Source organism: Ambystoma mexicanum, chromosome 2p, assembly GCF_040938575.1.
Source record: "Ambystoma mexicanum isolate Mex_15411 chromosome 2p, UKY_AmexF1_1, whole genome shotgun sequence".
Classification (NCBI taxonomy): Eukaryota; Metazoa; Chordata; class Amphibia; order Caudata; family Ambystomatidae; genus Ambystoma; species Ambystoma mexicanum.
In genome coordinates this window covers 812,352,760-812,424,848 of record NC_090923.1, presented here as the reverse complement: position 1 = coordinate 812,424,848, position 72,089 = coordinate 812,352,760, and the positions used below count along the sequence as shown (strand labels likewise).

The 72,089-nt window shown below is 47.0% G+C and overlaps 2 long non-coding RNA genes across 3 annotated transcripts; both read right to left on the bottom strand.

Annotated features, from left to right (window-relative positions):
- Nucleotides 1–21,145: 21,145 nt before the first annotated feature.
- Nucleotides 21,146–60,020, bottom strand: LOC138565936 (uncharacterized). Of its 2 annotated transcripts, XR_011301719.1 has the most exons (4): nucleotides 59,777–60,020; nucleotides 23,340–23,460; nucleotides 23,126–23,237; nucleotides 21,146–23,012 (listed from the first exon to the last, which is right to left on the bottom strand). It is a non-coding gene; the product is annotated as an uncharacterized lncRNA (long non-coding RNA). The 2 variants fall into 2 exon arrangements; XR_011301718.1 differs by lacking the exon at nucleotides 23,126–23,237 and having other exon boundaries at nucleotides 59,777–60,017.
- A 1,802-nt stretch (nucleotides 60,021–61,822) lies between these two features.
- On the bottom strand, nucleotides 61,823–62,406 carry LOC138565935 (uncharacterized). The gene is made up of 3 exons (XR_011301717.1): nucleotides 62,295–62,406; nucleotides 62,049–62,178; nucleotides 61,823–61,866 (listed from the first exon to the last, which is right to left on the bottom strand). It is a non-coding gene; the product is annotated as an uncharacterized lncRNA (long non-coding RNA).
- Between the last annotated feature and the right edge of the window lie 9,683 nt (nucleotides 62,407–72,089).

Here is a 72,089-nt window from a genome sequence, read left to right as displayed (position 1 = left end):
TCGAATTCCCCATTCAGTCTATGCCTTATTACAGCTGCGCCAGAATGCTTTTCTCCACTAGTTTCATCAATTTTCAAAGAACCATCAATAACGAGAATTTACCCTCCTGGTAAAGCATTTTGTTTTATGCAAGGTATATCATCATAAAGTTCAACATAATTTGCACAATCATGCACATGGTCATCCTTTGTCACTGGCTCTGCTATAAACGTGGCAGGATTCACTATTTTACACCTGACAATTTTGATTGTTGGGTTCAAAATCATTACTTCATAGGCAGAAGCTCTCTGGGATGTCAATGTGCCCTTAGGTTTCTCTAAGATGGTGAACAGAGCATGCTCCACAAAGAGAGTCATAGAGCAGCCTATCACAATGCTTGTAGACTTCTCAATTGTGAACGCGGCAGCTGCCAACGACTGTTCGCAAGGAAAGTGTCCTTTCATTACTGGGTCTAAAATCCCACTGTAGCATGCTAAAGGTTTATACCCCAATGTGGTACTCTGTGTAAGCACTGCAGTCATGACTCTCCCATTTGTATTCGAAAATAAATAGAATTCCTCAGCATAATTGAGAATCCCCAAAACAGGAGCTGTACAAATAGCTTTTTTCAACTCTTCAAATCCTTCCTCCATTTCCTCAGTCCACTCTCTTGTAACTTTGTCCACTTGTGCCTCTTTTTAAAGCCCGCAAAAGGGGTCTTGTGTATGAACTATAATCAAACACCCTGGCTTAAACATAATTACATAGTCCCAAAAACTGTTGCATCTGGTTTACCATGTGCAGTTTTCATAATTGCTTCAGCCCCTTCAGGTGTCACCTTCTTTCCTTCATGTGAGATCAACTGTCCTATGTATAACACCTCTTCTTGGCAATACTGCAATTTTTCCATGTCCACCTTGTATCCCTTGTCCGCTAGGATAGTCATCAGCTGAATCGAGTCTTGTCTGCACTCATCTTCTGTAGTGCTACAAATTAAAATGTCATCTATATATTGTATCACTGAAATTTTCAAATCAACATTGCCTAGGTCCATCTGGAGGACTCTGTTAAAGATAGATGCAGACTCGCAGTACCTTTGAGGAAGCCTAGTATGTTTCAGACGAATCTGGCGTCCTTGTGCAACGGAATTGAGAAAAATGCATTTTCAAATCTATTAACATGAAATATTGTGCTTCTACTGGGATACTGCATAATATCGTCACCGTGTTAGGATCTAAAGGAAACTCTGCCTCTACAATCTGGTTAATTGGTCTCATGTCCTGTATGAATCTCCACGACCCTTCTTTTGATTTTTTTCACAGGATACACCGCAGTGTTGCACAATGATTCTGATAGTACCAGAATACCTTTTTCCATCAGTGCTGAAATGGTCTTCAATATACCCTATCAGCTTCTCGAGACATGGGGTACTGTTTTGCTCGAGGTAAAATCGCCCCCGGCTTCAACTTTATTTTGACTTCCCCTATCCCTTTTATAAACCTACGTCATAGGGGGCCTATGGTCCAAAGGATGCTTGGCACCTTGTCCAAGTCTCCTTCAAGAAATCCTGGACGCCACTGCATTATTGCCATTTGCTGTCGGACTTCCCTTTTCTCTATTCTTATCCAGTATGTGATGTTCATAAAGAACACCACTTCATCGTCTGTTGGGTCATCTCTAAACATGTTATTGTCAGTAATGCAGTCAGCCTGTACCCTTCTTCGATAGCTATCAGTGTCCTCCATGGTCTACCCTTGTCATCCGTTCCGTTGAGCATTGCCATTTCCCTTCGTACTATGGCTGCTTCTAACTCTATAGGGATAGTCTGTCCCCCCTCTTCATCGATAGGTATCTATGGTGGAACAGGAATTTGTCAGGTATTCTCACAGTCTTCCCCACTAAGCCAGGTAACCATGTTAATAGAATCCTCACCCCATAAAGAAAAACTTCTGGCTCAACTGGAATGCCTCGCAGAGCCACTTGCCCTGTGAATGCCAGTATAAATTTACCCACGTTTAAATAGTGTATTCCAGGAGTGGAACACACTATCCCTTCGTCAGTAAATGAAATCGGCATGGCAAGTTTTGTCATCAAATCTCTTCTCAAAATGTTAACTGGTGTCTGTCGTTAATATGACAGTGGAACAGACATATCACACTCACCTATAAAGACTGGTAATTCATCAGTTAAAGGAACTCGACTTGTAGCTCCAGAGAACCATTGAACATTCATGGCAATTCCAGACATTGGATATTTTCCCTCTTGTATACATGAACGAGTAGCCCCAGTGTGTCCTAAAAAAGAGAAAGATGTGCTTCCTATTGGCACATTGAGGCTTGGTTCCTCCTGGGGGTCTGGTGTCATGGATAGACTGAACACATCAAGTCTCCTTGTGAGCTGTGCTATTGTGGGTATATGCATAACCCTGTACCTGTGAAAAGATTCCCTCCCACTACAGTGGCACCTCCTATTCTAGGTGTCAATAGTTGTCCTGTGTTTGCATACTGCTGTGTCTGCATGGGGGCATGTTGTGACTGCCCTTGTGGTTGATTCATTTGTACTTGCTCTGGTTGTGGTGTCTGTTGCATTCGCAACGCTTGCGTCTGATGCACTGTCTGATCTTGGGCAAACCCTTCCCTAGTTTGTGTTCAAGTCCAACATACGAGGGGAGATCGCCTGACTAGTACCCCTTGGTTAAATCCTCCTGGCACATTCTGATTCTCATTTTGCGCATTTTGAAATCCACCTTGATTATTTTGGAAACCACGCCTTCGTCTATATCCCATACCTCTGCCTTGTGGCATGAACCCATTCCCTCCTTGGTCCATCAGACACTGATTATTTGCCTGCGATGCACCCACTGTTTGCTGTATCCCCAATCCTTCTCTGCTTGTCAATACCGGCCCTTCTATGGCATATTTTGGCAATTTCCTCTGAACTAATTTGGCTTCCTCAGTTTTCCTAGCCTCATCTTTCTTCTTATTATTTTCCTGCAATAGCCGACAGTGATGCACTATTGTCAACTGTATCCCAGCATATGGTTTGGCTTCCATTCCCACCTGTTTCTTCATTTGTCTCTGTACTGGCTCGGGCAACCCTTGACATAAAATGTGGTAAAATAATGCCAGTTTTTTTCCCACGGCTCTTTCATTTCAAGTTGCCACCGCTATTGACTGTCCTGAATGTAAGTAATAGGGTCTTCATCTTCCTTCATTTTGCAGGTCATGATTGCATCCATACGTGATGTGTCAGGATACTGCACCCTGAGAGCCCTCCCCACGTCTGCTCTGCAATTATTAAACAGCGCTCCATCATGCGCTGTGTTTTGTGCTGTTACACTTGCATATTCTGCTCTCCTCCATATGTCATCAGCTTTCTCTCCAATAATGGCTGCCAGGAGACCCTTAATGTGCCCTATAGCCAATGTGTTTCCCCCTGTCATCTTTTCTAACTCATATATCCATTTCCCAGTACCCGATGTCATACTCGGGAGTTTGCACTTTACATTATCCTTGTCCATCTGCAGCCATGGAATATACTGTGGTCTTGCTCCACCTTTTTCCAGTAAGGCAAACTGTGTAAACCCTAACTTGCAGTCGGCTCCCATCATCTGTCTATCCATGCTGGGGACGATCACTCCTGACCATCTCCTCGATATTAATGATCTTAACCTGCTCACATATGGCAGTGATTCTCCCTTCTCACTGTACGATCGTCCTCGGGGACGTTCTGGATATGGTATAGGATCTGGCATCCTGTCCTTAGGTTGTTCCAGATACAACCTTCTTACTTCCTTGTCTGTCTACAGACTGCCTTCGGGGGCGCATGCGCTTCCTTCCTCTCCCCAATGGAAAGATTCTCTTTCTTCGTCTGACATGTCTTGTCCCCAACAAGTAGGACTACTATCCGCTTCACCCTGGTCTAGGTTGAGTCTACTTAAGGACAAGGCTCTATGCTCAAGATGAAACAGATTTCCTTCTTCTTTTTGTGGTTTAGATACTGGTGAGGCATCCCCTTTCCCTCGACTTTCATAGCTGCGACTTCCCTTAAATTCCTGATAAGCCTTATCAATCCTATCTCCAATGCTTCCTATATCAACATTTTCTTCTTCTAATTCTACTCTAGATGCCCCTGGCATTGCCTCCTTGATCGAAAGAAACTCTTCTCTTGTGTCCCATTGTATTGCTGGACTCGGCCCTACTGGCCCCCTTTGAGCAATGCTAAATTCAGAATCCCGCTGTCTCCTTTTTTGTTCTAATTCTTCATCTAATTCCCTTTGTTTTCTCGCCTCCCTCCTAATTCTTTCCTCCTCTTGTCTTATCTCTTCTCTTCTCACTCTGCTCTCATTTCTTCTTCTTCTCTTCATCTCTGTATCCTTTTGTCCCTTAATGTCTGCACTTTCTTCTTCATCTCTCTTCCTTTATCTTCTGTCCTTATCTTCCATCTCTGTCTATATATTTTGTTTGCTCTTCTGCCCTTTCTTCTTTCTTTTGTTGTGCCTCCTGATACATCTGTTCTCGCCACTCTCTGCTCTTTCTTTTGTGTTCGTCTTCCTTCAATCTTTCTTCACGTTGCCTGTCTTTTCCATCCTGTTCATCTTTATCCTCTCTTTGCCTTACGCCCTTAATGCTTTTCCCATCTAGCTTGAGTAATATCTGTCCTCCCATTCATTCTTCTGCATGAGCGTTATCTCATCAGCTTTATCTTTCTCTCCTTTCCATCTCTTGATCTCTCGTTCTATTTCTGTTGATACATTTTATCACTCACTTTTCTCATCTTTATCTTGTATGATCCTAAAGATCTCCTCTTTTCTCTTACTCTCTTCTGGACTATAGTCACTGCTATACGTGGGCAGTTCGTATATCGGATTACTATACCCTGCCGCCGCCTTCAGTTCCTTTAACGGATACAACCCTACATCTTCCATATCAACGTCTTTCACTTCAGGCGAGGCAAGGGGAGCCGAAGGCTCGACACCTTCCTCCTTACCTTGACGAAGCATCCACTCCTCAGGTGGCAGATCTTCCCTCTCTTCCTGGTACATCTTCCAGAGCTCTAAAATAGCTAAACTTTCTCTAATTTCTTCCCCTTGTACGCAGCGTGCAAGTATGATGTCATGTGTTGCAATACCGCTTTTGACAGTGATCCCCCTTGACGCCATGGCATGAACATCCTATCTGCGTGCCTTTCACCTATTCTGCATTATACCGTTTGAGCTTTGGGCATGTGCTTTGGCAATGGTTTACATAAATGCATCAGAGGAGTGATATCTCCTATTGTGACTAGTCTCAATTGACTGTCAATACTTACCAGATTTTATAAAACGGCTTTCACCGCTTTTCAAAACGTTTAAAACAACAAATATGAGCGTGCTCCAATAATCGCTGCTCAAACCTCTACCCTTTTTAATTATCTCTGTCTCTGTGGATTGGTACCAATCTCTCCACTAAGTTATCTAATTATAGCTTCTCAATTCTTCTAAACAATATTTTCACAGCTTCTACTGTCTCCTCAATATTTAGACCTCAATAAACAAACAAGACAAACTAGTCGACTTGCACACATATACTGTTTGGCGATTTGGCGCTGGTGCGGTCATTCGCTCCTCCTTTTGTCTATGTAATATACTTGCTCAACTCGGAGGGCACGAGCGATGCCTGGGGTATTACGCGAGTGGGAGCTCGTGACCACCACCTTCCTAAAAACACGAGCACAGAGAAAGCGAGATGTGCTGAATGAAGACACAGAGGCGGGCCAGCGGTCTCGACAGACACAAGTAAATTGCTATTTTTCTTGCACTTCAGCGTCTGAGGACCCGACTCTGATCGGGTCATCCGGGATGTCTACCTTAACTGAGGCAAATGTCTGTTCATCAGTAAACGATGTCACGTTGTCTATGTCCTCAAAGCTATCTAAGGCTTCACTCGCTTTGTGTAATAACGACGTGGCTACCGGCTGTTTGAGCTCTGAGGTCAAACAGCGTTGTCAAGACCCAATGAGAAGCTCAGAAACTGTGATGAAAGACAGATCATTAGAAACTTCTAGTGCATGGACGCTAGCAGAGAGTCGGCGGAGGCCGTCAAGTATCACAATCTGTGCTCCTTGTGCCCCTGGTGTGTCTTCTCTGACCCAGCCTCCTTCCCTGTGCGTTCTTACGTGGCGTGCCTATAACGCGACTAATATAGTTAACGTTTTCATCAATGAGGATTTGAATATCGCTATGTGAGGGTTGATAACTGTCTCGGCGCAGATCTCAGAAGCATCACAAATTAACCAAGATCGAGCAGAGTGGATAGGTGTCTCAGACAATCACTCTACCCATTCAAATCTCCAGAATGATCCAATTGATTACAACTTGCTAGGAAGCAATTTGGAGCCCACCATGCAGGCAGCTGGCGCCAGTCGAACTACAATGGTTACAATAGCCAGTCCCCCGGGAAATGTGGTAAACACCCCTACTGATGTAGATGTAAACAATGTATTCTGTGTACTGACACCTGAGGTTGAGGCCTCAGTTGCCACTTCATGTATCAACAGGCAGACTGTTGCTGCGCATGGCGGCAGTAGTTTACTTGAGCACACAACACTAGACCTCTCGAGAACTGACAGGTGCAGTTAATTGGAAGTGGTGAATAAAGTATTGCAAAATTTGGTCTAGATCAATAAAGCACGTACTACAAACCATCAGTTAGGGACCCCTCCAGAAGAAGAAGCTCAAGAAAAAGGGAATCTAAAGTGAAACAACCAACAACTATTGGACACCAACGAGGATATTTGGGCGAGTGTGAAATATAAAGGACTGAAGATGGCAGAAGGAAACTTGAAAGGCGACTCAGTGCAAGACATTACCTGCTCCCAGCCTAACTATCGAAAAATCTTAAGTGGCAAAATGAGAGTGCAGAAGGAGGCATGTCAGCCGATAAAGAAAAGGCAATTGCCTTCTAGTGATGACCTAGAGTCGTCGGACAGTTCAACTTCTGACTCATCATTTATGGAACGCCCTTTTCCCAAGATCAGGAGGGTTAAGGCTGACACCTTAAGGAGCGCTCGTATAAGTACGGAGGAAACTACTGGCACAGACCCATGTCCGGTTGCTCACGACCAAGTACCTATAAACGAGCTGCAATCTGTCTTGATTTACTCAATGGCAATTTCACTTATATTCACTTATATGAAAACATTAACGAAAACACAAAGGATTTGACGACCTTCGTGGCATTAATGAACTCTAAACTTTTACAGCTAGATGAGTTATTTGGCCGGTCTAACAATGAACAAAATGAAGGTATCGAAAGGCTAGATGCATCTTTTAAATCCTTAAGCGAACACAGGCGAAACAACAGCACAGATAAAAAACTGTTTGCGGAAGTAGCCAAAGAGGCCGTATCCTTATTTAAACATGAAACTACAGACCCAAGAAAGAGTGCAAATAGCGAGCAACCAAATTAATGACTCAATCGCTATTCACAAGGCACGGGGCAATAATCTAGTTAATAACGCCTGTTCTGAGGAGGCTGAAAAAAAGGCCAATGTATAAACACGGATGCAAAAGTGTCGATTTGGGCATGAATTTGCAGGAAACTTGCACTGTGACCTTGGAATCTAGCCCAGACACTAATTTAGAAATGGGTAAGAGAGCTAAAGAAGACCTCTCAATCACCAGAAATGACGCAACTGTAGTTTGTAACTCACCAGCCTTTAACATCGCTGAGATTTTCATTCAACACAGCTTTTGAACAAGCCAGAAAGTCAAGGCAACTTGGCACATTCAAACATGCAAGCAGCCAGGTCCTCAAGGGATCAAAATCCAGGCCCTGATAAAAACAGTGATGCTAAAGCTGTTGATGACCCGACATCCAACACAGCCGGGGTTTTTGCAATCTTTAACGGCGGCAATCAGATTCCCAGGAAAATCTCGAAAGTAAAACAAACAGTTCAGCCCTTACTTAAGAAATCTAAAAACTTGCCAGGGAGACAAAACACCCAAGTAACTGGCACAGGAACATTTCTGCGTAATATAAAAGTTGTACATGTAATGGCAAAGGATGATAACTAGAACATTCGCCCAAACCAGAGGAACGCTATGGATAAGAAAAGCACTGAAGAACTGTCAAAATGAACCAAGAGAGCGAGGTGATGTGCATTGACGATCTCTCAGACGATATTTCCGTCGATCTACTAAACATGTCAACTTACGATGATAGGAAAATCGATGAGCCTGAAGGGTCTGTAACACTAACTGGGGCAAATGAGGGAAATGATGATCACGACACTCCAGAGGTACAACAGGATGTCAAAACAACTGACACACACAAGGGTAAAGTTGGTCAGACTCCTTCAGAGGCACAACAGAGTATGAGCAAGAACGCTGCCGCCTCACCGTGTATTGCAGTTCAACCCAATGTTGGAAGAATGTGTACTATCATTCCGGATACAGATGACCTGTCACTAAAGAATTTGGCCCCCTCGAGTCCAGCGTTTCTCATGCTATATGAGAAAAGAGAGATGCTAAGTTCCAAAATGCAATTTCAAACTGATAAAATTTCGAGAGTAAATCATAAATTAGCGGACATTGCACTCCCCGTCGAAGACGGTAGTCACAAAATCCAACAGGACCCGACAAGAGAAAGTCTGGTTCAAACACAAAAAGAAAGAACATCAAGGAACCAAACAAAAACAGTTCCTCCATGATCAAAGAGAAAGAGTTGAAAAGGAGTGATGAGAGATATCCAGTGTACAAGATCATGATAGAACGAGTGGATTCTAGAGAGAAGTTGATTCTAAACCGATGTAACGTGATAAAATTACTGCATCATGTTCCAGGTTTGCGAGCAATTGATTCTAATGATGTAAAAATAGTAGAGTTTCCAGATGAAGGGCGGGATGACAAAGTGGTGTTGCACTTAGTGTCTAACATAATTGCAGCAACCATACTAGAAGCAAATGCAGGCCTGTTTTCCTTGGGTTTTGATGTATACAAACTAGAGGATGTAGCTTTTATAGTGCAATCTGACGAGAATGTTAAAATTGCCACTTTGATGACAACAAATAAGGACCCACAGACTCTAACAGATGATAAAAACTGTTCTCCCCAGTCTGTGAATCTATTGCGAGATACAAAAAGTCTGGGAAGAAATGATCAGAAGACGAATAAAAGGATTGTTCCTGGGATCCACAAAGTCACGTTTGTCAGTGACCAATCGGAGCAAAAAGAGGGTCTAAAAGACAAAATTAGAATAACCATAAAAGGGCCGAATGGTCTTGACGAAGCTAAAGAAAGGGATGACTGCAGCCTTAACAAAATGGAACATAACTCAGATTGGCAATGGCTGGCAAATCTCTGAATACTAAAATCCAAAAGTAATGCCAGAAGGAGAGAACTGCACATGTGAGTCTGGTTGCTTCCTGGAACACAATGGGTTTTATGCATTTGTTCAACCTAAATTGGCTTGAAGGACTACAGATTGTATGTTTACAAGAAACTTGGATTTGTCAAGTCCCGGCTGTGGAAGGGTTTGAGCTTGCATTTAACCCAGCCATAAAGATAGACAAGGGGTGTCCTATGGCTGGTTTAATAACTGTAGTCAAGAGAAACTCTGGTTACCGGATTATAAAAACTACAAATCATTTGCCTTTTATCCAAGTGACTGTTATTGGAAAGCCAGACCTACTGAACAGCTTTACTGAGCAAGTAACGTTAGTAAATTTGTATTGGAATTATAGTAGAGCAGGCAAGTACCCGTATGAGGATCAAGTATTGACAATTCTGGATGCCTTGGTTAAAGCCGCAAATCTTGCAAGTATAATCATCTGTGGAGACCTAAATACTGATTATTTTAAGAACTTGCAACCCGAGAAGATGAAACTGCCAAAAGAATGGCTTGCGGAAATGGATGCAAGAAAAATGCAGATGTTAAATGGATGCACTCTCGGTGATATACCACCGGCACCAACATGGCGTCGAGCCAACCTTAATTCAACTATTGATTATATGTTCGTATTGGACGCTCTTCATCCGAGAGTGAAAACCATGAAGGTTGTACAAATGAGTAACACCGATCATGACATGTTACGAATGGAACTATTAACCTCTGAGAACCAACTAAGTTCTGACTGAATACTGTCATCTGTTAATGCAGTTTAAACCAAAACATGCAGGTTTAAGACATCCAAATTTTGTGCGCATACATTGTTTGGACCTTGAAATATTGAAAAGAAAGCGCCAGATGCGCTGCGAGATGAATAAGAACCAAGGATCGGACATGCAAGCACGAAAAAAGCCAAAAACCATGCTGTGAAACAAAAATACAAAAATTGGTTAAAAGCGCACAAACATCTAATGCTGCAAAACGATGCCGAAATGATGTTGCAGAGCTTAAGAAATAAAAATACTGGAGACTTCTGGCGATTAATTAACAACACACAGGTGCCACAAAGGGCATTGCAAACCAGCTTGGTGACCGAGGCTGAGTGGATCTCACATTTTGGTGAGTTATACAAGAAAAATGGAAGTCACGGAAAAAACATCTGAAGTCAACTATATGGATTGGGCGTTAAACTTCTCAAAAGAAGACATTGTGAGTGTAATTATAAAGGCAAAAGGTTCTAGAGCCCCGGGCCTGAATGGGTTAACAAATTTCACTATAAAACAACATCCATAAATTTGGGCAGAAGTATGTTTAGCATTATTTGAAAGGATAAACTTGCAATGCCAGACGCCGAAGTCCTGGAAATCTACGGTAAGGTACAAGTTACTTACCTGTAACTGTTGTTCTCCAGCATGGGTCTGGCATGGATTCACATGCTCATGAATATTCCCCGTCGTCAGGCTGGGAATCCTCGGTAAAGAAAAAATCAGTTTCAGTTTCGTTTCTGAACTGTCTTTCTTATAGTAACCAATCACTGGTCTCTGGGTCATACTGCCCCCAGCCAATGACTGCCCTCTACCTAAGCCCCTCCTCTGGCAGCCATCTTCAGATTTGTTAGCACGGAAAGTGGCAGTAGGACCAAGTGAAGAGGCTCAGAGGGGTAGGAGGGAGGGTTCGCATGTTAATCCATGCCAGACCCATGCTGGAGAACAACAGTTAAAGGTAAGTAACTTGTTCCTTCTCCAGCATGGGGTCTGGCATGGATTCACATGCTCATGAATACAAGAATACATAGCAGTACACACATGCACAACCACGGGAGGTGGCAAGGCTCTACATTAAGCATTTCATCACTCAACATTAAGCATCTCTTACCTCCTCACCAGGCCCACCTTCAGGCGAACAGGTTGCGCAGCACTGCCTGGCCGACTCTGGACTCCTCCCTAGAATCCCGTCGACGCAGTAGAATCTCGTGAAGGTGTGCATCGACCTCCACGTAGCAGCCTTGCAGATGTCCAGCAGGGGCACACCAGATAGGAACGCCGTGGTAGCAGCTATCGCTCTGGTCGAATGGGCTCTAGGATGGCCGGGCAACGGTCGGTTTGCCAACCTATGACAGTGCATGATTCAGCCACAGTGCCATCTGGAAATGGAAGCCTTCGAGAGGGCCTTCCCTTGGTTCACAGGTCCAAAGTTCACAATGTTCTGCGTGCGGTCAATGTAGAACTTCAATGTTCTTGCTACATCCACGAGTGCAAAGTCCTCTCAGGTGGCGACGAAGGCGACAGGAAGAAAACAGGTAATACCAAGGGCTTGTTGAGATGGAAGTCCGAAGGCACCTTGGGCATGAAGGAGGGGTGCGTCCTCAGCACCACCCTCGTCTCGTGGAAAGTCAGGTATGGAGGTTTACAGGAGAGGGCCTAGAAAGACAGTTCAGAAACGAAACTGAAATTGATTTTTTCTTTACCGAGGATTCCCAGCCTGACGACGGGGAATATTCATGAGCATGTGAATCCATGCCAGAACCCATGCTGGAGAATTGTTCCTATTTTTAAAAAAGGGAATAGAGCATGCCCAAAAAATTACCATCCAGTAGCTTTACTGGATGTGTTGGGAAAAATATACGCAACCTTGTTGCGACGAAAATTGGTTGAGTGGGCTTCAAAATCTAACCGCGTGGATGTGAGACAAGCAGGCTTTGTGAAGAATGTAGGATGCGCGCTAAACCTCTTGCTGCTGAATTTGATCAAAATGGAGGCTCTCAGAACAAATACGAAAGTCTATCTCGCATTCATTGCCTTCTCTTATGCCTTTGACAGCATTGACCGCAAACTACTCTGGAGAAAATTGCGAGCTTGGGGTTGCCCAGATGGATTGATGGCAGTGATTAGAGAGTTACACACGGAGACCTCTATTAGAATCCGTCGGGACCAGACTGGTATCCTGTCTGCAGAGATCAAAACCTTTAAGGGAGTGGAACAGGCTGCCCCTTGGCTGCGGCCATATTCAGCCTATGTATATCGGACATTAGAGCTGCTATAGACGCTGTGAAATCTTTTCCTCCTAAGATACACAAATCACATCTCAGTTGGCTCTTGTATGCAGACGATTTAATCCTGATGGATGTAACTCCTATAGGTCTGCAGAGAAAAATAGGCGCAGTGGAAGAATATGTGAATCTGAACCATTTAAAGATCAACACAAAAAAATGCGAGATCTTACTACTCCAAAATCTTAAAATGGCAAGGAATACTACCTGTATAAAAGCATCCTGGAAATTGGGGCAGGAACCATTGCGTATATCAAGTAGCTTAAAATACTTGGGTATGCCAATAAGCGCACCATCTATGACGGACCATGGATCCCAGAGACCAAGAGAAAGTGCAGACAACTTGCCAGCCATGCGCTTGTCTTGCACAAAAAATTTGGAAAGTTCCTTCTAAAACTGGTGATGAATTTCTATCAACAGAAAGTAGTCCCAGTACTAACGTATGGAGCTGAGAACGCATTGGGCTGTCGACACGAACTATGGTCTACCCTTGAAAACATCTATTGGTCCAAAGTATTGGGACTACCTAAAGGCATGTTGACAACTTGCATACGATATGAGTTATCGTTGATATCAATACATGCTAGAACCTGCTGGAATTTGCTGTCTTTATTTCGAACAACAAGATCTATAGAGATAATTCCTCAATTCGAAATTCTGCACAGTGCAACCTCGAACAGGAATGACATTATGTCCATGTGGATCAGTTGGTGTGAAAGCCTGCTGGTAGAGTTTGATATTGAGCTAGCAATAATACACGGAAACTCAAATGCAGCAAAGACAAAAATCTGGCGGGCTGACTGGGAATTGACTAGCTCACAGAGAGTTGCAAACAAGTTGATGGTGGATTCACCAGTCGAGGCCAGGGGCTTTAATAGTCTCCAACGATACGTTGAACTGTTTCTGGACTCGAACGCAAGGAGACTATTCATGCTATTTCGCTTGAACGCCTTCAAGACTCTGCGTATGGTCGAGTAACGTAAACCTAAATGCAACTTGCAGGTTTTGTGCAAAAGAAAAGGAGACCCTTAAACATCTGGTGTTGTTCTGCTGTGAGCTTCGGTCAGTGAGGACGACTCATTTGGGACCTTGGATCATAAAACATCCTTCTCTAAGTGCAGATGAATGGTGGCAGAAAATGTTTAATGGCACGGACATGAAATTGCTAATTTCTTTTAACGTTTCTGCTAGCTGAGATTGAAAAACTGTTGAGATTGGACTCATTATAGGGTAAAGGGACTTTAATCATAAAGCCTGGTGAGAGGCAGAGCGTGGGAGAAGGGTGGGGATGGATTTGCTCAAGTTTTGTGCTGTGCGAAATTTTAAAGGCTTGTTTGTAAACCAATAAAAATGAAGCAAAAATAAAAAAATATCCTGTGATCACCATTTTTTCTCTTTGCCTCAATTCTCTTTAACAGAGTTTAAATTGTCTCCTTATATGAACCTGTTCATATGTAACCTAGTGACTCTGACTGGAGTGTGTTTCAACTTCTTCTGGAACTCCCTTGAGTCAGGAATCATTATGCGCCATCTCTATCGCTTCACACAATATTTCCCGTTACTTTAAAATTACCACAATCCCATCCCCTTAATTTGCCATTTCCCTCAATCTACTCGCCATTCGGCCATTTGACTCATCCAAAGCTCTGGAGCTTAACAGGGCGATGGGTCTTTAACCATACAACACTGCTACCGCGTGAACTTAAGGTCCTTAATCAGTAACTTTTTTTTTTTTAAAAAACCTTTATTTTTGGGATTTTACAACTGGAACATACACAACGCACCGAACTGTGTGCGTTCGAAAGTAAAAACCAACACAATAACCAACCCCAAACAAACCATCCCCACCCCTGACGCTCAAATTAGTCTGATAACCGAATGAAGCACAGCACTAACGTTGATAAATGATCTAGAGTGGCGATGCCACGGTCTGATTTCCCCACCTCTGTATTTAGGAATCGGGAGTGTCCGAGTCTGGGGATTCAGTGCTATTAAGCAGATATTGTACGTATGGCCCCCATATATCGGGTGGACGGGCATGGAGAGGCAGTGTTTTTATGAATTTGCTGTCCACGTCTTGACAGTATAGGACGTCTTTTTTCCAAGCTTCTAAGGTTGGTGGAGGGCCGCGACCCTAAGACATGGCGACTCTCCTGCGAGCCAGAAGTATAAGGGGAGAAGCCAGCCTACGATTAGCAGGTTGTAAGTATCTAGTCAGCCCAATTAGGGCTGCTAATGGGAGTGGTGTCACTGTGTAATAGACTTGGTGCACAAAATTGAAGTGGATTAGTTTATAACGGGAGCTCAGTGCGACTTTTTGAGTCTGCCGAAGCACGTAGGACCAGTCTTCATCCGGGATAGATTCTTGAATGTCGATTTCCCATTTTTGCTTCACCCGAGGGTGGAGCTTCACTGTGTCGGAAAGGAGGGTTTTATACAGATTCGACACTAGCCTACCCTCACCTTGGGCCTGGATCATCCCGTGTAATGGGTCCCATGTTGGGGGCGGATTGGGAAAGGAGGGGAAAAGCTTGCGCAAAGTGTGTCATAACCTAAAATATAGGAAAATGTCTAAGGCGGAGTTCCCACCTCAGTCTTTGGCCATCTGTAGGGTCAAAAAGGTGCCTTCCGGGAACAGGTCCCAAAAGGACAAAACTTTAATTTTGTCAACCCAGGTAAGGAACACTCTTTCATTTGTGCGGGATATACCCAGAATACATTTGATCGGCAACAATGGGGAATATCTTGTATCTATTGTGTATTTGCAGGCTATCTTTCTCCAGATCGCGTATGTGGTCAAGACCGTGTTAAGTGTGTTGTAAGGTACTGGTGTATGACTGATTATGAAGGCTCTTAACAGATTAGGGGATGCAAGGGCCCATTCCACCTGAACATGTGGTCGGACAAATTGGGTTGTGTACCAATGGCTTAAGAATTGCGCTTGGGCAGCCCAATAATATTTCTCAACGTCTGGGATTGCTAGGCCTCCGCCAGAAGTCGGTAGTGTCAGTGTAGTGTAAGCCACTCGCGCGGGTTTCCCTGCCCACAGCAGGTCCAACATGAGGCCCTTAACCCTCTGAAAGAAGGATTTAGGAAGGATTAGTGGCACATTTGTGAATAAATAAAGGAGTTTGGGGAGGATGACCATTTTAATCAGTGATGCTCTGCCCCATAGCGTTAGTGGGAGCGATTTCCATCTGTGAACCCGTTCCTGTAGGGCGTTCAGCGTTGTTACAAAGTTATCCCTATATATGTCATTATGACTGAGGGACATGTAGATGCCTAATTATCGGACCCCCGAGTTCTCCCACTTAAACCCATGGTCGTCTGGGAACACTGTGGTGCCTGGTGTCAACGGGAATATCACTGATTTCGTATGATTCGTCTTAAGGCCAGACACTCGGCCAAATTTAATCACTTCCCTAATTATTGGATTGAGATTGGTATGCGGGTTAATCACAAATAACATCAGGTCATCGGCATAAACGGAGACTATTAATTTGTGGGGGCCTAGTTGGAGGCCTCTATGTATATGATTGACTCTCAGCCGGGAAGCAAGAGGTTCCATAATCAGGGTAAAGATGAGGGCCGAGAGTGGGCACTCTTGCCTGGTACCTCTTTCCAGCTTGATACAGGTAGATTTAGTGTTCCCAATGGTGATATATGACCTCAGATCATTATATAACAGCGACACTAGCCTTATAAAGAATTTACCCAGGCCTATGTGTGTGAGTGTTGCAAAAATGAAGGGCCATTCCACAGAATCAAATGCCTTTTCTGCATCTAGAAGTTCCGCTATTGCCTGTTTGGTTTGGTCCAGAGCAGCTATGACCACGAAAATCCTTTTAATCCCGTATGTTATGCTGCGCCCTGGAATGAACCCGGCCTGGTCACCGAGTACCAGGGCTGGCATTAAGGGGAGTAGACGTGATGCAAGAATCTTCGCTAAAATCTTGTTATCTAAATTAATCAAGGAGTTCGGTCTATATGACGCACAATCTTCAGGTGGTTTACCAGCTTTGTGGAGGACTATAACATTGGCCTCACGCATCGTGGGGGGGAGGCACCCTCACTCTATTGCCTCTTCGTAGACTCGGAGGAGGACCACCATATCCGCGTGGGCTTTATAGAATTCTCCCGTAAGCCTATCAGGGCCAGGTGCTTTCGTGTTCGGGAGGGACTAGATAGCTTCAAGAATTTCTTCCTGTGTTATTGATGCATTCAAGGGTTCTCTCAGCTGGTCTTCTACCCAATAGAGTTCGGTATCGTTTAGGAAGTCCTGTATTCCTTCTTGGCTCATGCTGCCCTTGGTATTGTATAGATCCTGATAAAAATCACAAAATGCGTTGGCAATGCCTTCCTCCGTATAATGTGCTGATCCATGTGAGCCTCTGATCCACTCCACTCTGGGAGGACACTTGTCGATTCCTAATTGACGAGCGAGAAGTGCACCCGGTTTCTGCCCTTCACCATGTTGACGAATCTGGCTTCTATGCCCCAGGAATTTCAGCTCACGTTCTGCCGTATCTTTAAACACTGTTAGTTCTTTTTTCAGAGCTCCCAGGACGTGAGGCTCATGGGTGGTAGCGTGCTCGCCTTCTAAATCCTTTAATCGATATTCGCAGGTGGCCAGCTCTCTGCGTATTAGTTTTAGCATGCTGCATTCTTTTGCCATACATACTCCCCGAATGTAGCTTTTCAGCGTCTCCCAAACTATTCCGGCGGAGTTTACAGAATCATGGTTGATATCTAGAAACACTGTTAGCTCTTGGCGTAGTTCTTCAGCGAACACTGCGTCTGTCAGTGAACCCGCTTTGAACCTCCAGCTGAGGCCAGAAGATTTGGTGCTTGAGAGCGAGACTTCCAGTGTCACCATTGAATGGTCTGAGAATGTTTGTGGCAGTGTATAGCTTGCGCCCCACCTGAATGGGCCATGCGCGGAGGCCAGGATGTAGTCAATTCACGAGCTGGTGTTATGAACCACCGAGTGGAAGGTGTGTTCCCTTGCATCCTGGTTATATTGCCTCCACATGTCGGCCAGTGCAAATGTTTGGCAGATTTCTTTTACTTGGAGGCATGCCTTGGAGAGGTTTGTTCCAGTGCTCTGAGATTTATCGAGCCTGGGATCAAGAGTTGTGTTGAGATCAGCACCCCAGATGATGGTTGCAGCGTTGACTTTCCCGAGTTGGGACATCACCCAGTTAAAATGACTTGGTCTGTCGGTATTTGGCGCATATGAGTTTACCAGCACCACCTCCTTCCCGGCCAGTAGTCCTCTCACTAGTAATGCCCTTCTCTCGGAGTCTCCTTTTGATTCGAGCAGGCTGAATTGTGCTTTTCTATCAATTAGGATTGCTACTCCTCTTGCGTAGGATGAATATGATGAGAAATATCTGTGACATCCCCAGGTTTTGGCCCAGTGTTGTTCTGAGGTTGGGAGGAGGTGGGTCTCTTGTAGTATTGCAATGTTGATTTTGTGCCTGCATAGATATTGCAGTAGTCTTCTGGTTTTTGCCGGGTGGTTGCCATCGCGGATGTTCCAGGTGGCAATTTTAAGCTGGGCCATTGGCGTTTGGGTGAAGGGCTGGGCGCGGATATGCTCATGGAGTGCGATTGTAGTTGGCGGTTAGAAGCTTGAGGACAGTAGTGCAGGTGTGGGGGTAACCTCAAAGATTTCCTCTGCGGACTTGTGATACTGTGTAGCTGTGCAGGTGACGGAGGCTTCACGGGTGTCGTTGAAGCGCTAAATTCCCTCCCTCGTATGGGCAACTCCCAACTGCCCATAATGTAACCACCCCGATGAACTGAACTGTAAACATTGCAGTGCTTGGGGCGCTAGTGGCCCTCCAAATGGGGGAAGAGCTCCCAATCAGACAGGATATTGTTTCTGTGGTGCGTGTCGGCCGGGAGTCCGCCGGTGGGCTGAACCCTCCTCGATGTTTAATGGCTCACGATGGTTACGGCGGGTCTTGTCTCAGATGGTTTTGGCGTCGCGGTCTCGGGGAGTTGGGTGTGGGTCTGCAACCAGCGCTGTCCATGTATTCATGAGCTTCTTCTGGTGAAGTGAAGAACTGGATCTTCCCTCTGTGCTGAATGTGAAGTTTTGCCGGGAAAAGCATTGAATAAGGAATCTGGTTTTCCTGGAGCCTCCTTTTGACAGCCATAAATGTGCGACGTTGCGACTGAACTGCTGGGGAGGAGTCGGGAAAAATTTGAATTGGGTCACCATTGTAGTGTAATTTCCCTTTCTCTCTGGCGGCTTTAAGTATGGCGTCCCGGTTCTTGTAATTTAATAACTTTGCGATGATTGGCCGCGGGGCGCACCTGGGATTGATCTTGTGTTCATGATTCTGTGCGCTCTTTCCACAATAAACAGCTGCAAGAACGTTTCTTTCCCAAACAGCTCAGTGCACATACGCTCAATGTGATCTTCCATATTGGACTGGAGTTGTTGCTCTCTTACCCCGAGGATTCTGATATTATTTCGTCTAGAGCGTCCTTCCAAGTCCTCATTTTTGGCACAGACTGCTTTCACTTGGGTTTCGAGGGTAGAGACTCTGGCGTTTAGGGCCACCGCGCCATCATCAAGGTCGGAAGCTCGTTGCTCGACTTCATCCAGCCTGTCAGCATGCTTGTCCATGCAGTGTTGGATTTGGTCTACTTTGGATGCCAAATTGTCGAGTTTGCTTCCTAGTCCCCCAATACCAGTTTTCAGATCCATCAGGATTTCTCGTATGTCTATATTCGGGGCATCTGACCCCGTTGGGGCCTCATTGGGTGTTGGTGAGGGGGCTCCGCTGCGTGGTAGGGATTTATTAAGGGCGCAGGTTTCAAAGTTAAGTTTCTTCTGAGGCTTATCTACTTTCCCCATTATTGCTGTCGGATTGGGCACACAGTGGGGAACGGTACTGATGACTGCTGTTATTGTTTGTCCGCTGTGGCACACTATGTGGGTGCCGGTGTGGGCAGTACACAGGACCCACAGAGTCACACCGCTGGGTTGTATGTGGAGCCTCTCCTGGTGCTGTGTTGCCGCCCCAGCGGTTAGTTCCTGGGGGGGGGGAAATCGTCTGGAATCGGGTGCCCAGGCCAGTCCAAATCCGACCAAGGTTCTGGCGCCTCTGCCGCGGACACCAAACGTATCCCTAACGACCCCGCTGGGGGCCACGGCAGTGCGGAAGGGGTTAGGAAGATTGTTGCTGCAGGAGACTGTGGCTTGCTGGCTTCTGCCGAAACGCCACCCTTGGATGGTGGCTAATGGGACAAGGATACTCAGAGTGTGTTGACAGGTGGGAACCGGGCACTTGCTTCAGGTCTCCCCCTCAGTCCAGGTGTTGGTCTGCTTGTAAAGTACTGGGATGACAGGGAAGGGCGGATCCTGGTGGTTGTTTAGGCAACAGCTTGGGTGAGGATAGTCTTTAGGCGGTGTCTTCTGCCATGCACCACTGAGTCGGGGTTGTGCAGGGGTCCCGTACCAGTAGATAGGAGGACGCGACCGTAATCAGGTCAATGCTTATGTAACTAGTAAAGTCTGTGCATTGGCACTGAGAGTTGCTGGACCGCCACGTTGCTGTTCTGGGAGCGAGGGGATCGTTGGAGACACACGCGGTCGTGGGTTCTCACCTTCAGCAGCGGGTCAGTGGGCTGCGCAATCAGGACTCCGCAAGACACTCGGGCCGTCGCATGTGAGTGCCAGCTGGAGGAGTTCGCTGCTAATACTGTTTCGGCTTACTAGTGGTGCCGGCCTGAGAGGAGCTTAGGCTTCTTGCATTCACGAATAATGAAATGCGGGTGGTGGCACCCAGCACCGGTGTCTTCCGTTCGAGTGAGTCCTTCCTGGTTGGGTTCCTGGTAGGTCAGTACCGGTAGCGTGATTGTGGGGAGACCTCAGTGGGTGTTAGGAGTTGTCTGCGCCTGCCTTCGTGCTGCGTTGTAGCTCGAGGTGAGGTCCGTGCTACAAACGCCTCTGGGGCTTCCCCATGCCCAAGCGCCGCACGTTCCCGATCGGGTGCGACGGCGGGCCGCTGCAGCTCCAATGGAAAGTCAGGGGGGTTGGCGGACGAGGTGCGTTCCGAAGCTCAGATGCTTGGTGAGTTCTTACTGCGGCGTGTGCGAGGGAGCCCCCTTCCCGCGGGACCCACTCTCACAGGATGCCCAGTACCGGCCGCAAACGCCTCCGCCCTCCTACCTTGCTGTCACTCTGGAAGGTCGCGCAAGGCCCGATTGGCCACACCACCTAGCTCCGGGCCGCTGCGGGGACGGAGACGGTCCTGTCTCTGCCAGCACCCCTCGGCGCACGTCAACCCGCGTCTTGTGGCGGCCCAGTGCTATCAGCCTGGCCGTCCGCAGTTGCCGGTCTCACGCCATCCTGGTGCTGCCCTTCCCCCGCCGGCCAGCCGCAGGCCATGCAGAGGAGACCAGAGCCGTAACTCGGCAGACCCGCGGCTGAGCGAGACGAGAGTAGGTTCAAAGTGTTCTGGGGACCAGCAGGCTCCAGCCCATCAAAAGTCCGAGGCAACTTGACACCACAGAAGGAGCGATGTGCGAAGATTAATTAAGGAGCTGCAGGGAGCTCTTTAGGGAGCCGCCATCTTGGGTGGCACTCTAGCGCCCTCTCCTTAATCAGTAACTTGTCATGCAAGGATGGGATGCAGAGAAACTCTTACACCAAATAATCAGACCGTCTCTGGAAGTTGACAAAGTTTAATTCGACTGTTTTAATAGCAATTGTCTAAAACAGGGAGTTACAACGGACATCGACGGACGTTCAATCGTGCTCTCAAAGCAAATCACATAAAAATACATTTATGTAGCAAAAACTCATCATACATAATGTCATACTACGTGGCGAATAAGATAAACCTATGAGGGATTGTGGTTGGTTCAAGGGGAACATCTAAGTATACTTTCTATACGGTTTCGGGTTGTGGTTACGTTTCTACGGTCAGGTGGACAACTTAAGCCTGCCTTTAGTGCAAGTTATCCTCAACATTTATTAAGTACACAGAATACTATTGGCCCTTAAACTATAAGGCCCTTAGTTATGTGTCCCTCTACAATTGGTTGGCACACTCGTGCCATGTCTGGAACATTCGGTTCCTTAGCAGCACCTAAGTTCAGACCCAGGTGCCAGGAAGCGAACATGACTTTGCTTCCCATGCCCCTTGCCTTGAAGACTGTCTTTGAACTTAGCCTTGCAGTAGATTATCTTCTCTTGGTAATAAAGGGTAGTACAGGCACACGCTTATCACAGTTCTGGTCTGTATGCCCAACTCTTATTTCCATCCTTGGCTCACGTGACAGGTGACCGCAATTCAGTCCATTTTGCAGTAATTAATTGTCTTGAATTAATAAACTTGCCACACCTGGCGTTCTTTCTTTGCACCTTAACACGGGCTGATTCAGCGCCTCACGGTTTCTGTTCTTCAATGATAGATAACCAGCCTTGGCTAGCTCCAGCTTTGATACCAAGCCAAACAGCTTCACCCTTCAAGTCTGCGATCTCCCACTAATTCTTTGCTGCGACACACACAGCTCTCAATCCTTCTTTCTCTGTGGGTTTGAACTTACGAAAATTTGTGACACTGATGTCTCACTATACAATGGCGGCTTCATCTCCAGTCTATTCACTACATATAGCTAGCTTCTATGATACTTAGTCTGCTTGCGTTGCTGCATCTGTACATTCATTGAACGGTTTGCATTATCTGCAGTGTGTCGCACACACATGCAATCTTTTCTTCATAAGGATGTTCACGCGATTCCTTATTTCATCATCAGTTTCTATAAGGTCCATACATCTTCTTTTTCTTATCTTCTTAGTGCGTCACTCTCACTTCTTGTGATGTCACCAGCTTCTCTTTCTCTCGTTTTTATATTCCTTCAGGGACCTCTTCCATGAGATTATCATCTCTTCGGGGACAAAACACAAAATGATGGGTTGACTACCCCTACCTTTAGTCCCTGTGAGAGACCAGGTTAGAACCAGGCTAATCTAATGTGATTAAAGATTAGCCATACCACAGCTATTATTTATTAAAGTAAAAAGTTCATTTATTTAGTGCATTTAATGCAAAATATAAAAAAGGGCTCAGAAAAAAAGTCCTATATACATAAAAACAAAGACTGTGCTATCCACTTACAATCTAGCTGGTGTCTAGACACCATACCTTTCATGGTGAATAGAAACAAATATAGACAGTTCCAAAACGGGAAAAACAGTGTACAATACTGTGAACACAAGAACATATTTTTGTAACCAATTTAAGGATCAATGACCTTGATCCCAGTAGTATCAGGGTTATGAGAGCAAGTGTAGGTTTGTTCTTTTCGTATACCTCTTTCGCCACCAGTCTATTTTATTCCAACATTGTCATATAGAATATAGGATTATACATTAAACCCGAAATACCCTGTATTGTATTCTTGAATTGAGAGATAGGAAACAGATGGTACAAAATTCATATTAACAAGTCGACATATGTTTCGGCCCTTTAAACTAATCTGGAACACTCTCTCAGTGCCGTTGGTTTTAGTGATGATGGCCGTCTTCAGGACAAAATATCAAGTATTTTCAAACAGGTAATTCATACTTTCCCATTGGCTTGTGTTATGATCTATAGGTGGAAAAATATAAAATTTGTTTTACAACAAAACACTTAAACGGAGCTTCACTTTAAAAAAAACTGTGGTAATGGACAGTGTTTTCATTGTCTTTTCATCTGCTAACCTGTGTGTGACACAGATTTGTTCGGGACGTGTTAGGCAGATTATTTAATAAGATGACATCATCTAGCTCCTTAACGGATGCGTGACATACAGCGTGAGTTTCTTCACCATATCTGTAAGTAGATATATCTATGTCAATGGGATGCTCATTTAAAGTGCACACAATACTCTATCAAGGGTGCACGGCAAAAAATCTTATTTTATAGAAAAGGTACCTTTTCTATTGGCTTTTTGGCAGACAAAGTGGTGCTACTTCCGCAGTTTAGCGCTGCTAACAGGACTCTGTAGATTCAGTGTGATGATGGTTCCATATTTTAGTAGGACAACAAACAACAGCTGGAAAAGAAAATAAGCCAGCAAAGATGTCATTTCTGTTTTTATCTATAGCACGTTTCTATATTTATAACGGGCCATATATATTTTACATAAGGAGTACCATTCGAGTTGTACTTATGATATTACAGAATGTGTGTATCGCCTCTCGAGTGATGTTAAGGGCACAAAATTGTATATATATATAACCAGCGGTTTTTCTAAATTGAGGAACATGTCTTTTACTAAAGATCTACAATATCTCCTGCATGCAAGTCAAAGCACTTACATCTGTAGCAATGTTTAGTGCCAAAGGGAAATACGTTTCTCGTAGCCGGTGTTGTATGCTATCCTGCCTCCCATGGTAGATTGTGGGAGGCAGTGTTCGGCAATCTTCGGAGTCACGCCCACTTGATGGCTACAGCCATACATGCAGCCCGAAATGAAAAGCTAATGTTATAGCCCGCCTACAGCCCGCCCTCCAACATCTCTGTTCAGGGATTGGCCAGAGCTACCAGGTGGGCGTTGTTACAGGGCCTTCACTCTGTCATGGGAAGCCGAATATCATACAGTATGGTATAATATACGGCTTCCCATGTTGTTTTTTTTTTTTAATACTGTGCAAAGTCTGGGAGCCTAGCATTCGCTCAGTTGTACATTTGCGCACATGTTATTATTTTAAATGGTATAATAATAAGAAAGGTTGTACTGTTACAGTAGATGGGGCACTTAAACATGTTTTATGGCATAATTAACCTTTCTATATTTTATTCCAACATCACACTACAGCCAAAATAAGAAAGGTTGTACTGTGACAGCAGATAGGGCGCACATGTTATTATTTTAAATGGTATAATAATAAGAAAGTTTGTACTGTTACAGTAGATGGGGCACTTAAACATTTTTTATGGCATAATTAACCTTTCTATATTTGATTCCAACATCAAAGCACGAGGAATCACTGCAGGAGTCTCTCTTAAGGATAAAGGGGGAGGTTGGGCTCAGTCACACAACTCTGTCATAATGCAGGGGGGTGCATGGTAGGGTCTCCCTTCAGCATGTGTTATTGGGAAGGGAAGTCAACAGTATTTTACGTAATTGGTGTTAAGCTTGGTAAACTGTGCACATTATCACACACTGCTGCAAGTGACTGGTATGGGCTGCGCTATGTCATGGCTACAACACCACTGGGTTAATGAGGCTCAAGCCCCCTACCTAAAGTTTGGGCTGTTTGTATGGGGATGAAATGCAGACTGGTGAGAGTCTGTGTAATTCCTTTCCTTTTGTCCTCAGCAGCGCTGTTCTTCGGCGTGCATTCAGCCATCACACACTACAATGGGGCATTTCCAACCGAAAGATCCCCTTCCCCTTACAGCTACAACTATCAATTCTGTGTCTGCTTCCAAGACGGATCTATCTGATTACTGTGCCCCAATTACTATGACCCCCAAAATGTTGACTTTTTTATTTCAACCCCATTTTCACCTCATATATATGCTGGGAGAGACACGATCAGCCCCCCTACATGTATTATGGTAATTTGCATCCCCTGTCTCCCTGGGGTTAACTCACAATGACACAAGTCGTCATCCTGTTTAACGTTTAATCTGGTCCCTACCAATGTATCGGCACCACCTACCTCCTCCCTTGACACCCCCATACCTTTTCATTGTTGGGGTGCATGATATCATGGCCTGAATGCAACTATGGTAATTCACAAAACCTGTAACACACATCCTGTTTTATGTTTACTCTGGTCCCAAATGATGTAGAGGCACCACCTAGCCCTTCCCTGGATGCCTCCATACCCTTTGATTGTGGGGGTGCAAGATATCATGGCCTGAATGCACTTATGGTCCCCTGCCTCCCTGGGGTTAGCTCACACTAACAAAAGTGGTCATCCTGTTTTATGTTTAATCTGATCCCAAACGAAGTAGAGGCACCATCTAACATCGCCCTGGACACCCCCATACCTTTTGATTGTGGGGGTGCAAGATATCATGGCCTGAATACACCTATGGTAGTTCGCATCCCCTACCTCCCTGGGGTTAACTCACACTGACGCAAGTGGTCATCCTGTTTTATGTTTAATCTGGTCCCAACCAATGTAGAGGTGTCCCCTAACCCCTCCCGGAACACCCCCATACCTTTCGATTGTGGGGGGTGCAAGATATCATGGCCTGAATGCACCTACGGTAGGTTGCATCCCCTACCTCCCTGGGGTTAACTCACACTGACGCAAGTGGTCATCCTGTTTTATGTTTAATCTGGTCCCAACCAATGTAGATGCACCATCTAACCCCTCCCTGGAGACCACCATGCCTTTTGATTGTGGGGGGTGCGAGATATCATGGCGTGAATGCACCTATGGTAATTTGCATCCCCTATTTCTCTTGGGGTAATTCACACTAGCGCAAGTGGTCATCCTGTTTTATGTTTACTCTGGTCCTAACCAATATAGAGGCATTCCCCTAGCCCCTCCCGGAACACCCCCATACCTTTTGATTGTGGGGGGTGCAAGATATCATGGCCTGAATGCACCTATGGTAATTTGCATCCCCTATTTCTCTTGGGGCTATTGACAGTAGCGCAAGTGGTCATCCTGGTTTATGTTTACTCTGGTCCTAACCAATGTAAAGGCATCCTCTAACCCCTCCCGGAACACCCCCATACCTTTCGATTGTGGGGGGTGCAAGATATCATGGCCTGAATACACCTATGGTAGTTCGCATCCCCTACCTCCCTGGGGTTAACTCACACTAGTGCACGTGGTCATCCTGCTGTATGTTTAATCTGGTCCTAGCCAATATAGAGGCGTCCCCTAGCCCCTCCCTGGAGCCCCTATGCCTTTTGATTGTGGGGGGTGCAAGATATCATGGCCTGAATGCACCTATGGTAATTTACATCCCCTATTTCTCTTGGGGCTATTGACACTAGCGCAAGTGGTCATCCTGGTTTATGTTTACTCTGGTCCTAACCAATGTAGAGGTGTCCCCTAACCCCTCCCAGAACACCCCCATACCTTTCGATTGTGGGGGGTGCAAGATATCATGGCCTGAATACACCTATGGTAGTTTGCATCCCCTACCTCCCTGGGGTTAACTCACACTAGTGCACGTGGTCATCCTGCTGTATGTTTAATCTGGTCCTAACCAATATAGAGGCGTCCCCTAGCCCCTCCCTGGAGCCCCTATGCCTTTTGATTGTGGGGGGTGCAAGATATCATGGCCTGAATGCACCTATGGTAATTTGCATCCCCTATTTCTCTTGGGGCTATTGACACTAGCGCAAGTGGTCATCCTGGTTTATGTTTACTCTGGTCCTAACCAATGTAGAGGTGTCCCCTAACCCCTCCCAGAACACCCCCATACCTTTCGATTGTGGGGGGTGCAAGATATCATGGCCTGAATGCACCTATGGTAGGTTGCATCCCCTACCTCCCTGGGGTTAACTCACACTGACGCAAGTGGTCATCCTGTTTTATGTTTAATCTGGTCCCAACCAATGTAGATGCACCATCTAACCCCTCCCTGGAGACCACCATGCCTTTTGATTGTGGGGGGTGCAAGATATCATGGCCTGAATGCACCTATGGTAATTTGCATCCCCTATTTCTCTTGGGGCTATTCACACTAGCGCACGTGGTCATCCTGTTTTATGTTTAATCTGGTTCCAATCAATGTAGATGCACAGTCTAACCCCTCCCTGGAGTCCCCATACCTTTTGATTGTGGGGGGTGCAAGATGTCATGGCCTGAATGCACCTATGGTAGTTTGCTTCCCCTACCTCCCTGGGGTTAACTCACACTAGCGCACGGGGTCATCCGGCTGTATGTTTAATCTGGTCCCAATCAATGTAGAGGCATCACCTAGCCCCTCCCTGGACACCCCCATACCTTTTGATTGTGGGGGGTGCAAGATATCATGGCCTGAATGCACCTATGGTAATTTGCATCCCCTATTTCTCTTGGGGCTATTCACACTAGCGCAAGTGGTCATCCTGTTTTATGTTTAATCTGGTCCCAACAAATGTAGAGGCACCATCTACCCCCTCCCGGAACACCCCCATACCTTTTGTTTGTGGGGGGTGCAAGATATCATGGCCTGAATGCACCTATGGTAATTTGCAACCCCTATTTCTCTTGGGGCTATTCACACTAGTGCAAGTGGTCATCCTGTTTTATGTTTAATCTGGTCCCAATCAATGTAGATGCACCATCTAACCCCTCCCTGGACACCCCCATACCTTTTGATTGTGGGGGGTGCAAGATATCATGGCCTGAATGCACCTATGGTAGTTTGCATCCCCTACCTCACTGGGGTTAACTCACACTGACGCAAGTGGTCATCCTGTTTTATGTTTAATCTGGTCCCAACCAATGTAGAGGCACCATCTACCGCCTCCCGGAACACCCCCATACCTTTTGATTGTGGGGGGTGCAAGATATCATGGCCTGAATGCACCTATGGTAATTTGCATCCCCTATTTCTCTTGGGGCTATTCACACTAGTGCAAGTGGTCATCCTGTTTTATGTTTAATCTGGTCCCAATCAATGTAGATGCACCATCCAACCCCTCCCTGGAGACCCCCATGCCTTTTGATTGTGGGGGGTGCAAGATATCATGGCCTGAACACACCTATGGTAATTCGCATTCCCTACCTCCCTGGGGTTAACTCACAGTAGCGCACGTGGTCATCCTGCTGTATGTTTAATCTGGTCCCAATCAATGTAGAGGCATCACCTAGCCCCTCCCTGGACACCCCCATACCTTTTGATTGTGGGGGTGCAAGATGTCATGGCCTGAACACACCTATGGTAGTTTGCATCCCCTACCTCCCTGGGGTAAACTCACACTAGCGCATTTGGTCATCCTGTTTTATGTTTAATCTGGTCCCAACCAATGTAGGTGCACCATCTAACCCTTCCCTGGAGACCCCCATGCCTTTTGATTGTGGGGGTGCAAGATATCATGGCCTGAATGCACCTATGGTAATTTGCACCCCCTATTTCTCTTGGGGCTATTCACACTAGTCCAAGTGGTCATCCTGTTTTATGTTTATTCTGGTCCCAATCAATGTAGATGCACCATCTAACCCCTTCCTGGAGACCCCCATGCCTTTTGATTGTGGGGGTGCAAGATATCATGGCCTGAACACACCTATGGTAATTCGCATCCCCTACCTCCCTGGGGTTAACTCACACTAGCGCACGTGGTCATCCTGCTGTATGATTAATCTGGTCCTAACCAATATAGAGGCGTCTCCTAGCCCCTCCCTGGAGACCCCTATGCCTTTTGATTGTGGGGGGTGCAAGATATCATGGCCTGAATGCACCTATGGTAATTTGCATCCCCTATTACTCTTGGGGCTATTGACAGTAGCGCAAGTGGTCATCCTGGTTTATGTTTACTCTGGTCCTAACCAATGTAGAGGCATCCTCTAACCCCTCCCGGAACACCCCCATACCTTTCGATTGTGGGGGGTGCAAGATATCATGGCCTGAATACACCTATGGTAGTTCGCATCCCCTACCTCCCTGGGGTTAACTCACACTAGCGCACGTGGTCATCCTGCTGTATGTTTAATCTGGTCCTAACCAATATAGAGGCGTCCCCTAGCCCCTCCCTGGAGACCCCTATGCCTTTTGATTGTGGGGGGTGCAAGATATCATGGCCTGAATGCACCTATGGTAATTTGCATCCCCTATTTCTCTTGGGGCTATTGACACTAGCGCAAGTGGTCATCCTGGTTTATGTTTACTCTGGTCCTAACCCATGTAGAGGTGTCCCCTAACCCCTCCCGGAACACCCCCATACCTTTTTATTGTGGGGGGTGCAAGATATCATGGCCTGAATACACCTATGGTAGGTTGCATCCCCTACCTCCCTGGGGTTAACTCACACTGACGCAAGTGGTCATCCTGTTTTATGTTTAATCTGGTCCCAACCAATGTAGGTGCACCATCTAACCCCTCCCTGGAGACCACCATGCCTTTTGATTGTGGGGGGTGCAAGATATCATGGCCTGAATGCACCTATGGTAATTTGCATCCCCTATTTCTCTTGGGGCTATTCACACTAGCGCAAGTGGTCATCCTGTTTTATGTTTAATCTGGTCCCAACAAATGTAGAGGCACCATCTACCCCCTCCCGGAACACCCCCATACCTTTTTATTGTGGGGGGGTGCAAGATATCATGGCCTGAATGCATCTATGGTAATTTGCATCCCCTATTTCTCTTGGGGCTATTCACACTAGTGCAAGTGGTCATCCTGTTTTATGTTTAATCTGGTCCCAATCAATGTAGATGCACCATCTAACCCCTCCCTGGACACCCCCATACCTTTTGATTGTGGGGGGTGCAAGATGTCATGGCCTGAATGCACCTATGGTAGTTTACATCCCCTACCTCACTGGGGTTAACTCACACTAGCACACGTGGTCACCAGGCTGTATGTTTAATCTGGTCCCAATCAATGTAGAGTCATCACCTAGCCCCTCCCTGGACACCCCCATACCTTTTGATTGTGGGGGGTGCAAGATGTCATGGCCTGAATGCACCTATGGTAGTTTGCATCCCCTACCTCCCTGGGGTTAACTCATACTAGCGCACGTGGTCATCCTGTTTTATGTTTAATCTGGTTCCAATCAATGTAGATGCACAGTCTAACCACTCCCTGGAGTCCCCATGCCTTTTGATTGTGGGGGGTGCAAGATATCATGGCCTGAATGCACCTGTGGTAATTTGCATCCCCTATTTCTCTTGGGGCTATTCACACTAGTGCAAATGGTCATCCTGTTTTATGTTTACTCTGGTCCCAATCAATGTAGATGCACCATCTAACCCCTCCCTGGACACCCCCATACCTTTTGATTGTGGGGGGTGCAAGATGTCATGGCCTGAACACACCTATGGTAGTTCGCATCCCCTACCTCCCTGGGGTAAACTCACACTAGCACATTTGGTCATCCTGTTTTATGTTTACTCTGGTCCTAACCAATGTAGAGGCGTCCCATTGCCCCTCCCTGGACACCCCCATACCTTTTGATTGTGGGGGTGCAAGATATCATGGCCTGAACACACCTATGGTAGTTCGCATCCCCTACCTCCCTGGGGTAAACTCACACTAGCGCATTTGGTCATCCTGTTTTATGTTTAATCTGGTCCCAATCAATGTAGATGCACCATCCAACCCCTCCCTGGAGACCCCCATGCCTTTTGATTGTGGGGGGTGCAAGATGTCATGGCCTGAATGCACCTATGGTAGTTTACATCCCCTACCTCACTGGGGTTAACTCACAGTAGCGCACGTGGTCATCCTGCTGTATGTTTAATCTGGTCCCAATCAATGTAGAGGCATCACCTAGCCCCTCCCTGGACACCCCCATACCTTTTGATTGTGGGGGTGCAAGATATCATGGCCGGAACACACCTATGGTAGTTCGCATCCCCTACCTCCCTGGGGTAAACTCACACTAGCGCATTTGGTCATCCTGTTTTATGTTTAATCTGGTCCCAATCAATGTAGATGCACCATCTAACCCTTCCCTGGAGACCCCATGCCTTTTGATTGTGGGGGGTGCAAGATATCATGGCCTGAATGCACCTATGGTAATTTGCACCCCCTATTTCTCTTGGGGCTATTCACACTAGTGCAAGTGGTCATCCTGTTTTATGTTTATTCTGGTCCCAATCAATGTAGATGCACCATCTAACCCCTTCCTGGAGACCCCCATGCCTTTTGATTGTGGGGGGTGCAAGATGTCATGGCCTGAATGCACCTATGGTAGTTTGCATCCCCTACCTCCCTGGGGTTAACTCACACTAGCGCACGTGGTCATCCTGCTGTATGATTAATCTGGTCCTAACCAATATAGAGGCGTCTCCTAGCCCCTCCCTGGAGACCCCTATGCCTTTTGATTGTGGGGGGTGCAAGATATCATGGCCTGAATGCACCTATGGTAATTTGCATCCCCTATTTCTCTTGGGGCTATTGACACTAGCGCAAGTGGTCATCCTGGTTTATGTTTACTCTGGTCCTAACCAATGTAGAGGTGTCCCCTAACCCCTCCCGGAACACCCCCATACCTTTCGATTGTGGGGGGTGCAAGATATCATGGCCTGAATGCACCTATGGTAGGTTGCATCCCCTACCTCCCTGGGGTTAACTCACACTGACGCAAGTGGTCATCCTGTTTTATGTTTAATCTGGTCCCAACCAATGTAGATACACCATCTAACCCCTCCCTGGAGACCACCATGCCTTTTGATTGTGGGGGGTGCAAGATATCATGGCCTGAATGCACCTATGGTAATTTGCATCCCCTATTTCTCTTGGGGCTATTCACACTAGCGCACGTGGTCATCCTGTTTTATGTTTAATCTGGTTCCAATCAATGTAGATGCACAGTCTAACCCCTCCCTGGAGTCCCCATACCTTTTGATTGTGGGGGGTGCAAGATGTCATGGCCTGAATGCACCTATGGTAGTTTGCTTCCCCTACCTCCCTGGGGTTAACTCACACTAGCGCACGGGGTCATCCGGCTGTATGTTTAATCTGGTCCCAATCAATGTAGAGGCATCACCTAGCCCCTCCCTGGACACCCCCATACCTTTTGATTGTGGGGGGTGCAAGATATCATGGCCTGAATGCACCTATGGTAATTTGCATCCCCTATTTCTCTTGGGGCTATTCACACTAGCGCAAGTGGTCATCCTGTTTTATGTTTAATCTGGTCCCAACAAATGTAGAGGCACCATCTACCCCCTCCCGGAACACCCCCATACCTTTTGTTTGTGGGGGGTGCAAGATATCATGGCCTGAATGCACCTATGGTAATTTGCATCCCCTATTTCTCTTGGGGCTATTCACACTAGTGCAAGTGGTCATCCTGTTTTATGTTTAATCTGGTCCCAATCAATGTAGATGCACCATCTAACCCCTCCCTGGACACCCCCATACCTTTTGATTGTGGGGGGTGCAAGATATCATGGCCTGAATGCACCTATGGTAGTTTGCATCCCCTACCTCACTGGGGTTAACTCACACTGACGCAAGTGGTCATCCTGTTTTATGTTTAATCTGGTCCCAACCAATGTAGAGGCACCATCTACCGCCTCCCGGAACACCCCCATACCTTTTGATTGTGGGGGGTGCAAGATATCATGGCCTGAATGCACCTATGGTAATTTGCATCCCCTATTTCTCTTGGGGCTATTCACACTAGTGCAAGTGGTCATCCTGTTTTATGTTTAATCTGGTCCCAATCAATGTAGATGCACCATCCAACCCCTCCCTGGAGACCCCCATGCCTTTTGATTGTGGGGGGTGCAAGATATCATGGCCTGAACACACCTATGGTAATTCGCATTCCCTACCTCCCTGGGGTTAACTCACAGTAGCGCACGTGGTCATCCTGCTGTATGTTTAATCTGGTCCCAATCAATGTAGAGGCATCACCTAGCCCCTCCCTGGACACCCCCATACCTTTTGATTGTGGGGGTGCAAGATGTCATGGCCTGAACACACCTATGGTAGTTTGCATCCCCTACCTCCCTGGGGTAAACTCACACTAGCGCATTTGGTCATCCTGTTTTATGTTTAATCTGGTCCCAACCAATGTAGGTGCACCATCTAACCCTTCCCTGGAGACCCCCATGCCTTTTGATTGTGGGGGTGCAAGATATCATGGCCTGAATGCACCTATGGTAATTTGCACCCCCTATTTCTCTTGGGGCTATTCACACTAGTCCAAGTGGTCATCCTGTTTTATGTTTATTCTGGTCCCAATCAATGTAGATGCACCATCTAACCCCTTCCTGGAGACCCCCATGCCTTTTGATTGTGGGGGTGCAAGATATCATGGCCTGAACACACCTATGGTAATTCGCATCCCCTACCTCCCTGGGGTTAACTCACACTAGCGCACGTGGTCATCCTGCTGTATGATTAATCTGGTCCTAACCAATATAGAGGCGTCTCCTAGCCCCTCCCTGGAGACCCCTATGCCTTTTGATTGTGGGGGGTGCAAGATATCATGGCCTGAATGCACCTATGGTAATTTGCATCCCCTATTTCTCTTGGGGCTATTGACACTAGCGCAAGTGGTCATCCTGGTTTATGTTTACTCTGGTCCTAACCAATGTAGAGGTGTCCCCTAACCCCTCCCGGAACACCCCCATACCTTTCGATTGTGGGGGGTGCAAGATATCATGGCCTGAATGCACCTATGGTAGGTTGCATCCCCTACCTCCCTGGGGTTAACTCACACTGACGCAAGTGGTCATCCTGTTTTATGTTTAATCTGGTCCCAATCAATGTAGATACACCATCTAACCCCTCCCTGGAGACCACCATGCCTTTTGATTGTGGGGGGTGCAAGATATCATGGCCTGAATGCACCTATGGTAATTTGCATCCCCTATTTCTCTTGGGGCTATTCACACTAGCGCAAGTGGTCATCCTGTTTTATGTTTAATCTGGTCCCAACAAATGTAGAGGCACCATCTACCCCCTCCCGGAACACCCCCATACCTTTTGTTTGTGGGGGGTGCAAGATATCATGGCCTGAATGCACCTATGGTAATTTGCATCCCCTATTTCTCTTGGGGCTATTCACACTAGTGCAAGTGGTCATCCTGTTTTATGTTTAATCTGGTCCCAATCAATGTAGATGCACCATCTAACCCCTCCCTGGACACCCCCATACCTTTTGATTGTGGGGGGTGCAAGATATCATGGCCTGAATGCACCTATGGTAGTTTGCATCCCCTACCTCACTGGGGTTAACTCACACTGACGCAAGTGGTCATCCTGTTTTATGTTTAATCTGGTCCCAACCAATGTAGAGGCACCATCTACCGCCTCCCGGAACACCCCCATACCTTTTGATTGTGGGGGGTGCAAGATATCATGGCCTGAATGCACCTATGGTAATTTGCATCCCCTATTTCTCTTGGGGCTATTCACACTAGTGCAAGTGGTCATCCTGTTTTATGTTTAATCTGGTCCCAATCAATGTAGATGCACCATCCAACCCCTCCCTGGAGACCCCCATGCCTTTTGATTGTGGGGGGTGCAAGATATCATGGCCTGAACACACCTATGGTAATTCGCATTCCCTACCTCCCTGGGGTTAACTCACAGTAGCGCACGTGGTCATCCTGCTGTATGTTTAATCTGGTCCCAATCAATGTAGAGGCATCACCTAGCCCCTCCCTGGACACCCCCATACCTTTTGATTGTGGGGGTGCAAGATGTCATGGCCTGAACACACCTATGGTAGTTTGCATCCCCTACCTCCCTGGGGTAAACTCACACTAGCGCATTTGGTCATCCTGTTTTATGTTTAATCTGGTCCCAACCAATGTAGGTGCACCATCTAACCCTTCCCTGGAGACCCCCATGCCTTTTGATTGTGGGGGTGCAAGATATCATGGCCTGAATGCACCTATGGTAATTTGCACCCCCTATTTCTCTTGGGGCTATTCACACTAGTCCAAGTGGTCATCCTGTTTTATGTTTATTCTGGTCCCAATCAATGTAGATGCACCATCTAACCCCTTCCTGGAGACCCCCATGCCTTTTGATTGTGGGGGTGCAAGATATCATGGCCTGAACACACCTATGGTAATTCGCATCCCCTACCTCCCTGGGGTTAACTCACACTAGCGCACGTGGTCATCCTGCTGTATGATTAATCTGGTCCTAACCAATATAGAGGCGTCTCCTAGCCCCTCCCTGGAGACCCCTATGCCTTTTGATTGTGGGGGGTGCAAGATATCATGGCCTGAATGCACCTATGGTAATTTGCATCCCCTATTACTCTTGGGGCTATTGACAGTAGCGCAAGTGGTCATCCTGGTTTATGTTTACTCTGGTCCTAACCAATGTAGAGGCATCCTCTAACCCCTCCCGGAACACCCCCATACCTTTCGATTGTGGGGGGTGCAAGATATCATGGCCTGAATACACCTATGGTAGTTCGCATCCCCTACCTCCCTGGGGTTAACTCACACTAGCGCACGTGGTCATCCTGCTGTATGTTTAATCTGGTCCTAACCAATATAGAGGCGTCCCCTAGCCCCTCCCTGGAGACCCCTATGCCTTTTGATTGTGGGGGGTGCAAGATATCATGGCCTGAATGCACCCATGGTAATTTGCATCCCCTATTTCTCTTGGGGCTATTGACACTAGCGCAAGTGGTCATCCTGGTTTATGTTTACTCTGGTCCTAACCCATGTAGAGGTGTCCCCTAACCCCTCCCGGAACACCCCCATACCTTTTTATTGTGGGGGGTGCAAGATATCATGGCCTGAATACACCTATGGTAGGTTGCATCCCCTACCTCCCTGGGGTTAACTCACACTGACGCAAGTGGTCATCCTGTTTTATGTTTAATCTGGTCCCAACCAATGTAGGTGCACCATCTAACCCCTCCCTGGAGACCACCATGCCTTTTGATTGTGGGGGGTGCAATATATCATGGCCTGAACACACCTATGGTAATTCGCATCCCCTACCTCCCTGGGGTAAACTCACACTGACACAAGTGGTCATCCTGTTTTATGTTTAATCTGTTCCCAATCAATGTAGATGCACAATCTAACCCCTCCCTGGACGCCCGGATACCTTTTGATAGTGGGGGTGCAAGATATCATGGCCCAAACACACCTATTGCAAATTTAATTCTATCCGCCGCTCCCCACAGGAAACCCTGTGATCTTCCGGCTAATGGCAGACGATGCCGGATCGTCCGAAACACTGGAGACAAACTAGTTTGGATCTTTTTCAACCATCCGCACCGCTACAACATGAGCATATGGCTCTTTAGTAACGTGCATGCAATGGATGGGGTTGCAGAATAATTCTGAGTCCAAATAATGGAACCAACTCGGGAAATGGCAAAGGTACTGTTTTATTAACAATTATCCAAAACAGGGCGGTTACAACGGACATCAACGGACGTTCGCTCAGGCTCTTGACGATTTTCTCAAAAAAACATCCTTATATGCAAAGAATACGTCAGACGTGATGTCATACTGCATGGGAAATAATAGGAAACCTATCAAAGGCTGTGATAGGCTTAAGGGGAACAAGTAAGTATACATTGCATAGGGACTAGGATTGGGATTTGCTGCCCACTGTCAGGTGGAAAACGTATGCCTACCTCTTAAAACTTGTAAAGTACACAGTTTATCATTGGTCTTCAAACTACAAGGCCCTCTACAATTGGTTGGCATGCTCGTGCCATGTCTGTAACATTCGATTCACTTATCAGCACGTAAACTCAAACCCAGGTGCCAGGAGGTGGACTGGACATTACCTCCCCACCCAATTAGCCCAGCATCTCTCATCAACCATGGCTTCTGCCATGAAGATTGTTTTAGAAATTGGCCTTGCAAAGTATCCTTGTCTGTGGGAATATATGGGAGTGCAGGCTCTCACTATCGTTGTTCTAGGACTCCAAGCTGAACTCTATTTCCATCCTAGGCTCACATGACAGGAGACCATGAATTGGCCCATTTTGCAGCAGCTAACATGACCTCTGACCCTTTCAGTACAACTCACACAAAGGGAACTGATGTATGTGTTATAATTGTGTTACAATGTAATAATACTATTATGTCCGTGGCACTAAATCATAGATATGTACTGTGAATCATTTAAAATTCCAATCCAAAGCATATGTGATTGTGCACTTCTAACAGGCAGGGGACCTGGGTAATTGGCGTGCAGGCCAATGGTGGTATGTGGGTGGGAGCATATCTATTCTCTGTCTTTGCATCAGGTGGTGTGGGTGTTCTTGACTGTGTTTGTGCTTCTTTTTTGTCACTTTGGTTGGGTGCGTTCTGTTACATGTAGTGATTTTCGTATTGGTGTACGGAATGGATGTTGTTACGCATGCACTGGATCATTTTCTTCAATTGAGACACACATGTCAAGCCCTTGCACTCACGCATGCTATTACTGTGTTGCACCTTGATTTCCCCCTCTACACTTGCACGTTCAATGCACTCACTAGCAATAGTAGGTTTGTCTACCCTTACTTTTTTTTATCATTACTTGTTGCACTATTGTAGCAATTATTGATCCTTGCTCTAATTCATGGTCTAACTTCCCCTTTACCCACCCTGTCTGCCCTCTGTGCGCTTTCAGGGTGTTTTGCTAATTGCATGAGCGCAGAATATTTGAACAACAAATAAAGGAATGCATACACTGCGCACAGCCACTGCTGATCGGTGTTATACCTGCCCATAATTCAACAGTGCACATGCCCTTGTAGTTACATTCACCCAGCATCCAGTTACACAGTCCACTGTGCCGTGCCATGTACCCAGGCAGCGTGGAGTTGCGCAGCACCGTGGAGTCATGGGTTGAACCAGGACATCTGGCACAGCAGTGGGTGATAAGGTGGCGGGCATCACACACCATCTGCATGTTCAGTGAGTGATAGTTTTCTGTTTCAGTAGACTGCCTCCACAGCATGCCTGGCCACCAGCTCCACATGTATTCCGTCCAATACACCTATGATATAATATGGGATTTATAACGCGCCTATACACAAGTGTTTCAAGGCGCGATTAGGCAAGGGAGGGGAAACAAAGGGAAAACAAAGACAAAGGTCTTACTAGGCCAGGTGACATTGAGATCGCGCAAGTGCAGGGGAGGGGGGGAAAGGGAAAAGTGCGGGGGAGGAGGTGGCTGTGCAATACATAGGATCCACAGTAAAAAATAAATTAAATTTAAAAAAAAGGTAAAAGTGCAGCCAGCTTGTGGCAAGTGCAGGGGTAAGTGCAGACATCAAGTGTCAAGAGCTTGTAGGGGACTGTAGGGATACAGAAACAGCCACCCAAGTGCAGCTGTTGCCTGGGAGGCAGTGCAGGTGTGCAACTGGCGGGGGAGGGTACCTGGGCCCGAGATCAGAGGGTAGCCAGGTGACCAATGCAGTTTCAGTCAGGAGTTCAGCAGGGGAAAGGGGGAGAAAAGAATCAAAGAGGAAGGTCTTGAGGTCCTTCCGGAACTGGAGCTCGTTCTCCTCAAGTTTCAGGGAGGCTGTTCCAGAGGGAGGCCCCAGCCGAAGAAAGAGATTTACCACAAACTCGTTGCTTGGAGAAGCGACTGACCCTGAGGGAGTTCGAGGCGGGTGAGCGAAGAGCTCGACAAGGGAGATATTTAGGAAGAGAGAGTTGAAGGTATTGAGGCCCCAAGCCTCAGAATGCCTTGTGGACAATGCAGAGGGTTTTCAACTTAATCCTCACAGCCACTGGGAGCCATTGCAGAGATTTCAGTCCTGGAGAGATACGATCCCTGGGCTTGAGGCCAAAGACAAGCCTTGCAGTCCTGTTCTGGATGAGTTGCAGAGGGCGCAGAGTAGAAGCAGGCAGATTAAGAAAGAGGCAGTAGTGCAGCCTAGAGAGAACCAGAGCTCTAGAGACAGTGAACTTCTGGAAGAAGGAGAGGAAAGGAAGAATACCTCTGAGGAGGTGCAGCTGGTAGTGTGACTTCTTAGAGATGTCAGAGATGTCAGGAGAGGAGGAGAGTGGGGAGTCGAAGATGACCCCGAGGTTTTTAGCCTCACAGGTGGGAGCAGAAAGAGGTCCAAGAGAGGCTGGCCAGAGAGCGACAGTAAAGGAGGGAGCAGGTGTGCCGATGAGGAGAATCTCCGTCTTACTGGCATTAAGGCAGATGTCGTTGGCGACGAACCACACCTGGATAGCGGACAGACAGTCAGAGATGAGAAAGGGAGAAGAGGTGGCAGAAGGGAGCCTGAAATGAGTGTCATCCACATAGCACTGAAAGTTCGGGCAGAGAGCAGCAATGCGGTGGGCAAGAAGTGCCAGGTATTAATTGAACAGCCAGGGAGAGAGGTTAGACCCCTGGGGAACACCACAGGTAGAGATAGAGGAGAGCAAGGATCCTAGTTAGACCTGGGAGTGTCGATCGGAGAGGAGAGAGGTCAGCCAAGCCAGGGCCTGATCAGTGATCAGGGAGACAGCTGAGCAGGATGGCATGGTTCACCATGTCAAAGGCAGAAGAGAGATCCAGTCATGCCTGCAAGGGCATGGAAGGCAATTTTAGTGGCATTGACCTGGTCAGCAGTCCTGAGTAGGATGATGTGGTCTCCAACCTGAAACAGGACACGCGAAAAACAGGGTTGCAATATCCCATGCAGTTCACCCACAGTGTGTTGGTATGTGCCCGTGGCTATGAAGTGTAGCACAGACACTAACTTCAGCAAGTGGGGGGTATGGCTGTACGGGTATGTTTATGTTCCTGTTCTTTTTGTTGTTCCTCTTCTTCCAGGAAAGGTTTAAGTGCCTTGCCTTTTTTTCCTTCATAACTCTTTTTCCTTAATCCCTTCTACCTCATTTTTGACCTTGGAATAGTTGTTTAATGTGGTGAGAATTTCTGTGTTGATTTCTTTCTAAAATGTGAAACTGGTTTAGTCACTGTATGGATTAGCAACGTTGGGTGGCATGGTTGATGTTTGGAGAGGTTTTTTTCTTTTGATCTTTGCTGTCTTTAAAGGTGGGTAAGAGCCAAAGGTGAAATTCTCTATTTCTGTAGCAGACCGTGAACCAATAATAAGATTTTATCCAAAATAAAAAAAAGATGCGTATTGGTACACATTTACAACCATTTGCTTCTTAAATATCCATTGTGAAACATGTTTAAAAGTTATTGAGGGGGGTGTGGTTTAGGAGGCCCACACACGGATGCCTCCTTAACAGTCTCCGGACATCGCCGGGCCTTCAGTGTTAATGGCGCCGTCATAAGTGTCGCCAGAGCCTAGAAATCCTCACTCTGGCTAGGTGAAGCCTCGAGGCATGCAGGGACCGAGTTTCGGCACCCGCAGCCCTCGCTGGACAGGGTTGGGAATCCTGGAATCAGCGGAGCGGGGACCACACCAACTCCAACATGGCGCCTGCAACCCTTGCTCGCCATAAACTGAGCAGCTGACCCTCTTCTCCAGGGTAGAGATGCGTGGGTCTGGGACTGTAACTTGCACTAAGCTGTCTGACCCAAGCTTTCCCTTTGGGGTACCTGTTGTTTTTTCTCTGCATCTTTCTCCTCTCTTCCTTTGGGAGCTGCCTTGAATTACATGCTTTCTGCCCAGCTGGTGAGTGCTCTGGCAGTTGGAGGCTTCCCGTGAGGACTTGCCAGATGCCTGACTCATTGCTTGATGCATACGGAGCATCTCCTTGAGGGCTTTGGTTGGTCCTAGGTGTGTGGTGCCTGGGTGTGCGGTGACTCTTACTACATGGGTGATAGTGGTATCTGTTGGAGTCCCTGTGCATGGATTACATGCTGCCTTATCTCTCTTCACGAGCATTGTAGTTAAGACCCCTCAGTCCCTGTGCACAGATCACATACTGCCTGATCTTTCTTTATTGGTGCTTGGGCTACCTGTGGTCCCTGGATTTGTTACCTGGAGGCTGTGATGGCAAAGAGGGGAAATACCCCTACAGATGGTGATATTGCATGCTTGGTACATGCCTGTGAAGGACCTAAGAAGATTGACAACGCTGTCCTGCTGGTGCAGTGTCCCCAGGAGAGGGGAGAGGACATGGCTCTACCAGCTACCAAACCGGATCTGGCTAACCTGCTGAGGGAACTGAAGCGGGCACTCCAAAACAGTGTTGCTGAGCTCTCCTCTAAAGTTGTGACAATTGACAAACGCGTGACGGAGGCAGAACAGTGTATTAGGGACATTGAGGACTCTTTCTGAGCAAACCTTGGAGTCTTGCGATGCTTACCAATGCCTTCCGAGGTGTGAGGCCCTGGAACACAAGCAGGAGGACATCGACAATCATTCACGATGTAACAATGTCAGGCTACGCAGCATACCTAGATCTGTAAGTGACTCAGATTTGCTGAATTAGGTCTGCACCTTCTTCCGGTCTCCTCTCTGACTGTCTGAGGATGCCAAGGTGGAACTGAACCATACCCATAGTCTTTGAGGGTCTCTCTCGGATGGATCAAGCCAGCCACCTGATGTTCTCAGTAGTGTCAATTTCCTCACGTTTAAGCAGCGCATCATGGAAGCAGCACGTGCAGACCAGCCTTTACTTTTCGTGGTGCCGACCTTCAGATATCCCAGGATCTGGCGACTTTCACAATCCAGAGGCGCAGGATGCTTTGTCCACTTACTGTGTGGCTCAGGGAGAATGGTATTCATTTCAGATGGGGCTTCTCCACTGCTCTGTTCTTCACTGTGGAGGGGAAACATTGGTCAATAACATCACATCAGGATGCTTAGGATTTACTGTCATCATGGCCATCTGGCCCTCATGAGGTTGGGTCCCTAAGCCACAGAGGGGATTGTGGTCAAGAGCTGGTAAGGCACGAAACCCTGGGGGCCACTCGGGAGTAAAATGAAGGTGATTGGCCCCACGCAGGTGAAGTAGTTCTGGATGCTTTTTTTTTTACTTATCTCTATAGGTTCTGGTTGAAATTGAAATTGATATTTTATTTCTATCGCGCTCATACACAAGTGTTTCAGAGCGTGACAAGGCAAGGGAAGGGGAACAGAGGAGAAACAAAAACAACGATCTTACTAGGCCCAGTGACATTGAGAACGAGTAAGTGCATGGTAGAGGGGGAGAGGGAGAAGTGCATGGAAGGGGGATCAAAAGGAGAGTGCGGAGCAAGGAGGGAAAAAAAACAAATAATAATAAATAAATTAATAAATAAAAAGGAAACAAACAGAGGTAGTGCAGCCAGCAAGTGGCAGTGCTGGGTTTAAGGCAGCAGGCTGGGTAGGTCTGATAAGTGCAGGAAGAACAAAACAAAGGGGTAGGGGCTGTATGGGTACAGATACAGACCCCAGTGCAAGGGGTGGCTCGGAGGCAGTGCATGCGGGTGGCAAGAGGAGCAGGTACCTTGGCCCGGAGGAAAGAGGGTGGCCAGGTGCATGGTGCCGAGGGAATGTAGAATCAGCAGGGGACAGGGGGGGCAAAGGCAGAAGCAAAGAGGAAGGTCTTGAGGTGCTTCCGGAACCGGAGATGGTTCTCCACAGGTTTCCTCAAGATGGTTCTCCTCACTTTAACTGTTTGGACAATCTAGACTCTGTGAGCGGATGGACTTGGCGATGGCATGAATATTCTCTCTATTGATTTGTAACTGTGTTTTGGTCTGGCGACAGCAGGCAATAGCCCCGGTCTGTGATAATAGCTCCTTTTCTGAACCGTTTTTATTTTTATACGAGTCTTTCTTGTTGGTGGGTGTGGGATGGGCTTTTTTGGAAGGGTTCTCGTAAATGTTGAGGTAAAATTGGATGCGGGATGGTAAGAGTCATGATCAGTTCGCTACTTGTAGAGTGTGACACCTGCTTAGTTTAAGCTTATCTCTTATTTCCACTTATCACTGAGGTCGTGTTAGCGGACTCCCCGTTGGGCCAGAGTTAAAGAACTTGCTCTTAATGTGCACGGATTGAACTCCCCCTTAAATCTGTGTTGCAGAGATTGAGGGACCAGGAATGTTCCATAGCCTTGTTACAGGAGACGCACCTGTGTCACACTGATTTTCGTAGACTGCGCAATAGACACTTTGCTAAACAATATCTTGCCTATTTCAGTACTAATAAAGGTGGAACAGGGATCTTTGTTGAGTTGGGAGAGAAGAATGACCCGGGGGGGGGTCATTTTATAGGGGGTCAAGGGCTTGTTAGGCGGTCATCTGTTTACTGTCATATCTCTTTATTCCGCCAGTGAGAAGCAGGGTGGATTCCTGGTGGACTTTCTGTCGGAAAGGACTGCTTTTGCAGATGGACAAGTGATCTTGGTGGTGGGGGTAGGGGGATTATAATGTAGTACCTGACCCCATGATTAATCACACCCACCCTCTGCTACAGACTTTAAACTGGCCCAGTCTTTAATTAAAGTTCTGAGGGAAATGAATCTGGTTTACTTGTGGAGGCTACAACAACACTTGACAACACACATTTTTCACGCATATAGGACTTTCTCAAGGATCAATCTCTGGCTCATATCTCCCTTTCTCCAGCATGGGGTCTGGCATGGATTCACATGCTCGTGAATATTCCCCGTTGTCAGTCCGGGAATCCTCTGTAAAAGAATAAACTGTTTGACTTGCACTTACAAACTGTCTTTCTTCTATACACCAAACACTGAGCTCTGGGTCATACTGTCCCCAGCCAATGACTGCCCTCTCCCTAAGCCCCTCCACTGGCAGCCATCTTCACATTTTTACCGCATGTTCAAGTGTTGGGAGTCCTCGTGTTGTGCTCAGAGAGCTTTTCTACGTTTTTGTGCTTTTTCGATAAAAAGTTTCTATCGTTGTCAAATAGAGCCTGTGTGTTCTTTCGTTCCTTTGACCGGCAAGCAGGGATCTGTTTGTCGGCGTCTTTCAACGCCCCTTAAGGGCAAGAATTTCATGAAAGAGTTTCATGGAAGATTCCAGAACGCCATTGGGCCTACATCGCACTCCGGACCATGTCGTCGGAGAAGAATGAGGGAGGCTCCCTCTTCAAGCTCTGCTCCAGCTGCGGATTGAGGAACTTGTTTGTGGAGGACAAACACTCTCAGTGCCTCTACTGTCTCCATCCGGACCACAGCGAAGCATATTGTGAAATCTGCCTTGGGTTCTCCAAGCGAACCATCAAGGACAGTCACAGTAGGTTGGTGGCATGGCTTAACGCCAAGGCCTCTACCCTGTGCGGCAAGCAGGGGCATGCCTTACCCAGGACCGGCCGGTCCAAAGAGCTGGCTTCTAAGTCCTTTGAGGGTGCTCGATCCGCGGGGGCCCAAGACAAGGCCAAGTACCGCAAGTTTGTTTCCGTCTGGGTTTCCGCACAAGTGGGTACCACGATACGCAGCGCACGTTCATCTTCGCCATCTGCCTCCATCGCTAGTCATAGCTCCAGCTCCTCCTCAAAGAGGAAATCGGTTAACCCAGGGAAGCTGTGGGAAAAGCCGGAGAAGACCAAGGCGCATGGAAAGGTGTCCAACCTGCCCCTGAAGGCCCAGGTGGTCCAGACTAAGTCATCCTTGAGGATCGAGCTGGTGGCGACCGCCCTTTCGAAGGCAAAAGGGGCTGACCTGGTCCAGCGAGTGGGAAAAGATCTCCACCGTCCGATGGGTGCTGGACGCTCCCACCCACGGACACTCTCTAGAGTTCCAGCAGAAGTGTCCGCGGATACCACTGGTGGCCCGGCAGGAGCAGCACATCCCTCCGCTCCTGCGGGAAGTACGGGCCATATTAAAAAAGGGGGCTATAGAGCTGGTTCCGATGTGACTGCGGGCTCCGCAGTCTACTGCGGATACTTCTTGTTGAAGAAGACTGGGGGCTGGAGGCCCATTCTAGACTTGCGGCGCCTTAACAAATACCTCAAGTCCCAAAAGTTCATGATGGTCATGTTGCAGCACGTGCTTGGCCAACTGGAGGAAGAGGACTTCTTGTCGTCGCTGGATCTGGAGGATGCATACTTCCACATCCCCATTAACGAGAAGCATCAGAAGGTCCTGTGCTTCGTAGTACAGGGAAGGCACTACCAGTTCAAGGCCCTTCCCTTCCCTTCAGACTGAATTCGGCACCCAGGGTGTTCACAAAAGTGCATGGCACCAGTGGCGGCCCATCTGCGCCTACAAGGGATACATGTGTTCACGTACCTTGATGACTGACTCATCCGCGCCAAGTCCAGGGAAGTAGCAGTTCAACACACGGAGAGGACCGTCCAGCTGCTGACAGATCTGGGGTTCTCCGTCAACTATCCAAATTCCTGCTTGATACTATCGCAGAACGTGCTATTTCTGGGGGCCAGGCTCAACTTGGTCTCCTGCCTGACCGCCCCCTTGGAAGAGAGGATAGCGGCCATGCTGGGCAAGGTGCAATGGCTGTTGACACTGAAGACTGCCACGGTGCGGACCATCAAGTCAGATGGGGCATGCTTCTATTCAGTGTTCTCCAAATAAAACTATAAAAATTCTCTTTGGTTATCGACCTCCTGGCCCAGCACAGGCTTTCCTGGAGAAATTAGAATTCTTTCTGGCAGACACGGGGAATAAGCATGACAAGCTGTTATGTTTGGGGGACTTCAATATATGGGCTGAGGAGGTGACATCTGGGGATGGGAGAGAATTAAAGGAGACCCTGGAAGCCCATGCTTTGGAACTTTTAGCATCATCCCCCTCACATTGCCAGGACCATTGTCTTGATGTCCTGCTATATCGAGGGAAGATAATTTGTTATGTTGAGACAATCGCAATATCATGGACAGACCACTATGCCATAGTATTTGAACTGAGAATGCATAAGAAAACTCTGGAAGTGCACACGGAAAATTGGATGGGGGAGTTCCACAAGCTGAAAGATTTATTGAAAATCTCAAGGGAAACTCTAAAACATGCTTTGGCACAGATTGAAGAGGCTCTTCCATGTGAGGAGTTCTTCAATAATGGCATGTAAATCATGGCTATGCTATTTAATGTACAGGCCCCTCTCCAACAAAACAAAGCCATGTAACCCCTGGTTTTCGCCAGATTTGGCCAAGAAAAGGGTACAGTTGAGATCTTTCGAGAAAAAAATGGAGAAGACATCGTACAGAGAGCATTTTAGAACAGGTCAAGAGCGCCTGAAGAGAATATGGAAAAGCCATTTTTGATGCCAAAGCTAAATTTATAACAGGGAAAATTGACAAAGTCATGAACAGGCCACAGCAATTGTACGCTGCTATTTCCCAGTTAGCAAATCCTGGGTGTGCGTCAGCAGCACCTGAATCATCACAAGCACAGGCGGATGCTTTTAATAATTACTTTATAAATAAAATAGAGCTAATACAAGGAAAGATTATGGAAATTAAACCATTACATCCCCAAGAGGATCTGGAAGTAACAGAGGAGATTAGCCCAGAATGCATATCTCATGATGAAGACACTGGGGCGGATCAGAAGCTATTTATGTTTACGAAAGTATCTGAGGAAAGGGTCTGCACCTTGCTCTCCGCGTTGAAGTCTACTAATGATGTACTCTTCGTTATTCTATCTTCAGTAGCTAAACTAATAGCTCCAGATATTACCCCATTTATCACAAAATTTGTTAACAAATCTCTTACATCAGGGGTAGTACCGATGATTCTGAAGAAATCTGTGGTCACGCCACTGCTAAAAAAAAACAAATTTAGACCCTAAGAATTTCCAGAATTACAGGCCAATGGCAGGATTGTCATGGCCATCGAAAATTCTGGAAAACATTGTGACAGCTCAGCTGCAGGAACATCTGGATCAGGAGAATCTGCAATCCACTGCAATCCGGCTTCCGACCAGGTTTTGGGATGGAGATGGCGTTGCTGACGGTCTGGGACTATCTATTGGAGACGGCGGATCAGGGGGGCGTGTCCCTGTTGGTCATGTTGGACCTGTCCGCCGTCTTTGATAGGGTTGTTCATGGGACCCTGCTGAAACGTCTGAGAGAAGTGGGTGGAGTAGGGAAACAAGCTCTTCAATGGTTTGAATCTTTTCTCTCTAGAAGAGAACAAAGAGTAGGATTTGGAGATTTCTTGTTAGATTCAGGATTACAAAGCTGTGGAGTCCTGCAGGGATCGTCCCTTGTCACAGGTTTCCCCCTTTCTCACCTGCTTTCGCTGCTTGATGGAATCCAGAGGAGTTTTCTTCCGTACGGATCGGGTCTTGTACAAGCCTGCTCTGCCGTCTTCGGCTTCCAGTGTTCGTTCAGCTTTAACGTCCGGGAAAAAATGAGGAAACTCCAGGAAGACCAGGAAAGGAGAAGTGCACTCGGAGGCGGGTGCAAGGAATCCGGGAAGAAGGCTAAATAGGAGGAGGGAGGATAGAAGGGAAAGCGGAGGGTCTAGGAATCAGGAAACTACAGAATTCCGCAAGGCGAACTTCAGAGCACACGTCTAGCCACAGCAACAGTAGCGTTGAGACGCGCGGGCCGCGGGGGCATGGCCATTTTATAGAACATGCTGCCTCGGACGTGAAGACTGGTAGGCAGCGTTCTGTGTGTACGGCCATGTTGGAAGTAGTACAGAGTGTAAGCCCCGACGCGTCAAGGACCAGGAGGTCCAGAAGGGGCATGTCTGATGGTTCATGACATCCCTCTCCCCACTGCTTTTTAATTTATATGTTAAACTACTCATGGACATTCTGAGGAAGCACGGCATACAGTTTCACTCATACACAGGTGTTCTTGAGGATACAGAATCTAGAGGAGAAGTACGAAATAGTTGACCGGTGCCTACAAGAAATACAGGCTTGGATGTGTGCGATCCAGCTACTGCTGAATGTCAGCAAAACATAAAAGACTCTATTCGCTTCAAAGCACAATCTGCAGAGGGAGCATTTACACTCCCTATGTTTCCTGGGGACACAGCTGAATTTCTCCAAGAAAATAAAAAATGTAGGCTGTGTCTGGGAGGATAACATGGGAAGTGGAGCTCAAGTTAGTGCGAAGGTACAAGCAGCTTTCCACTCACTACGCCTACTGAAACATATCCTACCATTCATTGCGAATGAGGACAGAGCGGTAGTCATTGGCACTCTGGTCAACTCGAGGTTAGACTATGGAAATGTATTGCTGTCGGGTATACCAGCCTATCAGTTGCGAAGACTGCAGGTGGCCCAAAATGCAGCGGTTAGGCTGGCGTATAGGTAAAAAATCAGCTCCAACCTCTAACTTAAGAAGAGCCCTACATTGGCTGGCAGTAAAGGAGATAATTGAGTTTAAGGTACTCTGCTTGGTTTATAGGTGTGTTAACAAGACAGGAACAAGATATCTATCAGATAAAATCAGGAGACATGTTCCTACCTGACAACTGCGCTCAGCAGATCAAAATCTGCTTCATATACACCACACCAGGTATATGAGCAAAGGGGACCGCAGATTCGGCGTCTACGGTCCTAGAGCATGGAATAAACTACCCAGAGAAAACTGTGAGATTAAAACCTTTCCGGCATTCCAGAAGGCCGTGAAGACCTATCTGTTTTGTTAGAACTCTCCTAGACCTTAACTGGTGTATTTCAATCTCATATGATTAAGTGGATTAAGACATGGGCCTCATTACGAGTATGGAGGTAGCCATGCCGCTTTTAGCGGCATGGCTACCGCCATACCGGGTACCGGATCCGGGTTCCTGGAATGGGGAAATACCGGGCTATTCCGGCCTTGGAGGACCCGGTATTCCCCCATTCCAGGAACCCGGACCCGGTACATCCCCATTCCCATTTGAGCCCCCATAGGGCTCAATGGGAATAGGGAGTATGCTAACCACGGGCCCATTAATGACGGGCCTGTTGTAAGCATCCTGGTCTGCTAGCGGGTCCCACTAAGGATGCCTGGTTTTACCAGACGTCCTTAGAGGGTCTCACGAGCAGACCTCGTAATGAGGCGGTAGAGGGTTAACGGCGCCGGCAGCTCCACCAGCGCCGTTAACCTGATCCGGCTCTGCAGGTTGCAGATAGGACCCCTTCAGGAATTCCTGGACGCTTGGTGGATCCAGGTGTCTGGAAGCTTTGCAGACAAGATTGTTCTCGACGAGGAGTTCCGTCGAGCGATAAGGTGGTGGGGCGTGCACTCCAGCATTGCCGGGGGCACGGATTTCCAGATCCCCCCCATACCAAGAGACAGTCACCACAGACGCGTCCCTGGAGGGCTGGGGAGCCCACACCGGACGTCTCCACGCCAGAGGCCTGTGGCTACCATAGGAGAGGGCTCTCCACATCAATGTCCTGGAGCTGCGGGCAGTGTTCTGGGTCCTCTAGTCGTTCCTTCTGTCACTCAAGGGCAAGGTGGTGAGGGTCTTCACGCACAATACCACCACGATGTTCTACATCAGGAAGCAAGGAGGTACTAGATACCCGGCGCTCTCCAGAGAGGCGCAGGACTTGTGGCACTGGGCCGTCAGCCAAGAGATGTTCCTCATTCCTTTTCACCTGGCTGGAGTCAAGAACACCTTCGCCGACTCCCTCAGCAGGGAGCTGCGCTCTTGCCACAAGTGGGAACTTCGACATGATCAAGTGAACAACCTCTTCCTCAAATGAGGCAGACCCCAGATCGATCTGTTTGCGACAGCGATGAATTCCAAATGACAGAGATTCGCCAGAAGGTTCCACCAGCCGAGGAGCATGGGGGACGCGTTTTCCTTTCTGTGGGAAGGCCTGTTCTGCCGGAATTCCCCTTCCCCGTTGCCTCTCCGGCTGCGAGTCATTAATCAACTCAAACGGTGGCGATGCAAGATGATCCTCATCGCCCCGGCGTGGCCGAGTCAGATTTGGTAACCGGATCTTCTCAGCCTGTCAGTGTTACCCCCAGTCAAGCTCCAGGTGGTTTGGATCTGCTCACCAGAGAAGGAAGCGCAATCCTACATCACGACACAGGATCGCTGAACCTGAAGGCTTGGCTCCTGCAGCCTTAGGGTTTGGAGTGTACGAGCTGCCGGCAGACTGCAGGGAGGTCCTTACCACGGCCAGAGCATTGTCGCCTCTTCATTGCTAAGGGCACAAGTGCAAACATTTTGCAACGTGGTGCCGGACGCAGAAGACCAACCCTCTGAATATCTTAGCTCCGCAGATTCTTCCGTACTTGTACTTGGTCAAGGCAGGGCAGACGCACGCCTCTATCAAGGTGCTTCTGGCGGCTATCTCCCGCTACACCAGGTCTCCAGGACGGTCTTCTCTTTGGTCCCACCTTCTAGTCAAGGAGTTCCTCAAATGACTGTTTCGATCATTACCACCGGAGAAGGCCCCTACCCTGGCGTGTGAACTCAACGTGGTGCTGACGAGGATCATGGGGGCTCCCTTCAAGCATATGCATCAGGCCCCTCTCAAGTTCCTTTCGTGGAAGACAGCTTTTCTCGTGGCCATCACCTCTGCCAGGAGGGTAGGTGAGGTCCAGGTCCTTTCCTGCAAACAACCTAAGCTGACTTTTCACAACACAACGATGGTGCTGCGGATGCACCCCTCCTTCATGCCAAAGGTTCTGTCGGAATTCCACCTCAACAAGCCTTTGGTGTTGCCTGTGTTTTTTCCAAAACCTTTGTCGCCGGCTAAAAGGACTTTGCACTGGCTGGATGTGGCTTGTGCGCTGAAGTTCTATGTGGTACGCACAAAGTGTTTCCGGAAGACATCTCAACCATTCATGAACTTTGGTCCTGTGTCCAAGGCTTCCATCTCCAGGTGTCTCTCCGGCTGCATCACACACTGTCACTGGTTGTCAAACCAACCGCTGCCCGGCCGTCTTAGACCCCATTCTACCAGAGCAATCGCTGCGACGACGGCGTTCCTGTCTGGTGTGCCCCTGCTGGACATCTGCAGGGCTGCTACGTGGAGGTCCACGCACACCTTTACAAGATTCTACTGCGTCCACAGGGATTCCAGAGAGGAGTCCAGGGTTGGCCAAGCAGTGCTACGCAAACCTGTTCGCTTGAAGGTGAGCCTGTTCCGGAGGGAAGAGTATTTGCTTCTGTTGAGCCTTGCCACCTCCTGTGGTTGTGTAATGTTGTACTGCTATGTATTCTTTATTCATGAGCATGTGAATCCATGCCAGACCCCATGCTGGAGAAGGAACAAGTTGCTTACCTGCAACTATTGTTCTCCAGCATGGGTCTGGCATGGATTCACATGCAAACCCTCCCTCCTGTCCCTCTGTGGCTCTTCTTGGTCATACTGCCACTTTATGGGCTATTAAATCTGAAGATGGCTGCCAGAGGAGGGGCTTAGGGGGAAGGGCAGTCATTGGCTGGGGGCAGTATGACCCAGAGCTCAGTGATTGGTTTATCGGAGAAAGACAGTTTGTAAGTGAAAGTGAAACTGTTTTTCTTTTTGATTCCCGGCCTGATGACGGGGAATATTCATGAGCATGTGAATCCATGCCAGACCCATTCTGGAGAACAATAGTTACAGGTAAGTAACTTGTTCCTTCTGATTCCGTTTGTATCAGAGGTACTCATTGCTACCCATGTACTCTCAGATCATGCAGCAGTTGAGTGTACACTTTCAGTTGATAGGTTGTCCCCCGTTAGCAGGCCCCCATGGAAGCTGCACGACCCGGCCCTCTCAGATTTGGTGTTCAAAGGACCCCGTAACTAAAGCAATAACTGATTTCTTTAGGGAAAATAGCACTGCTACCGTTCCGACTGCCACGGTATGCGACCCTATGAAGGCAGTGATTAGATGGGAACTGATTGCTCACACAACTGCTTGCACTCATAGGAATAGAACCCTAAGATAGGCACTTTAGGGGGAGATGCGCGCTTCAGAAATGCTTCATAAGCATTTCAATTCTGTCATGGCCAGGAAGGGCCTACGGGTAGCGCGAAATAAACTAGAAGCACACTTAGCAGGACATACGGCCAAATCGATTATTCGTGCTAAGCAATCTTATTATGCCATGGGTAATATGGTGAATACATTTCTGGTTCATAAATTGAAGGCCATACATACAACAAATACTACAGCAGTGCTGGTAGACTCAGACATAAATATTCAGTACAAGGAATCGGCGAAAAGGAAGGTTTCTGAATGATATTTACCCACAGAATCTGAAGCAGGCCCGCCCCCCCATCTCTGCGACTTACGCCAGACTACCAAATCAGGCTCTCGTCTACTGGTCAGGAGACCTTAGATACTCCTGTAACCACGGAAGAGGTGGCAATAGCAATAGTTTCTCTTAAACACAGGACCCCTAGTCCGGATGGTTTCTCAGCATCGTTTATACGATTTTTCAACCACAACTACTCAAACCTTTGACTAACTTATTCAACTTGTTCCCGGAATTTAGGGAGGATTACTCCTTCGATGGAGTCAACTACAATTTTAATACTTAAGCTGGGGAATCCCACACAGGATTGTCACCCGTACAGGCCAATTTCTTTGAACCTGGATGCCAAGTTGTACTCTAAGGTGTTGGCCTCGAGGTTGGGGACGGTTCTACCCCAACTGATAAATCCGGATCAGGCTGGGTTTATTCCAAAGCGAAGCACACAAGACAACATCAGATGAGGCTTGGAAATCCTTGACCTAGCCAGGAGGGGATAGTCTTGCCTTGGGAGTACTCACACTGGATGCTACTAAAGCATTCGACAGAGTGCACTGGCCCTACCTTTGTGATGTTCTGCTTGCTTTTGGATTTGGCCCGTTGGCTAACTACCATTGACCTGTTACTCGAATAAGGGTTAATTGCCCCTGTCCCTATCGCTCATGAAACTAAGCAGGGTTGTCCACTGTCTCCTTTGATTTTTGCTCTTGTAATGGAGCCATTTGCGCAAAGGATCAGAGACAACTCGGAGATCACAGGGACTGAGGTAGCTTGGGTGCAACACAAAATGCCTCTTTATGCCGATGATGTCCTGCTCATGTTAACTAATATACCAACCTCCCTTGAGGCTGTCGTGTCTGAATTAAGATGATTTGAACTGGCTTCTCTGTCAATTACTAGAAATCCTTGCCATAAGTGTGCAATTGCCCAAGCAAGTCATTGCCGCTGCGAGATCCACCTGTCGATTCCGTGGGCATCTGACACTATTGAGTACCTGGGGGTGAGGATTCCTGTTTCCCCGCAGGATGTATATTGGGTCAACTTCCCAGGGTTGCTTAAGGATCTTGCCGAAGATCTTAAACGTTGGAGTAAGCAGGAAATATCACTGATGGGACGAATCGCTGCAGTAAAAATGAATCTTTTACCCAGATTCTTGTATCTTTGTCAAGCCTTGCTAGTTTAGATACCCAATCTTGAAGTACGTATGCTGCAGCGTAGCGTCCTACAATTTATCTGGGTGGGCAAAAAGCCTAGAGTTCCAAAAGCTGAGGTTTTAAGCGATGCCCGGAGGGGAGCAATGGCGGCTCTGGGCCTCCTCAGGTATTATGTGGCTGCTCGGGTTACGCACATTTTGGCTTGGAGGTCCCCTCCCAGATGGGTAGCTCTTGAGAAAGCCAACTCCTCCTGCCGGTTATCTTTCTTACCCTTTATCGACAATACTAAACTCCCCGATCTGACACACACTTGAGCTCGACAAAAATCTTGCTGTATTACTGGCACGTGGCTTTTATGAAGAAGTGGGTGAATCGGGTTTCAGACCGTGCTCTCCAGTCTTTGGTAATGCAGAATTCTCCCCAGGATTCTTAGGGAATAGTTTTTCAAATTGGCATAATGGGGGTCTGCATAGCTTGCATCAGCTGTACCAGGAGGGCTCTCCTCTCTCGTGTCCGAATGTAAGGCTCAATTCTCACTAACCGAAGGCGAACGATTTAGATATGGTCATATTCGGCACTGGATTTCACAACTGTGAGGAGCCAGGTGACCTGCGAAGGTGAGAGTATTGGAATGTACCCAACAGTATGGCATAGATGGGGGTAGAATCTCATGCTTTTATAAACTTTTGGGAGGCAACTTACTAACCGTCAGATCCTCCTACATTGCCATTTGGAAAGCGGATGTGGGACCTCCTGTCGAGGATTTATGGGAAGAGATCTGGGCTAGAAACCACGCCTCCTCTAGATGTGTAACCAATAGAGAATGCATGCATAAACTTTGCTACAGATGGTACCGGCCTCTGCTAACTTTACATAAAATGAATGCTGCTTTGAATTCGGCTTGCTGGAGGGGGTGCGGCCTTGGGAAGCTACTTTCATATGTGGTGGTCCTGTCATGTGATCCACACTTTTTGGGTTGCTGTACTGTCTCACATTAAGGAGAGAACTGCAGTGGACTTACCCCTGGCTCCACTAGTTGGCCTATCGCGGTGCTCAGTGGAAGATGTGTACCCTAAATCAGGTTGCAGAGCACAATCGGCGACACACCAATTTTTAGCAACTAAAATATAAATAGCACGATCGTGGAAGGCTCTTATGGGGCCAGTATTGGCACAATGGTGGATGGAGGTATGGGACATCTTGGTCGACGAAAAAGTTACAGCATGTGTAAAACAATGCGCTGCCTTGGTATCTAAATTTCTGGCTCCCATTTGTTGACTATTACCAGAATTTTCCCTCCCTAACTTTTAAACCGTCTCTACTTTCAAACTATTCCTTGATGTGATGTCCTTGGTGTGGTACTTTTTTTTATTTTAACAAGGTTATGCATTTTCGCATTAGCGCCTCGGTGGTGGGATGGCTTGTTGGACCCGGGAATGTTGTGCATTATGCATTCAGCCATATTTTACTGTCTATGTATGTCTCGCATCCTTGTTTGAATAAAAGGTTTGGGGAAAAAGTTATAGAATTTTGCTTTTATACTTAACAGATACTTCATTGTTCTGATATTGTGAAATGTGTAGGCTTAATTGAGCTGCAACAAGAATGCTGTGTGACATGACTAGTTTATATTTGTGTATGATTTTGTATTATCTGGGGAGATGGTTTGTATTTATGGCCTGTATTGTTTGTCTAATTGTGCATAGGAGACTTTTAAATATTCATGTTCGTGTGCAAGGTTTGTTGGAAACCAAAGCACAAATGGAAAAATAAATAAAAAAGAATGCTAATCCATGCACTGGGAGAAATTGTTAACCTTGAGGTGCAGGCCCGTTTCTTGGCCCGGGCAAGGCGGGCAGCTGCCCGGGGTGCAACCGCCAGGGGGGTTCGCAATTACCCCGCTACACTGGAACCTCTGAAGGGGATAACATTCCCCAGTTTGTGGGGCGGCGCATTGCCGTGGGGAAAGTTCTGTGGGTCAGGTACTGGCGCTGCCCCTTCCGACTGTAATGTCACAAGTACTACGTAACATTACAGAAGTCAGAGGCTTCCTCCGACCACTTTAGCGCCACTTGGGGGGGGCATAAGCACAACAATTAAAACACTTCAGGTCCCCCTGCAGCTAAAACCAGCTCCTCCCATCACAATGCAGGCAGGAAACTGCTAATGGTGGGCCATTGGTCACTGAATGGTTTTGTGCTGACATTGTGTTGGGAGGGGAGGTAGTGTGGGGCGTGGGCGTGCACTGTAGGCAGCTTTGCCTCTCCCAAAATAAAGCGGCGCTATTTCTTTCATGCTGCTTCTTTGCCAAACTTTATAACAATTCCACTTTAAACCACTTCCATGGCACTGGTGATGAGTTACTTCATTATGCTGATAATAGTTTTGATCAGTGTTGCTGAGTAAATATTCTTTAAGCCATGACCCGGTTCATTTATTTATTCATGCAATGTTTGTCGGGTACATGGACACAGATTATTTATTTATGCAATGTTTGTCGGATACCTGTATCCGACAAACATTGCATAAATAAATAGGTACCCGACAAACATTGCATGAATAAATGAATAATCCGGTTCCATGTCTCCTTATAACAAGTCAACAGTCAGACTTTACTGTATCAAAGCATACACTTGATTCCCATTGAAAGAATTTTAAAGTGATTGTTTATTGTGTTCGGGTGTCTCCTTGTCATTGCCCTTTTGGCTTAGGTTGCCTCCAAACCCCCTTCAGCATCTTGTGTTCTTTGATGGTTGCATATACTGCATCCTGTGCCATATTCATGTTCTCTTGGTGTGCCCAGTCCTCATTATCTGCAGCCTAAGTGGGACTAGAGCATACAATTGTCTTGGGCACCAATGAAAAAGTGGCCCACTGTTGCAAATGGCAATTCATTCCTTGTGTAACGGACTGTTTGACTTTGGGTATGAGTCCCTTAATGGTGTAGTTTGGGAGTGGGGTGGGGTGCGGTGGGGCTGGGGTGCGGTGGGGCTGGGGCGTGGGGTGCGGTGGGGCTGGGGCACGGGGTGCGGTGGGGATGGCGCATTGGGTGCGGTGGGGCTGGGGTGCGGGATGGGATGTGGGGGGGTGTATTCCTAGTGTTTCGCTGTGGGCACCAAATGGATTAGAAACTGCCCTGCTGAAGTGCGTTATAATGGTTTTCAAACAGGCAACATTACTGTGGAAACCATGATGACCATTCTCCGTGATAAAGAGAGTGGAATTAACATGCAAGGAGGATTCATGACAAGTGGGAGTATGGCATCCATCCTGCCACAAGACTGCAGCCTACCTTGTGTTCACTTATTTACAGGCACGCCTGATGCAGACAGGTGTGAAACCATTGTTCGCTAAACACTCCTTTTGCTTGGTATAATATTTCTTTACATTAATGTTTTGGCTATAGAACAGTGATAAAACACACAAGTTATGAAATAGTTAAGTTGACATTCATCACACAATGTTGTCCATGCACGAAGCCCCCAAAACAGACCACCTTGAGTTAAGCATTTCCATAAAACATTCAGGTGCTTCGTTTCAGCAATATGGTGATTAGCCCTCTCTTAACATGGCATTCTTCCGTGTTAATGTGTCTACGTACATGGGGGAGTAAACAATGTTACGTTGGTGTCATGAAACAGAAAAGTCAAAATGTTTTTCATTTATGTGATTTTTATTATTTTTTGATCCCAGCAATTAAACCACTGTACAGGGCTTTTGTAATCCTCGGTGGCAGGGGCGTTGCTAGGGGGGGGGCTGAGGGGGCTATAGCCCCTGGTCTTTTGGTTGTAGCCCCGGATAGAATCGCAGGAGCTACAGCCAAAAGACTAGCTAGCCCCCAGTCCCAACAGTTCCGACATCAGCTTAGCCCCGGGTCTTTTCCAGACCTAGCAACTCCCCTGCTCGGTAGCCTTTCAAATACTGTGCTTTCGTTGTGTTGGTGCAGAAGGGTCCCTCCTTTGTTCCTGCTCAGTCCCGTGTGTGCCTCGAGCTCCTGTATTCCCACCACAGCCCCGCAGTGTAGAGCTCGGTTCTACTCCATGCGACTTAATTTCTTCAAACCCCCTCTTTCCCAGTCTCCCCTTCCTCTCTCCACGGCCGCTCAGTGTTGCCAGGTCAGAAGGAAAAAATAAGCTGAATGTTCCTTTAAAACAAGCCCAAAACAAGCTGACTCCCAACCAAATAAGCTGCAAAAACAAGCGCACCTCTAAAATAAGGTGGAAAGGTCTCAGAAGTTGAAAAATAACTATAACGCAAAGAATACATACAGAGAGCTCAAACATATGTTAACAAAAAGCATTTATTAAAATTGTTATTTTCTAACAATTGGTGTCTATTTTAATTTGTTGTATGTGTGCGACTTATAAAAGCAACATTATTGGCTTTTTGGATCCTTGGCTGCTCTGGTGCTTGATTCGTCGCTCACCTCTGGTCCTTGGCTACATTGCAGGTACCTGCCAAGTAGCCCCATGTACTTCATGACACTGAGCCAGTCCAGGCATTTCCTATTAAATGCTAGGACTGGTATTTTATTTCTTCCCATTATAAGTATGGGCCTACAAGGACCAGTATGCAAAGGGAAAATCCAGGACTAGCTCATGGCGACAAGCGTGACATGGCCCCCCCACTGTCGTCCTTCTGGTATTGGGAAACCTGGTTGATTGCTGTCATCTGGTCCTTGGTTCATATAGTCCATCACCCCTCTGGTCATTGGCTCCCTCATGACTTACTCCTCTAGTAAATCACTAGCCCACCCATTGACTGTTCATTGCCATGCTAATCCTTAACCCCAGGGCTTTAAGTGGGCCGGGGCCTGCCGGGGCTGAGCCCCGGCAGGCTCTGAAATTTCGTTTTGAGGCGGGGCCCTGCCGGGCCCAGTAATCTCCCCTGGCAGCCCCGGCCACTACACGAAAAGGCATTTTTTTTCTACAGCCTGAAGCGCTCGCTCGTTTGCGAGAGCTTCAGCCTACAGAAAAAAATGCCTTTCAGCCATAATGGTGGCGCCGCACCTGCGAGGCATCCCTTTAATCAAGAGATTCCCGTCGGCCGGCGCCACCATTATGGAAAAAACGTGAGGCCGCTGAAAGCAGAGGCCTTGCTTTCTAAATACTGGAGCTGCCGCGCATTCGCGGGAGTTTCAGTATTTAGGAAAAAGGCCTCTGCTTCCAGTGGCCTCACGTTTTCAGCCTTAATGGTGGTGCTGCCCCTCCCCAGCTGGCGAGGGGCAACACCACCATTAAGGCTGAATAGGCAGGCGCTGTCCCCTGCCAGGCAAGCCTACACAAAATAAATGCAGAGATCAGCACCCTCTCCCCATAGGGGAGAGGGTGCTAATCTATACGAAAGGCTGCCTGGCAGGGGTGACAGTAGCCCATTGAGCCCGGGCTCGTTAAGGGGGCGTGGCCTAACGGGCCATCAAGACCCCCGCTGTTAGGCCACGCCCCCTCGATGAGCCCCGGCTCGATTTGTAGTGCCACTTAAGGCACTGCCCAACCCTGTTCTTGCCCCTCCCTGCCCAAAACACCTTATCATGGGAACTCTTTGTGCTCTCTTTAATCAAGCCTTAACATTAAACTTTGCACTCAATGCTGAATGAATTTGAGCTGTAAATGCTACTGGTGTAATAGAAATGTCTTAACCTGGTCTGCGTTCAGCCAATCAAGTTAAAAGCACTGTGTGTGTCCTTCAGTTAGTCATGTTAAAAGTTTTTGGCTTTTGCAAACTTATCAGGCATTTGCCAGGCACTGCCATTAGATGCCCTGGTACTTGCACCATTTTGCACCTGGTGCCGTTCATACAACTAAAGATAGCAGTGCCTACCAAGGGCCTTTCCCATGCCTACACAAAACCCTAAACTATTGTCATTGTCTATGCTTGTTTCCATCATGACTAAACTACATGTTGCTGTAAATACCCTGTGTTTACCTCTTGGCTAGGTAATGCGTCTTCAAAGGGTCTCTCATATCGAAAGAGCCCATCAATGCAAAAGAAAGGAGTACTTGCAGATTCACATCAGGAAGGCAATCAGCCCGAGCCTCACAGCGTGTGCATAACAGCTTAAGGCAAGACGACGGCATGTTCGCCTTTCATATTCATTTTTTTTTTTGTAAATGGGGCCAAGTCAGACAGACTGCAAACAAGCGGAACAATAAGCACACAATTAAGGAAAAACACAGACAAAAACCGCGATAAGCAACCTGCTAATATTATAAGCGACTTTGGGCAAAAACAAGCCCAAAGTCACTTATAATATAATAAGCGGACATGGCAACACTGCAGCCACTAAAAAAGAATAAAATATGAGAACTGCTTAAATGATGGACACGGGCACTCAAGGACAGGGGTGGAGCTACGCAGATCACTGGCCAATCCCAGGAACAGAAATGTAGGAGGGCGGGCTATGACATTAGCTTTTCATTTCGGGCTGCATGTATGGCTGTAGCCATCAAGTGGGCGTGACTCCGAAGATTGCCGAACACTGCCTCCCACAATCTACCATGGGAGGCAGGATAGCATACAACACCGGAATCATATCTTGGTGCGCAGCAAAACTAAGTGACACAACTCCCACACGCACCCGTATGCCGTGTCAAAAAGAATATGGCAACGGTTCACCTCGGCGGTGGAAATCCGCTCGTTCTCTCACACATTAAGAGCCCGTCAGGCACTTACTTCAGAATGTTCGCGTCTCCTCCAGTGCGTCCGAAAAATGAATCATAAACTCGCTTTCCGCTTAGCCGGTGTTCTGTAATATTTGGTATCCCATACCGATCCGGTATCCCCTGGTCTTCGGCTGCCTTCGGCTGATCGCTGATTGGCTGTATTACGCCTGAGCAGTGGCCACTCTTCCGAGCTGTCACAGACATAAGCAGCAGAGCACTGCGCGAGCACGTTGCTGTAATAGATAAAAACACTGTTCATTCTGAGAGAAAGCTTTGCATTAAAACGCAAGGCTGCCTCTGAGGAGGCCGCTGATGTAAAGCTTTCTCCCAGAATAATGAACAGTCATTAATCTATACCCACAACGGAACGTAATTGCATAAACTTTAACTTGTCATTAAAATACGAGACTTCGACTGAAGCCATTAACGACTCGTTACAGTTCATGAAATGTCGAGCTGCGCTTTGTGATAATAACAAGACAGTTACATCTCACCGATATGATTTTGTCATGAAGATGTATATTACTGCAAGTACATGGTTTTTTGTATGATCTTTGTAAAAGTTGATGTATGTACCCCCTACGAACCCCTCTATGCAGTGTCAAGGAAAATAAAATAAAGGTTTAAAAAAAAAAAAACAGTTACATCTTATGAAAAGCCTCCCTATATTATCCTGTAAGTGGAGTATTCAGCATTGCAAGATGTGGCGAGGGGGACAGCCACGGTGAAACGCCTGATACTTTCCCCTCAAATGCAGTGCACGCAATTCCAGGTTGTCTCATTCGCGCCCACAAACCGCCCACCCCTGCCCCAATCTATTTTTTTGGTAACATTACTAGTGGCATTTCACATTTTAACACAACAAAAATGAAAAAGGGCAGAATCATTACAGATGCAGGGAACTCATCTATTAGAGCCCTGTCCAGGCACTGTGGGGCAAAATACATACACATCAACTCATTTGCATATGGATTGCACCAACATAAATGACTTCACAGAAAGCAAATTGCAAGGAGCATCAACAGTCTTTGATACTTGGAGGCGCCATGCAACTGACTTTAGAATATGTTGTCATAAGTAAGCCAAGTGGCAAATAATTTTCTGGTGCAAAATACCTAAATTGCATTGTTATATATGGAGCAAGTCAGACTTTTAAAAAAAAATAACAGCATGATATATTAAAGCTTTGAAGTGAATCACTTACAGAGCTGCAGATAAGACACAGTCTGATTACATGGTCTGCCCAGGATCACACACTTTGGTTAAATGGTGAAACTGGGATGTGGTCAATTTAAGCAACTGAGCACTTCTTCACAGTTTAAGTTTATATAGATTTTTATTAATGTTTCCCTTTGCATTTCATCTGCTTAAATAATACTTTATGTAACTGGAGGGTCGTCTCATGAACAAGTGGAAGGACTTAAGAGCTAATGATACTTGAAATGAAAGGGATGGCGTCCTGCCACTTACTTTTAGTCTCTTGACCTAAACATTTTGGTCAAGGCTAAGTTATTCAGCATGCTTAGTGTGGCAAAAGCTATTTCATTAAGCTAACTGTCATACATATACAAAAAAGACGAGCTTTGGAGCCCTTCAAAGGTGCACTGTAGCTTTTTATTTAGCCATTGTCAGTGAATGCAGGGGGATTTTTTTTTCCCGCATTTAAGTCTAACATTAAACTAATTCATTTTCTGGTGTACATAAGGATCCAATTACAGTCATCTTATTAAACAAATGCAACAAAGAAAAGATAGCAAATGCTTAAGGGAAATTAACAAACAAGGCAAATGAATGCACAATCGATGATTTGCCTAGATGTGCAATGGATGCAGCGAAACATGGTGTATTATTTAAACACAAGGCAAACACCTATATGGGATGTGTGGAGTCCAGACCATGTGTCAGAGAAAAGACTTTCTTTCTTTCTGAGACTGGGTAGATTTGTTACTGGCTCCTAAAGGAAAGGGACCTAGTCGTTGGTCAACGACTAAAAACGGATCGAGTTGTGAAGCGGGAATGGGGGAATAAAGCCCTCAAAATGATGTAGTCCTGTGAAGTTTCGGCGGAAAGCCTTCTTCATTTGCCTTGACTTGGTCTCCCCTATATGGAAAACAAAGGAAAGAAAAGAAAAAGACGGAAATGGGCTCAGAAAATATTGTAGAGCTTGTCTAGGAGGTTAAAATCTGATGCTAGTTATACTGGCATGCAATAAAATCTAATTGAGACCATGTGAGTGAACAATATGTCATTGTCCACTGGCTTGCTGGCACTTGGTTACTGACCTGGACAGTAATCAGAAAGTGGTGTTTTCTTCCAGTTGGTGGTACCAGGGGACTGGGAAAAATGAGTGGCGGACCTCTTCAAGCAGTAGGAGGGGATTTCTGCCGCTAGGTAACTGGTGTGCTGGATGCACTTGGGTATTGGGAAAAATATTAAAAAAACACAGAAAGCATATATGTATGAGTAAATAAATGATAGTCACTAATGTGTAGTGGAATGCTTGACTAAAACAGTTGACATACAAGTACCTGTTGGCACAGTCTTGCAGCCGTTTGGAGATTCTTGGCTGTGTTCAGTTGTCCGAGGACCTTATGAATGATGCTTGTAAAAGGCAATCAGGCGGTGGTCCACATATTGGTGGGGCTCCCAGGATTATGGGGTCTGAATTTTTCCGCGCCTTAATGTGGCTGCAGGACCCTGGAAATGAGAAACCAGGGTACAGTTTATCAAGAAGACGCTCTAAAGAGATTCAGAAAAATCTGATGCTATGAGACTTCTGAAAGCAAGGGGCGGAAGGCGCCTGCCCGTGTTGGGTTGGATTGTGCCGTCGTGAGAAGACAGGAGTTTAGGACACGGGTAGCTTCCGTGGCGGGGGCGGTAAACCCCCGGCTCCTTCGTGACAAGCCCTGCAGGGCGCTCTTACCTATGTGTCCGAAATGTGAGTCGATCGCTTTCTTGGGCTGTTGAGGTCGGCTGTGAGAGCCGGCGTCGGAACAGAGACAGCCAGAGCTGTGTCGCAGATACGCTCAGCGCAGGCGCAGGTAAGAAGTGTCTGTTCCCCTGCGCATGCGCGAACCATGCCGGTCCAAGGGTTGGCATGGTAACCGAACAGTTTATGCGAAGCGTAATATGGCGTTAAAGGAGTGGGGTGGAATCAGAGCTTCTATCGTGTGGGCTGTGAATGGGAATATTGAATAGGGAAGATGTTGGTTGCTATTACGGAGGGCACAGATGTACATCCCCCATATACTGGTAGATTCTTATGGATTGAATAGTAAGGCAGTTTGTTGCCGCGATGACTGTAGGCTGCGTGTTGTTTATAAAATAGACAGTGACACAAGCATTTCAAAACTCAAAGTAAATATGCTCAGCATCAATTGGTGTGCGTATGATGATACAGTCTATATATATATATATATATATATATATATATATATATATATATATATATATATATATATATATATATGTACAAGTGATACCAAATAGGAGTGAACCATGGCATATGCAGGAAAGACAAGGTTGGCACAGGATGAAACCCATTAGCAAATAAACTCTTATTGTGCATAACATTAATTGCTTTGCATGAAATGATTGCGTGTACATTTTCACGAATGGTACATAAGGAAGCACATTGCTAGTTAGTGCTCCACCTTATAGAAAATGTAAAGCACCTAACAATACGAGGACATGATGTGTATTTGTGCGGTCAGGCGTTGATAGCACACCTGGCATATTGCTCGAGTACAGCCACATAGTGGACTGTCCTATTTGTGTGAAGGAAAAGAAGTGGTGGGTCCCCCCACGAGTTTAGTGAAAGGGGTAGGGACTAACCGGTCATCTGAAGGTATTTGGCATGGCCTCGTTGAGACCCTTAGTAGTAGCCTTAAGTTTAAAAATCCACCATGATTCCTTATTGTTCAACGCATTGGATGCATTGGTGGTGTTGACAACTGTATCTGCAATCCACCAGTATATATTATCCGCACTTGATACTCCATGAAGTGCGAGACTAGTGGTGCTGTGTGGACTCGACATCGAATCCTAGAGCGATGTTCGCCAATTCTTTTGTTGACTTGCCTCTGGGTCTGGCCAACATATCTGAGTCCGCAAGGACATTCAATGAAGTAGACCACATTTGTAGTTTTACAATTTGAGAAATGTTTGATCTTCCATTCCTTTCCTTCAATTTGGAATGATGTTGTTTTCCTAGTAAACCTGCACACATTACATAATACTTTATAGCAATGCCTTGGAAGCAAAGCACATTACATAAGAAACTACCCTTTCATTATTAACTTTAACTATACATCATATAGAAATATGTTGAGGAATAAGAGGATGGATTTAGTTTTATTGTCCCCATCCTGCATGCAAAGTCACAATAGCATCATGCAGATTAATGTGAGCCTAACAAACCCCCCTTGGGTAAAGCCATACTCATTATTTCATAAAGCCTGCAGCAATATGCAACCGTCTCACACCTGATCACTCCCTCCCATGCACATTTCTAAATGGACAAATGTTCCTGCTAATAGTCCACCCTCCCTTCCATCAGTGCCTAATGGTTCACATTGAAATGCTCTTGACACAGAGCAACTTGCGAGCCCCTCTGCTGCTGCCTGGAGCTCCTTGGGACATTATCCTGACAGAGGCTTCTGAAACAGTAAGGTGTCCTGCTGCCAGGACAATTACTGTGCTGAGCAGGAATTACTCAGCACACATTGTCCTGCCAGGGGGCACCTTTCCCGTTTGGGCACCTTCATTGAGGTGCCGAACAGGAGAGGTGGCCCACTGACGAAAGTCCTGGTCAGGCTCTCAAAAGAGCCTGTGGGGTGGTAGTGTGCCCTCCCCAGCCCCCGCTCGGTACGCCACTGTGTCCAGGTGTTCTCCAGCCGATCAAGATATGAAGCTTTACAGTCCCTGGTGCCACATCTATGAGTTTATGAACCACTCTTGTGCATTTCACCCATCCTAAGGATTGAAGGGCTTTAACACACCACATAAGACTTCCTCCATTAGGTTCTACACTTTTTTGTCAAAATGTTATATTCAAGAAAGAGCGTGAACAGTAATTTCAACAAAGTGATACATCCTCATCATATACCGCCACAGATTCCTTACATAAATCAAGAAATGCAACCTTTCAAATACAATTTTCCATCTAAGAGGCACTAATAAAAACAACCACAAACAGCAATACATACGGAAAGTCGGTGGGTACAAGGTGTGTTTGTGACAGACAGCAACAGGAACATCGACAAGACGGAGCACACTGATACAACAAGCATTAGCAATGCGAACAGTTTGGGCTTTTTTGTAGGCATGGCAAAGGCACTTGTCAGGCACAGTCGTATTGGTATTAACTGCCCATTGGTAGTTGCAGGTGCAAAATGTGGCAGTATCTGGGCATCTAAGCAGTGCCCGGCAAGTTCCTAATATTATACACAAGCCAAAACTGTTGGCTTTGCCAATGCTTGTGCTTAACAGCACTTCAATGAAATCAACACAGAGTGCTTATAAATTAAGTGGCTGACTGCAGACCTGGCTTCAGTCAGGTTTACAGCAGCAATTAAGTCTGCAAGCTGTGTGACCCTCCTCATATGCCGACACCTGAAGGGTTTCTGTCAAAGAGGCTGATACCTTAAAAGTAGGTACTGGGACAAGGAAGAGGAACATGGAGGTAATATGCCTGAGAGATATGTGTAGAAATGAGCATTTCTACACATAAAGTTGACTGATGACTGTGCCGGCTAGGTAACAGCGGTGCCGGTAAGCCTACCGGCACTGTTGTTACCGGACAGGCACAGTATGACTCTGCGGGCAGGTGCCGTCCCGCCCGCAGAGTTTCACGGAAGCACCAAAACCGTTATTAACGGTGACGTTGCTTCCTTGGTCCCCATTCCCATTGAGTCCTATTGGACTCAATGGGAATGGGGACGAACAGAATTACTGGTGTCTGACTTCCCGGCCACCGGGGTTGGTGTTACTGGGAAATCAGGTGCTGGTAATTTTTGTCGGGTCTGGCGGCAACCCACTGGTTTTACCGGCAGGGTTACCGCCAGACCCGTAATGAGGCCCATAGTCTTGTTATTGTTAACAAGATACAGTATTATTCTTCATAAAGTACCTATGCTGCTATCACACCCGGCTGGTGTGCATAGTGTAGGGGGGCCACCCAACTCGGCATACCTATCCCTAAGGAAGAACACCCTAGCCCTGGCGGGGGTGTCTATCCCTGGGTAGCGCGTGGTGTATCGCCTACTAAATAGATATAGAGGAGAGAGCTGTCCCTCAACCTTCTATACTGGTGGCTGTGTCTCTGCGTTTCAGTGTGAGCACTCCATTTGACCAATGTGTTAGCATACTTATGATGCACCTAAAATATCTAACTTCCTAGTATAACCGTTGTTGTTGTGTTACCATATGTTCTTCTTGTTAACGGTTTAAAGGACGATCACGATTTTACCGTGCACTTTAGCTTTCCAAGTATTCCCTGTTGTTTTCAAGTAGTGCATAGTGTAGTTCATTCCACAAGCAGGAGAGCCCCATGGGAGCAACCGCTCTGCCTGCCGCTCTGTGCTTTTCCGCGCAGCGCCCTGCGAGACCCTCACACGCCTCCTCGACCACGAACGGCGTGCCCTTGTGGCGTCGGGCAGTGCGTTGCGGGCAACACAGTATTCTGTGGCGAAACATCAACACAGTAGGCATACATGGTTGTGCTTCTCACCCCTTACAGCATCTGCAGGTAAGAAGCCCTCAATTCCGAACACAAGTGGGATACTGCTTTGGTGCATGGGTGCAGCAGGCACGCATTATGTTGCCTCCCTTTTACAATGGCCTGGCCTCAAACCCTGAGTCAGGAGATAAGAGAGATGTTGTGCTGCTGCAAAGTGCCACATCTTCTCTCCTGCATGTCCTTTGGTCTCACGTCCTTAGTTCAGAAGATGTGCATGAGTGGAGTACTGTACTGATGTATCCCTCTTTTGTGCAGATCAATACAGAAGCCCTGCCGGATTATTTGTCAGTGAGTAGGATTGATACAGCCTTCCCTTTCAAACCCCACTGCCACAAGCTTGTTAAAGCATGTTCGCTGCTTCTAGTGCAGTTCTTGGTGTAATCCCCTGGTTTAGCAAAGTCTTCCATACCAGATGATACTCTTAGAAAGTGGAACTGTTCCTATTTCATCAACCTTGCGGCAGTGGAAGCTGCCAATGTTGTCAACGCTGTGAGGCCTCATTAGAATATGTTTCACCATGACAATATATTAAATAAATAAAATAAAAATTGTACCTACTCCTGCTCACATGGAGATCACGGTAGCAAGTGTATTAATCCTCTCCACAGCAATATTACCAGTCTAGCTATTTTATAGGCTGTGTATATCATACATTTGTTAAGAAGGAGATGCATACAGCAGGCGCAGGCAGTATGTAAAAACAGATTAATTGGCATGCTTATTAATGCCGTTCAAGGGTGCCCCAGTGATTGGTGGTGTTCCACAGGTGGGGATTATATTTATAACATGTGTTTATCCCTTCATGATGATTTTCTGGATGCCATATTGGGTGCTGGAATGGTAAGTGGGGAGCAGGTGCAAGTGGATCTCGGTCACCTGGCCTAAGCTCCGCCCACCTGGTGCCTTCCTGCCTGCTGCTCTTTTTCACCACTTAGCAAGCCCCGCCCACCTGGTGCCTTCCTGCTTGCTGCTCTGTTTCCCTACTTAAGTAGCCCTCCAGCCTCTTTTCCTTTGCAGATGGGGAGAAGGTGCAAGTGGATCTAGGTCGCCTGGCCTAAGCACCACCCACCTTCTTAGCCCTGCCTCTTCTTTCCTGCTCTTAACTATTAGATCAAGGGCGTCTCTCGCCTGGGCGTCCTAAGCGAAGGGCAGACGAAGAAAAGGGCAATTCCTGTTTGGGCCTGCTCAGACCAGGAGGACCCAGGGCTCGACCCCCTGCTCAGACAGCAGGTACGCATGCACCAACATGTGTTACCCCCCTCTGTCCCCACAGGCCATCCCCACCCTCTCTGGTCCCCCTGTGATGTTCCCTTGTGCCCCAACCCTTCTCGCACACAGGTGTTGCCTGGTTTGCTTGATTCTTCTACCCTGCTCCCCCTACCCCCTTCCAGGCTACTTCTACAGGAGTCTGTCCTGATAAATTCTGGTTTCACCATCACCGTCTTGTGGCCAATGCTGGATTTGACTTTTATGGACTTCATTCATTCACGGTGCCTCACTCTTTCTCAACTCTCGTGCTGGATTTCCTTTGCATCTTGTACTCATGGTGGCCCTGAATCATGCTGTACCCATCTTCATCTTGTATTCTGGCTTGCAACATTATGCGTTACTACTGACTTCTGCAATTCTATTCGCTCTCCACTCTTGCTTCTCCACTCTTTTTGGCTGCTTACTCTCTGTTCTCTCCTCTTTTCCCTTCTCCCTTTTCCTATCTCCTCCCCTTACTTTCTTCTATGCACTTACTCTATCAGAATTGTCCCTGGACCTAATATGATAGCAACCTCGTCTGTTTCCTCCACACTTCCATTACTGTTTTTTCCTCCCTACTCCACCTCCAGCACTATCTGAAATGTCATCAGGCCTAGTATGATAGTCGCTTGTTTTGTTCCTCCCCTCCCTTTCTGCACCCCTCTCCCTCACCTTTTGTTTTTCTCCGGCTCTACCAGAAATGTCGTCAGGCCTAGTACGGTAGTCGCCTGTCTGTTTCCATTTCCTTCCCATTCTCCCCCTCCCTTCCTTATCTATGTCTTAGCTCTTGCACTATCTGAAATGTCGTCAGGCCGAGTACGATAGTTAATTTCACATCCTTGCTGTTCATGGCCTGTAAGAATGTCATTGTATTTTCCCTTGTTCCCTGCCTTGCCTTGAAGCGCTTTGAAACACATCGTGTATAGGCGCTATATAAATAAACTATCATCATCATCATCATAAGTGTTTGTCTTTATCTCTCTCTACCTGTCTCTCTCACACAATCTTTGACAAAACACCCTCCATAAACTAAATGCACTCTTGCCACTGCAATAATACACCTTGACCATTAACCTCATATAATTTCAAGGTCTTTGATAGACCCTGAAAGTATAAAAGGTGCAGTCTAGAGGTGTTCCTCAGATCTCTGTGGTGGGGACTCAACCCACAGAACAACCTTACTGGCTGAACAGATGGCTATAGTCGGCCATGGTCCATAATCGCTGTCCATGATCGGCAAGACTTGACCATGATTGGCGATGCTTGGCAATGGTTAGCTATGATTGGGGATGGTGGGCCATGGTTGGCAATGATTGACTTGGGGATAGGCAACTGTGGTTGGTTTGGACGCTGGCAAATGTCAGCAATGGCCAACTGTGTTTGACAATGGTCGCCTGCTGTCTGATCCTAAAAAACGTTTGGTAATATGAATAATGCAAAATGCAAAACCTTTTAACTGCAGATAACCAAGACTAAAGACAGTTCAGCCAAACAAAAAGCCAGACTCTGTATCTGTCTCTGCCAACCCTTATGTCATGCTTTTGCCTACTTGGCGCTTATCTGATCAGGTTTCATTTTGGAAACGCTTTCAAATTGCGTCCCGATCCAAGATGGCTCCCAGACGCTCTTGCCACACGGTGACATCATCGCGTTCACGTGCTCGGCAACATCTGATACACGGAAATAAACAGAGGTTTTCAGAAGACATCTCGCATTGCAATTGTTTTGTATTGCGGAACGCTAGTTTGCCTTGCAACCTCATGTTTTCTACTTGTTCCTGGTTCCTGTAAAGACAAATTCCCAGAATAACAATTGTACCTGGAACGTCTTCTCAGCACCTTGTTTTTTTCCCCCTCAAGGTTCTTTCCCCCCTGGGACCAGGCTCCCGGGGTAGCCGTAGTGCTTACCTGTTATCCTGTAATCGGGTTGCATGGTGGCTACCTGAAAGGACAGGCCTTACCTCTTCCCAGCAAAGGAGTCCAGAAGCAAAGAGGTAAGGACTGAACCTGACGCCTTATCTCCTAGTCATCATTTAGGGCATTCATTTTGGCTCACATGCAGAGGGGAACTAAACCACCACCTGATGGAGCCAAAACTTATAAATTCAAATGTAATCAGTACTCAAATAATTCTACTAAAATAAAAAGTCAAATAAAAAATGAATCAAATAAGAGATAAAAGTAAATTTTGAGTCCCTGTAATACAGCCAGGGGTGTTAATGTTACAGAGATATACGTGTATCCTACGGGTCCGAATTTCCCATTCCCAGTTAGATTGCACAAAGGGTTAATATGTTGCTCTGATTTGTCTGTTACATGCACTGCACATACCTACCATTCCAAACAATGGAAGAGCTGTAGCCCCTGCAGCCCACCCCTGAAAAACAGAAAAATATATTACATTTGCTCCTCATAAAAACAAATGTCCCTTCTTCTGGGTGCTCCAGCACGGGAGCAGGACTTTTTTCATTTCAATAGGGCACTGCTGCTACACCAGAATGGGATAGCCTTTGAAAAACTGCCCATTCTGGTGTGGCAGCGGCGCACTATTTAAGTGATAAGCTCTCCTCTCGTACACATCAGCTTGGAGCTTTTCATTTAAATAGGACGTTGCTGCTACACCAGTACAGGGTAGCTTCTGAAAGGCTTCCCTGAGCTAGTGTGGCAGCAGTGCCCTATCACCCACCAGATACAGAGGGGCACCCTGCGGCAGACCGGGCTTACAGCCGCCCGTCTGCCTCATGGAGTAGAGCTTGCTGAGGTGGGTCGTAGAAAGGTTCTGGACCGAACGGGGACTTGCCTGTACTTCAGATTCCTATTCTAGAATCAGAAGACGCTGCTCTAGTATTTGTGTGAGTGGGTGGGGGCTGTGCATGGGGGATGTAGCCGCTTCCCTTGTGTGCTGAGAAGGGACACATTGAAACAATCAGTGAGGGATCCTAGCATTCTCAGTGTCCCAAAAACAAGTCTGTTTGGGTTGTAGCTGAAGACTGTGATGGGAGGCAGGCCTAGTTCTCAGTTGTCAAAACCTCAGATGAAGCCACTCCCCAGGGTTATGATCAAGCTCAGTGGGACAACTTGTCAGCTAACTGCCAACTCACCCTAGTTTTGGCAGAGCCCCCATTGTTTGTGATTGCCCAGATACAATTCCCTTTCACACTTTCCCTTCAACATAAAAACCATACAGTAGTCACTCAGTGGCCGATTAAAGCTTGCACCCTATGCCTGTTTAACCGCTGTGAGCAACCTGAAGGTGTCACCCTGGCTAAATCCCAGAGATCTGTCATCCAGGTGGCCAAGACATGGCCATCACTATTGGATCCTGTGGGTGGACTAGTGAGGGAGGATCACCTGGATGGGGTGTCCTCGGGGAGTGGGAGTGGGACACTGACGGGTGAGACGTGGTATCCCCCTTCCTTCAACACCTTTTCCCCATCCTCTTCCGTAGGACATTCAAAAACACTGCCCCCCCCCCTTTTCCGACACGAACACTTTCGCACAACATGAAAGACAATGGACTAACACCAGAGCCGTTTACATGACTTGTCCCAATACCAGGGTCAGGCAAAAGTCAGGCAATTTATCAGAATCACACACACCTGACAGCCCTTTCCCTTCCCCAGAGGGAAAAAAAGGGGAGCATAGAGAGCACAGCACGAGCGAGGCAATGAGACAGCTATCAAGACCAGGCAGTTCAAGAGGAGGAGAAAGGCGACAAACATCGAGAGGCAGACAAGGAGCGACACAACCTTGCCCTTCTTGACAAAACCCAGCAAAACCTCTGCAAAAGGAATCATAAGACCGAGGACAATAGACCAAGTGTCCTGCAGCAGATGTCAAAGGTACACCGAGCGTATTGACGCTGATAAACTGGATCGAGGGAGACTCCTGCTACCATGGTACCGGCCTTGACTCCAGTTGTGAAGAAAACCAAGCGGTTCATCACAGCCAGTGAGTCGAAGGAAAAACTGATAAGAACCGGGCTGTGAGGAATGAAAGTAAAAGAAGTTCAAAGAAAAATTGTAAAGGGGAGACCAGCTGCTTCAAGAAACTCTGGTCGACTCTGATTGATCCCTGAGTGAAACTACAGATACCAGAAGGCCGTAGGAGAGCCGTCGAGATAGCTCAAAGTGGTCATACAGGAGGTCAAGCAAAATCCCTGCACAGTCGAAAGCCTTTGACCTAAGAACTATAAGAAAGCAAGGGAAGTAAGGAACAAGTTACTTACCTGTAACTGTTGTTCTCCAGCATGGTGTAACGCTCACCTGACTCCCACGGAGGCGCTGGCCTGGTTCGCGCTGCTGTGACCTCTTCTAAGGTGATGCGCAGGGTTCGGA